Source organism: Heterocephalus glaber, unplaced genomic scaffold, assembly GCF_053883595.1.
Source record: "Heterocephalus glaber isolate CG9 unplaced genomic scaffold, H.glaber_assembly_v1.0 deba00000122, whole genome shotgun sequence".
Classification (NCBI taxonomy): domain Eukaryota; kingdom Metazoa; phylum Chordata; class Mammalia; order Rodentia; family Bathyergidae; genus Heterocephalus; species Heterocephalus glaber.
Genome location: NW_028258138.1, coordinates 39,517,832 through 39,589,920, shown reverse-complemented (window position 1 = coordinate 39,589,920; position 72,089 = coordinate 39,517,832). Strand labels below are relative to the sequence as shown.

At 35.7% G+C, this 72,089-nt stretch overlaps 1 long non-coding RNA gene across 1 annotated transcript; it reads right to left on the bottom strand.

The window, feature by feature from the left end:
* Nucleotides 1-18,894: 18,894 nt before the first annotated feature.
* On the bottom strand, nt 18,895-44,899 carry LOC110344525 (uncharacterized). Its single transcript, XR_002387129.2, has 4 exons — nt 44,794-44,899; nt 24,685-24,908; nt 21,544-21,623; nt 18,895-20,393 (listed from the first exon to the last, which is right to left on the bottom strand). It is a non-coding gene; the product is annotated as an uncharacterized LOC110344525 (long non-coding RNA).
* Between the last annotated feature and the right edge of the window lie 27,190 nt (nt 44,900-72,089).

The window sequence follows — 72,089 nt, the reverse complement described above, 5'->3', positions numbered from 1 at the left end:
ATTGCCCAGCAGCTTTTGGTGGGGAATTTGATTTAAGAACAAAATTGAAATCCAACAACTATTCATAAAATGAATATGTCTAGCTAAATCGTCATTTGGTGAAGATATGAGACCAAGAGCAATCAAATATTTTACTAACATCACTTGACCTGGCTATAGACAGAAGTTACAGAAGCCCCTAATCTTGTCTATTAATACAGTGAGAAGTAAGCCTGCTTCCAGAACACTTTCAGCAAGCTTCCAGAGATACTGGAACATTAAAGATAATGACATGTTTTCCTCTCCTTATAGCTCAAGACCCAAAGTTACTGTTCTAAATTATCAGAACTTAGATTAAACTAACTTTCTAACCTTAAAAAGTTTTCATTCTCTCCTTAAAGGGAATTTGCCTCTATGATACAGGCTCTTGTGTTGATATATTTTTCTAAATTTTCTACTGTGCATTTGCAATGTAAAAGGATCATATAGTTGTTTCTGTTATGTTGGACAGGTTTACTTTCCCTCAATCTTCAGCAACTAAGATGGAACAGATGCCGCACTGAGCTGTTGTAGGCCTGGCTCCATAGAAGGTTATTTGTACTGCGAAGAGGGGTCAGTTCTCAGTTTAATGTTCTGCAGTTGCTGCCTTGAAATTCGTAAAAAAATTTCATTTTGTACTGGGTGCCACGAGCATGCTAGTTTGCTTCTTCATTCTTCTCATGCAGGCCAATACACATCTGTTCTTTTTTTTTTGAAAGATAGCACCACTATCTGCCTCGTTATTCTGTATAATGCTGGAAACAAAGATCCATCTTCAGTTTTGCCACTCCTACCTATCCTCACATGCAATTGTTTGCAAAGTCCTATCAATTTTAACCCCATGAGTTGTTTTATAATGAATCTAATGAGTCTCCTTTTTTCTTTTGCCACCACTTTCAATAGGAAAACACAAAACAGACAAACAAGTAAATAAAATGACAGTAACGAAACTCAACCCAGTTTCTGGCATTTATTGCTCATAAGAATTTCAGTAAATCGATTAACTTTTTGATATCTTTTTAGCATTCATGAGCTTGGGATAACTAAGCTAACCCTGCAAAGTTAAGAATTAGAAAAATGATTTGAAAACTATTTGCTATAAAGACTATTTTTAACTTAAGAAGGGTCTCAGAAGACTAAATTTTAATTTCCTCCCAACCTTTAATAATCATTTACATTGATATCAACTATCAAGTTATATTTCTGAGAAATATACTTTAGTCATAAATTATTCATACATTTGGAATTTATTGAGTATTCATTTTCATGATAATGTTAAAATAATGCCTCCCAGGGAAACAGTTTCCTCATATTTCTTAATCCCACTGCTATCACAAGAAGAGGTCTACGTCTTTCTTTTGGATCTAAGTATATACAGAGCTGCTTCAATCAATAGAGTGGAAGTGACACTATGTGATTTATGAAGCTGAATCACAAGAGGGCATGTAGCTTCCAAATTGTTTGCTAGAAAAAAGGGTTCTTCAGCTCTGAGCCTCCATATGAAATAGTCCAAGAACCCAGACACCATTATACTGTAAGAAAAGCCACTTGGAGGTGCCCAGTCACATCTTTTTCTTCATGTTACCCCATCCAGGCACCAGACTTGTGTGTGAACAAGACCAGATGATTCCAACCCCAGGAGTGAGGTTATGCCAGCCTTCAAGTTCTCCCAGATGAGGCTTCAGATATGACAGAATAGAAGCAAGCCATTCCTTTGGTACTTTGAATTTCTGAGCTACAAAACTAATACTCATAATGAAATAGTTCTTTTATGTTACAACTAAAGTTGGGATTTGTTTGTTATATAGTGATTGTAAATGGAATAACTCTAAATTAAAAAAAAAACAAAAGAAAAAATTGGAAGTATTGTTTATGTTCAAACTCTCTTTCCTTTCCAACCTTATCTTGACAGTTGCTCTACGTTGGATCCCCAACACTTTCCTTTCCAATCTTAGTACCTCTAAGGGCTCTTGCTAGTGAAAAGTTCAGCATTTTCTTTGCTCTCTTCCTGTTCTTACAACACAATTCATGTACTGTACTGTTCATGGACTACTTTCTCATTTAATCACTAATAGAACTTTTAATCCTCACCTTTATATTTCCAACATTACACATTTTCTTGTTTGTATGCACATTTAATATTTCCTAAGCTATAGCTACATTTTTAGGCCACTTGATGATAAATGTTGCTTTGCATTTGCTGAATGCTTTGCTAGTAACCCGGCATTTGAGAATTAGAATTGTAGCACTGAGGTTTTTATAGTCTTGACAAGTTATTTTGTGGCTATATGCAAACAAAAATTCTTTCTCTCAATTGTTACCATACCACTTCTTCTTTTTACATTTTCTTGGATAGCCTCATTTCTTGCTACATTAACATATCTTTTATCATCTACCTATTCATTACTTTCTTAGCCAACATTGATCTTAACTCCTTATTTTGCTCCCTGCCATTCTCTTAATGAACTAGAAGGCCACCTGACATCCATAAAATACAATTATTACCAATTTTTCTTACAATAGAAAGATTATAAAACAGGACCATTGAGGTCCCAAAGAACTGATCTCTCAGTTCCATATTGTTATGGCTTGTGTGTAGATGTCCCCGAAAAGCCTCATGCAGTCATAGGTGGGGCTTTGTTAGAGGTGCCTAATCTAGAGTGTGTGATTGACTCATGGTGCAATGCTAGGGTTAAGGGTGCTAGGATTAAGGGTGGATGACCACTAAATCAGTCCACTGATTGGTTTGGCACAACCCTAATCACGGTAACCTGGATACAATCTAAGGGACAGAAAGAGGCTTATCTTGTCCCTTGCTTGCTTTGCTACCTTTTGCCTGCCATGAACTCTTTCTTCTCTGCTATGCCTGTCTGCCATGTCACCCTGCCTTGGAGCCAGCCGATTATGGACTGAAACCTCTACAAACTGTGAGCTAAGTAAACCTTTCCCTCTTTAATTTTGAGTGTTGGGTATTTTTGTCTCGGCAATGAGAACAGTAACCAAGATACATAATATTCTTTAAAATCTGAATTTTACTTTACTTTAGATGTCATTTATTCCATCCTGCTCAAATCTATCAAAAGGAAGAGAGATAGGATTTTTTTTTAAAATTACATACTGTAGTTATCACACAAGCTTTCCTCCTCTGACTAAATAATCCACATTTGCCTTTAGAGAGAAACAGTGGAAGAGAAAAAAAGTTGTATTTACAGTATATACCAGATGCCATGGAGCAAAATCATATTACTACGCTTACTTCATTGTTTACTACATTCTTTTAATGTAAATTTCTTTCAACTGAAGAGAAAGAGAGTGTTAGATAATGCAGATGTTTTATGTTCACCCAAAATATTTAAAATTATTTTTAAATGGCGAATCAAGAATATGTCTGTGTGCCACACAAAGGATGTGGCTGAATATATGAATTTAATAAGCCAATAATATAGAGAAATAGCCTTAAGAAAGAAATTCTAAATGAGTGAGAGATTAGACCCTTAACAAAAGTCCTTGATATCTGTAGATATCCTGCAGCTTTCTGAATTCCTATCATGTTTTTAATCATAATTGCTTCCCTAGCACCCATCTGGGCTGTTATCAACAACAGCAGCTTATGACTTCCAGGGAAGAATAAATAGAGGAACAAGTGAATTCTTTGGGAGCTCCAATTCTGGCTTTGCACAGATTTCTCCATAATAAAATAATGGAGTGGAGCACTAAAAAAAAAGATTCAATGAAAGCAAGTATTTTTAAATAGATTATTTTCCACAAGAAATCAGTGGGTGTTAATGTTTCCTTGTTGGCTATAAAATCACTGGGGGAGAAATTGCAATTACAGCAATCACAGCATAGTTTAACCCTAGGAACTTAGAAAGAAAGAAAAAATGGAGAGGGGATCTTTATAAAAGATTATCTTTAAGAAGGCAACACAATTAAGAAGGCTATTCATGAGATTTTTAGATAGTTCACTTTCTCTCCAGAAGGGGCTCCATAACATCGATGGATTCACTTGAAGGCATAATATGCCTTTCTGTTCCTGGATTTTAGGGATCAGATATGTTATTAATCAAAACAGTTGCTGTAGTTTCATTGCTTGGAGAATCTCTTGGGGCATTGTATACAGCTGCAGTCAAAGAAAATGAACTGTTATGAACTTGATCATACTCATCCCTTGGGCTCATCTGATTACAAAAGTGCCCAATGAGCTGTTACAGTATTTTCAACTAATTAGTTAACCCCTGCATTGGGATTTCTTCCCTTCCTTGTTTTTTATCTTTACTGTTTGGCCTTTATAGTGTCTATTTTCCTTTCCTCTAACAGTTTGCTTGTCACAGTGCTTGCTCTGCTGCCCAAATATTCAAAACATCACTAAAATGTTCTCTTTCATATATCATTGCTTGTGTGAAGGAACTAAATGGTGTACTTTTGTGCCATTTTATTTATTTTTAAATCTAAGATATTCAATAGCAACTTTATTCAATTAAGGAACTCAGTTGCATTTGACTACTAGAGCTTTCCTAAACCATTGGATGAAGATTCACAAGTCCTCCTGGACATAATTATTTGGAAAAAAAGGAAACAGACACATCATCAGTAAAAGAGACTGTCGTATACACATCAGTTTTCTGAAGGTGTATTTCTGGCCTCATTGCCAAGTTCTACATAAAATAATGGAATAAAGCATATTTTTTTTATAAAGGATCCATCAGAAGCCTGGTGTTATAAATCAACTATCCCCACACTCCCCCAATTCCTGTACTGAATTTGACTGTATTTGGAGATAGGGCCTTTAAGGAGATAGTTACGGTGAATGATGTCATGAGGGTGAGGCCTTGATCAGATAGGACAGAATCTTTATAAGAATTGAGAGAGACACCAGAACTCTCTCCCTAGCCCACTGCATCTCACATTAGTCTTTTTTTTTTTGTATTAAATTCTTTTATTGGTACATTGTAGGTATACAACACAATTACATTTCTCATTGGGAACTGTACCTTTACATAATGCATCTTGGTTCTTATTTTTTCCCCATTCCTAGCCCTCCCTTCACATCCTCCACCCTTCCCTATTTACAAAGACTTTATTTCCATTTTTTCCATTTCTCAGCATTTTTCCTTTCCTTCTTTCCTTTCCCCTGCCCCTCCCACTACCCCTACCCCTTTGGACCTTTTCTTCCTATTTTACATTATCGATTATTCATTCTAATCATTGGTACATTTTAGGTATACAACATAATGACATTCATCATTGGAAATTTGAACCTTTACATAGTCTCTCTTGGTTCTTATTTTTCACCCTTGCCCAGCCCTCCCTTCAACCCCTCCAGTCCTCCCTATTTACAAAGATTTTCTTCCTATTTTTCCATTTTCTCATATTAATCCCGTTCCCTTCTATCCTTTCCCCTAGCCCTCCCACTTCCTTCCCCTTTGCCCCTTTTCTTCCTATTTCACATTACCTATTATACATTTAGTCCTTATTTACACTTTCAGTTTCTCACACTAGAGAAACTATTTGGTATATATACATGTGTGTCCTATTTATTTCCCTTAGGAGTACTGCCTCAATGTGCATCCACTTAGCTATAAATGTCTCTAATTTCTCACTTTTTATGGCTGAGTAGTACTCCATTTTATAAAAAAAACACATTTTCTTGATCCAGTCTCCAGTTGATGGGCATTTGGGCTGTTTCCAAGTTTTAGCTATTACAAACTGCGCTGCTATGAACATGGGTGCACATATATCACTGTGGTATGATTATTTTAATTCTTTGGGGAAGATCTCCAGCAGTGGAATAGCAGGGTCAAATGGGACTTTCAGTCCTAGTTCTTTGAGGTATCTCCATACTAATTTCCACAGTGCTTGCACCAGTCTACACTCCCACCAGCAGTGGAGCAGGGTTCCTCTTTCCCCACAGTCCTGCCAGCATTTGTTATTGGTTGATTTCATGATAGCAGCCATTCTTTCTGGAGTGAAGTGGAATCTCAGCGTTGTTTTCATTTGCATCTCTCGAATGACCAGTGATGTTGAGCATTTTTTCATGTATTTATTTGGTATTTCTACTTCTTTGTCTGAGAAATGTCTGTTCATTTCAGATGCCCATTTTTGGATTGGGTCTTTAAATTTGGGAGGTCTGATCCTTTTAAGTTCTTTATAGATTTGAGATAGTAGACCTTTGTCTGAGGAAGAGCAGGTGAAGATTTTTTCCCACATTGTGGGTTGTCTCTTCACACTGCTGGTGGTTTCTCTTGCTGTGCAGAAGCTCTTTAATAAGAAGAGATCCCCTTTGTTGATTGTTTGTGCTAGTTCACGGGCAACTGAGGTTTTGTTCATAAAATCTTTTCCTACACCGATGTCTTCAAGGGATCTACCTAACCTCTGTTCCAACTGGTTCAGAGTTTCTATTTTAATATTTAGATCTTTAATCCATTTTGATTTTAGTTTAGTGCATGGTGAGAGATATAGGTCTAGTTGGAATCTTTGGCAAGTTGAAGCCCAATTTTTCCAGCACCATTTATTAAAGAGGCTATCTTTCCTCCAGTGAGGGTGTTTGGCTCCTTTGTCGAAGATGAGATGCCTGAGTGTGTCTGGCATTGTTTCTGCATCTTCCAATCTGTTCCACTGGTCCTCAGGTCTGTTTCTTTGCCAGTACCATGCTGTTTTTATCACAGTGGCTTTGTAGTAGAGTTGCAGGTTGGGGATTGTGATACCCCCTGCCATGTCTCTTTTACCTAGAATTGCTTTTGCTATTCTGGGTCTCTTCTTGCTCCAAATGAATTTTTGGATTTTTTTCTCGAGGTCTATGAAGTATGCTGCTGGGATCTCAATTGGAATTGCATTAAATCTATATAGCAGTTTTGGAAGCATGGCCATTTTCACTATATTAATCCTTCCTACCCAGGAGCAGGGGATGTCTGTCCATTTTCTGATATCATCTTCAATCTCTCTTTTCAGAGTGCTATAGTTTTCAGAGAAGAAGTCTTTGATTTCTTTCGTTAGGATGATTCCTAGGTATTTCAGTTTTTTGGATGCTATTGTGAAAGGAATTATTTGCCCTATTTCTCTCTCAGTGAGTCTGTCATTGGTGTAGAGGAAAGCTATTGATTTTTGTGTGTTGACCTTGTAACCAGCTACTTGACTGAATTTGGTTATTAAGTCTAGAAGACTCTTGGTGGAGTTCTTGGGGTCTTCTATATACAGTATCATGTCATCTGCAAATAATGACAATTTGACTTCTTCATTACCTATCTTTATTCCTTTTATTTCTTTCTCTTGTCTAATTGCCATGGCTAATATTTCCAGAACTATATTGAACAAGAGTGGTGATAGTGGACATCCTTGTCTTGTTCCTGATTTGAGTGTGAAGGATTTCATTTGTTGACCATTTAGTATGATATTGGCTGTTGGTTTTTCATAGATGGCTTCTATCAGTTTGAGGTAGAGACCATGTATTCCAATTTTTTGGAGGGTTTTTATCATAAATGCATGTTGGATTTTGTCAAATGCTTTTTCTGCATCTATGGAGATAATCATATGGTTTTTGTCCTTGGCTCTATTAATATAATGTATTACATTGATTGATTTGTGTATATTGAACCATCCCTGCATCCCTGGGATGAATCCCACTTGATCAGGGTGTATGATCTTCTTGATGATCTTCTGCATTCTGTTTGCCAATATCTTATTAAGGATTTTTGCATCTATGTTCATTAGTGAGATTGGCCTATAGTTCTCTTTTTCAGTTGGGTCTTTCTCTGCTTTGGGGATGAAGGTGATGCTTGCTTCCAAGAATGAATTTGGGAGTATTGCTTCCCTTTCAATTTCATTGAAGAGTTTCAACAGTAGTGGCAGCAGTTCCTCTCTAAATGTCTTGTAGAATTCAGCAGTGAAACCATCAGGGCCCGGGCTTTTCTTAGTTGATAAGTTTATAATTACGTTTTCAATTTCATTGATTGATATTGGGTTGTTCAGAATTTTTAGGTCTTCTTCGTTCAACTTTGGTAATTCATATGTATCTAGGAATCTGTCCATTTCTTCTGTGTTGTTCATCTTATTGGCATATAGGTTCTGGAAGTAGGTATTGATGATCCTCTGGATTTCTGCTGGGTCTTTTGTAATTTCACCCTTTTCATTCCTAATTGCATGGATTTGGGCCTTTTCTTTCCTTTTTCTGACAAGGTTGGCTAAGGGTTTGTCAATTTTGTTGATTCTTTTGAAGAACCAACTCTTGGCTTCATTGATTTTTTGTATCAGTCTCTTAGTCTCCATTTCCTTGATTTCTCCTCTGATCTTTATAATTTCCTCCCTTGTATGAGCTTTGGGATTTTCCTGCTCTTCTTTTTCTAGAAGCTTGAGGTTCAGCATCAGGTTGTTTAATTGGGCTCGTTCTGTTTTCCTAATATGCATATTCCCTGCTATGAATTTCCCTCATAAGACAGCTTTCTTTGTGTCCCATAGATTCCGATATGTTATATTGTCATTGTCATTTAATTGAAGGAACTGTCTGATTTCTTCTTTAATTTCCTCTGTGACCCATTGGTTATTCACAAGTGTGTTGTTCAATTTCCACATCACATTAGTCTTTTGCATACACAGGAAAGGCCATGTCTGGACACAATGAGGAGGCAGCAACCGAAAACCTCGAGGAAGACCCTCCCCAGAAATCAACACAGACAGCACCTTGATCTTGTGGAACTATAAGAAAATAAATTGTGATCATTAAATAACTCTGTAGTATTTTATTATGAGAATCCTGGATAATTTACACTATTTCCAAAATAAATTATTTCCCAGCAGAGCAAGCATAACTTTCTTAACAAAAAGAAATAGAAGGTGGATGATAGAAGAAAACATATAACTTCAAAGTAAGTAAATGGAAGTGACGAAAGAGCTAAAATGGTCTGCAAAAGTTATATTCTTGTCAGGATAATAATAAAGACAAAACATTATGCATTACTATCTGATTTAGTCAAGTCAGTAATAAAACTAAAACACTGTTCTGATCATGTGTCACAGAGCTTTCCAGAATCCAGCATACTCCTCTGTTGTGTTGTGACTGCTTAAAATCGACACTATGGTTTTCTTTGGTGTACTTTAAATGAGACACTGCAATGAATATAGTGGATATATACATATATACTATCTATAGAGTGAATATATATTACATATACTCACTGTATATATTTTATATATGTATACTATTGTATATGTATACCATGTGTATATATACCACATATACATCCATATATATATACACCATATGTATAAGTATAGTATATATGACATATATAATGAACGACTACCATCAGAATCAAGGTATAGAACAGTTTCATCACTCCAAAAAGCTCTTTAGTGCTATTCCTTCCTTTATAGATACATCTTCCCATTTCTAAGTCCCAAAACTATATTGATCTGCTCTACACCCTTATACCTTTTTGAAGCCATTTAAGTGAAGTCATACATTATGTATGCTTTTGAGATTGTCTTCTTTCACTCAGCCTAATGTCTCAAATTTCATCCAAATTATGTACATCAGTGGTTTGAGCTATTTTATTCCTGAATGATATTCCACATTACATGGATGCACTATAATTTATCAGTTTGTGTGCTGAAGGACATGTGACATTTTACAAATTAGGGTGGTTATGAATACAGCTGCTAAAAAATTTGTTTCTTTATAAAGATAAGTTTTAGCTCTCTAAGGTAAGCACCTAGTTAATGATCATATAGAAAATACATATTTAACTATTTTTAAAAAACTGCCAAACTATTTTTCAGTGTCCTTAATCATTTACACCTGAACTGTACAAAGTTCCTGTTGCTGTTCATCTTCAACAGCCCTTAATGTTGTAAGATTTCATTTTCCCTTTTTTTAGCCATTGTAATAGATATAGCCATTGTATCTTATTATTGTTTTAGTTTGTATTTCTCCCCAAACTAATGTTACTGAAAATTTTTTTCAAGCGTTTTTTAGGTACCTATTAACCATCTCCTTATCCCCTTTGGTAAAGTTTATGTTCAAATCTTTTGTTCAGTTTTCAATTGGGTTGTTTGCCTTTGTAATAAGGTATAAAATTTAGTTATAACTTTAAGTTTGTCATATTCACAATATTTTTCAGATTAATCTTCAAATGATATGGATTTTGATTTTTCTTATTGTTACTTTTTATTTTTTTTACATTCCATCTCATAGGAATATACCTGTTACTTTTCAAATATAAAATCTGTACATCTGGTCTTCATCTTTACCATTTTTCTTATTCTGCCTCCATTCTTTTCCTTTAATTATGTTTGTTTCTTCTTACTGTCTCCAAAATCTCCATTTGTATGATCCACTCTTTAATTTGAACATGCCAAACTCTGTAGTTCTGAAAAGAAACAAATCCATGACTTCTCTCTAGATTACTGCTTGCCTGTCTCCCATAACTGCTATGCTTCTTACAAAATGGTCTATATTTGTTGTCTTTTCCTCCCAAATATATGGAAGCAATAACCTGCTTTCATTATTCTGAAAATGCTCTTACAACTATTGTCAGGAACCAACAGTTGCCTCTACAGGTGCTTTTTCTGTGTTCGTTTTATTTACCTTTTGAAACTCATAACACTTCTGCCCACCAATTCCCTCTATATATTGATAACATTATCAAAGAAATGTTAGTCATTTTAGTCACAGCCAAGGGGTAAAAATAAATATGTTTTTGTCAGCAGAACATTTTATTTTGATTTTTAAAAATATAATCTTTATAGGAAAATTTATGAGGATAAAGGATGCAGAAATCATCAAAATTAAGTATGCACATATATATATAAAATATAACTGAGTGTATTTAAATGTGAAAGGCATTTATACTCATACTATCATGTTTCATTTGAGTTCTAAGTCATTTGAATTATACCATATTTGAAGTATATAATTCAATTTTCAGTATTTTATTTTCCTGATTTGCAAAATAGAGATAAAATAGTTGCTAATTCAAAGAATTTTTATACTCTATAAGATTATGGGTATAAAGAATATAGTATAATAAATGAAATATAGAAACAAAAGGTAAGCTAAAATTTTCTCACATTTCTGTTATTCATTTAAAAATAAATTTTATGAAAAAACAATTCATTTTGTTTCAAATAACTCTCAGTATCAATATTAGCATCTTATAAGGCAAATTTATGGAGATCTGGACATGGTTTTATTGTGTATGTTATATAGTAGATGCTATGCATGTGCGTTTTGTTTAATTTGGGTAAATAATCCCTCTGTATTTCTGCAGAGAACCTCTCCACAAGTCAGATATGTAGAATTTAACTAGTTCAATGGGATTCTGCCCTCTGAATGTGATTTTACTAGTGAATAATAGAATCATCAAGAAGTAATTCAACCTTGCTTAGTGTGTTAACAGTAAGGTAATACAAAATCTCTGTTTAATTATCTTTTCTTTAGTAAACTTCAGCTATTTGTAACATAAGAGTTTATATATACTATATATATATATAGTATATATAATTTTCCAATACTCCTTTTGATCTCTTTTTTCATACAATTGTATAAAACATTCTGCGTTGACATGTTAGGATATATTGATTTATACCCTATATGACAGTATACACTCTAAGACTTTAATTTTTTGCTGTGTTTTTCCACAGACTCTGTTACACATATACTTTAGTTCAGAGCCTCTTGCATAAACCATATCAAGGCTTTGTTTATTTCTGTTGTTGAATACCCATCTATGCTCTTATAATTCCAGCTTTGCAAAGAAGTGAGGCTCTCAATCAAATTCACCTAAAATAGCTCTCCTTTAGACTACCTTTTTTAGCAATAGCAAAGAAGTAAACTATTGAAAAGGAATCCATTAAAATTATCATGCCTAGGAAACAACATGTTTATGGCTAATTATATTGATGTCTTTTGGTAATATCTTGATTCTTATACTTGAATACACAGAAAATTGCTCAATGTTCCTTCTTCTATTCCTTTAACCACTAAAGATGAAACAGTTATTTCAAGCTGACTTTTGTGTACTGTGGGTGCATGGGTTGTGTGTGTGGGAGGCTAGAGGGTAGTTCCAATCTTTTCTCTTCATAAAAATGGTATATGTTATATATTTATTTCAAAAGTTTATATTTTCAATGGTTCGAGAATTCTTATGATATACAATATCTCCTTTGAGTGATGTTAAAATGTCAAGTTTATTATTATTATTAATTATTATTAAATTAGTCAATTTCAAAATTTTCACAGTGGAATAAGGTTTGTTGCTTCAGTGAAAATGTCTTTGTTGCTCAGTTACTTTTATGCATGGTTGTTATAATATATTCTCAATACAGAGTAGGTAAAACCAGTGGGTTTCACTGTCATATTCATTAGTGAGAGCAGAAATTGACTCTGTCATATATTCACACATTAAAATTGATAAACTGAAGGATAGATTTTTCTCATTTTAGCAACTTCCTTAGATAAGGGAAACTCAAGTGGGTGACAACTTGAAATTTGTGTATACTGGTCCCTTAGAAGTCTTTTCTATTTTTTCCTGGTATGTAGACTGAATCTTCCTTTCCTTCCTTCCTTCCTTCCTTCCTTCCTTCCTTCCTTCCTTCCTTCCTTCCTTCCTTCCCTCCCTCCCTCCTTCCTCCCTCCCCTCCCTCTCTTTTCTTTTCTTTCTCTCTCTCTCCCTCCCTCCCTCCCTCCCTCTCTCTTTTTTTCTTTCTTTCTTTTTTTTTCTTTCTCTCTTTCCTTCCTTGTGGCTCACTAAGTTACTAAACTGCCCGTTTGGACTACAAATTGCTATCTTCCTGCCTCAGGCTCCCACAGTGCTGGGATTGCCTGCATGAGCCACCACACTGGGTCAGTCACCTATAGATCTTGTTCAAGGGCAGATTGTGATACATTATGTTTGGTCTGAATCTGAAATTTTGCATTTCTAGATTTCCTGTTCCTGAGGAATTTGAAATTTTACATTTTTGCATTTCTTGCTCCTGAGGAATATGTGTATTGCTGCCCAGGAGTCATAATCTGCACGTGTAAACTGTCTGTATTGATTGTTTTTTCCCTCTTCTCTATGTAATATTGACAATTCTTTGTAACATCTTGCACTTTTTAAATTAGAGTTAAGACTATTTGATAATAAGTGACATATTTTACTACTGGATAATATTTGTTTTTACAAATTTTTATTTTGCTTTGACTAGTTATGGTGTACATAGGGAAAGAAAGTGGCATAAAAATCCAAGACTATCTCTTTGCCAGGACACCAACAATGTCTCAGATTGTTTTGAACAGAAATTTCCTAACTGATTATGAGCAGGGATCACATGTCACCAGACATCCAATAACCTCTCTGTGTGGGATGTGAAGACTTTGGTATTTCTCTATTATTTTGCCACTGGGCAGATTCTGACACCACTGCAACTCCAAGGGGTCATGATTACCAAAGAAGAGAGAAGATACAGGACCTGCTGCTAAAAATGCACAAAAACATATTCTAGTATACATAGTGTTCATTGCTTAAAGAAATACAGAACTTCTTAAATTTTTCTCTGTAGCAAAATATTTCATTAGCTTTCAACAGCTTGGTGATTCAATTAAAAACCTAATAGTGTATCTAATTCTGTATGTATTTCTATGTGTTGTGGTAATATCCAACTGTAGTGAATCAGTTATGCTTAATTCTTTCAATAACACTGAGATCTGGGAGTCCTTGTCATTCCTATTAATGGGAAAGGAGATTCATAACAAAGGTGAAATGATAATGTAGTCTACAAAAGGTGAGGGAAAAGACTTCTCTAACCGCTGATGAAAAACAAAAAGCAAGAAATATTGAAGCTATTCCTATTCAAGCCATATTTTACATTTCTGTTACTATTTCATTTTGCATTGTTTTTCCAGAATGGCTTGTTATTTGTGGGCAATTGTCTGGAAACAATAGGAAATTATTTTTAAATTGTAGAAATCAATATGCCACAAAAATTTTTGCATTAGGCAGTGGTTTATTTACATCTTGAAAAACAGATTTATTGAAAAGGATCTAAACTCCAAGAGAATTTGAACCATTCAAACATTTTGTATAAGAACTCAGAGATTCATAGACTTGTAAGCACAAAGACTTGCTAGCAACAGGCTTTGTTTTGTCTGTGCTTACTACACAAATAACTTCCTAGTAGAATTTATCAAAAGCTAATGGTCCACTCTTCTCTACAGGAATATTTTGAAGAAAACTAACAATACATTTCAAAAACCACTAAGATACAGGAAGATCACAGTATCATCGATTATGGCAACCAATGTGCTTTGGATACTAATTGTATCTTTAGTTAGTAAAGACTACAAAGTAAGTACATCTTGCTTGGGATTGTTCATGAAATTATTTGAGGAAGAGTATATTTGCTTCCCATGTGGCCATAGGTCTTCAAAGATGGAAAGTAAAGAAAAACAGAATAAAGAAAAACCAAAAATTAAACGGACAAATATTGAAAATTAATTTAATAAAAACAGATGAACTAAATGAGTTAATTACTATTATTTCTAAAAAGCATTACTACCATTCTTTAAAAAATGACATTAGTACAAAAATGTAGGTAAGAAAAATTTCTGATAGGGCACAGTATTAAAGAGCATCCAGCCTAATATCTATCATCAGTCTGCAAATTGTTCTTTCTCAGATGGACGGTCATTCTTTTTTCTTTGCATATTTTTATTTTTATTTACGTTTTTCAAATAGAGTTTAACTAATTACAAGCTGGTTAAAACTTCATAAGGTAATAGTTCCAAAATAACAACACATCAGGAATTTTTTCCTTTTAGAAATAGGAACATTGCTAAGATTTATGATATATTTTAGAATTAAGGCTGTGAATATCTAGAGAAATAGAATTTTGCACAGCTTATTGTATAACTTTCAAGTTTAGTGTCGAAATGTGTTATTAGGGTTTTTAAAACTTTCGTTTTTTCTTTTTAATACAAGTTATTTCACGATGCTACATTACTAAATTAATAATGAAATATAATTTCCCCAGGAATGGAAGATACATATAAAGATAGGCTGATGCTTTATAGGTAGTCTTATATCTCACCTGGCTAGTGGAACCAAGCTCACAGTTACCTGGAAGATTTTAGTATTCCTCTAGTTAACCATATGGTTTAATTGAACTATGAAATGTTAATGTTAAATCATAGTCTCAGTCACTCTAACACTTGTTCCTCAAAACTTCCTCTTCTGCAGAATATGCAAGCATTTTCAAGAGGGAATAGAAATCCAGACATTGCAATTCTTTTCACTGATAAATATCTTTTATGCATATTTAATTAGTCATCATTTGCAATATCTGATGCAATAATTATGCAATAACATTTGATTCTTATAAGATAGATCCCTTGAGATAACATAAAATATGATGCCATTTAAAGTATATTAAATATATTCATCTTCCTAGAATAGGAAACCACACTGTAAAGCCTAACCTAAAGCAAAGGCCAGTTGAAGAAATTAGTCTTTAAAATAAAAGTTGACTTTACATTCTTATTTTGAAAGATGAGTAGAAATAAAATTTGAGAAAAGAAAATAAACACTGACATGCTCCCATAATTATTCTACATTAGGGAGATAAATGAAATAATATTAAATATTTTAAATAAATTATGATAGTTGGAGTGTTCATTAAAAGAAAGCTCATTTGGTTCTATTTTATGAAACTTAGAAAATCAATACATTATTAAACAAAAGTGAGATGGTACAGTAACTATCATTTCATTGGACTTAGCCTTCAGTATAGTGCTAGGTACTTAGTTGGTGTTTAGTAAATATATGGTAATAAATGAATGACTGTAAGGCAACTGAGTTTATTAGTTTCTCACTTGCTTGACAGTGTTTCTGTGTATATGTGTGTAATATTTAAGTGGGCTCAGATTTAAGGTAACTTTCAAAGTTTAAAGACTTCAGATGAGTATATCTATATACTATATACCTCCTTATAAGGAATCGAGTGTACACATTTTAAGTATAGAATTGACATAGTAAAGATGTAATTTTTATCTATTTTCAAAGACAGGGAATTTTCAGTTAGAGGTATATGCCATAGGATAGGAGATTTTATGTCTGTGTTCTGTAAGCTATATAAGAAAATTTATACAAATTATATACATTGAAAATTGAAAATTCAGAATTAATTTTAGAAACTGGGGTCTAATGATAATTTTCACATCAAAAAGAGACAAAGGAATCAAACTACCACAGGAGTGATAATTCTTCTCCTGTTGGGTAGGACAACAAGTGAATGATTACCTGATTGCCAAGGGAAATATCAGTTATAAGCCCTTTCCCCTTTCTCTCTCTGTGTTCTTCCCCCCCCCCCCCCACTGGTAACTTCATTCATGAACTTACTTCTTTCCACAATTCTGGTCCCAAACTGAATTGGATGAGAACTGAGTCAAATTCAATGGTTAGGTTCAATGTTGACCTTATGCAGAAATTTGATTTGGTTCTTGTCCAATTTTGTTTGTGACCACAATCATGAAAGAATTGAGTTCATGAACTGAGGTACCACTCCGTCCCCAGGATAGACTGGTTTGCTAAAAGTAATGGTTATATAAGTTATTATTTTATGTTTTTTATCAGCAACAGATTTTTTTGCACTTTATTAAATTCTTTTATTGGTACATTGTAGGTATACAACATAATTACATTTCTCATTGGGAATTGTACCTTTACATAATGCATCTTGGTTCTTATTTATTCCCCATTCCTAGCCCTCCCTTCACCCCCTCCACCCTTCCCTATTTACAAAGATTTTATTTCCATTTTTTCCATTTCTCAGCATTTTTCCTTTCCTTCTTTCCTTTCCCCTGCCCCTCCCACTACCCCTACCTCTTTGGACCTTTTATTCCTATTTTGCATTATCGATCATTCATTCTAATCATTGGTACATTTTAGGTATACAATATAATGACATTCATCATTGGAGATTTGCACCTTTAAACAGTCTCTCTTGGTTCTTATTTTTCACCCTTGCCCAGCCCTCACTTCAACCCCTCCAGTCCTCCCTATTTACAAAGATTTTCTTCCTATTTTTCCATTTTCTCATATTAATCCCATTACCTTCTATCCTTTCCCCTAGCCCTCCCACTTCCTTCCCCTTTGCCCCTTTTCTTCCTATTTCACATTACCTATTATACATTTTAGTCCTTATTTACACTTTCAGTTTCTCACACCAGAGAAACTATTCGGTATTTATACATGTGTGTCCTATTTATTTCACTTAAGAGTATTCCCTCAATGTGCATCCACTTAGCTATAAATGTCTCTAATTTCTCATTTTTTATGGCTGAGTAGTACTCCATTTTATAAAAAAAACCCCACATTTTCTTGATCCAGTCTCCAGCTGATGGGCATTTGGGCTGCTTCCAAGTTTTAGCTATCACAAACTGTGCTGCTATGAACATGGATGCACGTATATCACAGTGGTATGATTCTTTTAATTCTTTGGGGAAGATCCCCAGCAGTGGAATAGTGGGGTCAAATGGGGCTTCCAGTCTCAGTTCTTTGAGGTATCTCCATACTGATTTCCACAGTGGTTGCACCAGTCTACACTCTCAACAGCAGTGGATCAGGGTTCCTTTTTCCCCACAGCCCTGCCAGCATTTGTTATTGGTTGATTTCAAGATAGCAGCCATTCTTTCTGGAGTGAAGTGGAATCTCAGCATTGTTTTCATTTGCATCTCTCGAATGACCAGTGATGTTGAGCATTTTTTCATGTATTTATTTGGTATTTCTACTTCTTTGTCTGAGAAATGTCTGTTCATTTCAGATGCCCATTTTCAGATTGGGTCTTTAAATTTGAGAGGTCTGATCTTTTTAAATTCTTTATAGATTTGAGATAGTAGACCTTTGTCTGAGGAAGAGCAGGCAAAGTTTTTTTCCCACAATGTGGGTTGTCTCTTCACACTGCTGGTGGTTTCTCTTGCTGTGCAGAAGTCTTTTAATAAGAAGAGATCCCACTTGTTGATTGTTTGTGCTAGTTCATGGGCAACTGAGGTTTTGTTCAGAAAAACTTTTCCTACACCGATGTCTTCAAGGGTTCTACCTAACCTCTGTTCCAACTGGTTCAGAGTTTCTATTTTAATATTTAGATCTTTAATCCATTTTGATTTTAGTTTAGTGCATGGTGAGAGATATATGTCTAGTTGGAATCTTTGGCAAGTTGAAACCCAATTTTTCTAGCACCATTTATTAAAGAGGCTATCTTTCCTCCAGTGAGGGTGTTTGGCTCCTTTATCGAAGATGAGATGGCTGAGTGTGTCTGATGTTGTTTCTGCATCTTCCAATCTGTTCCACTGGTCCTCAGGTCTTTTTCTTTGCCAGTACCATGCTGTTTTTATCACAGTAGCTTTGTAGTAAAGTTGCAGGTTGGGGATTGTGATACCCCCTGCCATGTCTCTTTTACCTAGAATTGCTTTTGCTATTCTGGGTCTCTTCTTGTTCCAAATGAATTTTTGGATTGTTTTCTCAAGGTCCATGAAGTATGCTTCAGCAACAGATTTTTAATGCAAAATAGTAGATTCTTTTTCATTTTAAAAATTATAATTTTATCTTTGGCAGGTGGTGCCTTTGCCAAACAGTTTTGTAGCTAGATTATACTTGTGAAAACCTTACCAGGAAGAGGGAACATGAAGGCAACTTGTGACAGCTAAGTGATTGTTGACAGAGCAATCATACATTTTTGATGCACAGACCACTAAGTGTAATAATGAATACTAAAGTCTGATGGGAAGAATCTGAACTAGAAAATATACATAACTTTTATATAGCATTTCTATATGTCAACAACAATAAATTTTACATCAATATTTTATTTCAAGTAATATTATTTAATTTAATTGTTTTGTTTGCAAAGATTAGGAATCAACAAATTTTTCTGTAAAGAACCAAATTAGATACTCCATACATTAGGTTTTGCAGGTTAAAATGCAAAATTGAGAATATTATGTAGATATATGCACCACAAGAGAGATTTTTTTTGGTAATTTTATAGAGGAAATTGAACACATTATAATTGAGTGTAATTAGGGAATTATTTTAATAAGATTTCATTTACTCAGAGTTTAAAAACAATGTTCCCCATTACAAATTATGATAAATGTTTATCTGTTGGTGCTGATGTAAATGAGATTTTACAGAGTTCATCTTTGAAAAAATTTTTTTTCAGATACAGAAGTGCCACACACTGTTATCAAAGTACTAACATATGATTTTAATTGCAGATATTTATCCCATAGATGGCATTGATAAAATTCTATATTTTCTTGTTATTTTTACTATGTATTGTAATTATTTCCAATTTAAAAATGAGATGACAGTGTTTCAATTGTAAAGTTAAATGATTTATGAAATATAGACATTTCCTTTGTCTTTACATTAAGATGAGAAAAAATGCTTTTAAAGCTGTAGCTTGGTCTTGCAAATCACATATGCTCAAAATATTTGTGGGAAGAGAAAACTTATTTTAACTTTTGATAGCACAGAAATGAATAAAATAAGTTTACATTATACCAATGATTCATATAACACTGTCTAAATGATTTATTACAGTATAACTTTTATAAGCACTATTTTGCCTTGAAATTACAGGTTGAATTTATTAGAAACATTATCAAATTCATAGCTAAAGTTAATTTTTAAAGACATTTAGTAGCTGCTAATAGAGGCCAACTGCAAGTTATTTTTTACAAAGAAAAATATTTTGGTCTCATTCTTCAGCTCAAAAAACTCAAAGAAGTTTTATTGATCTTGACCTGTCCAACTGCTGTATAGTAGGATAAGTTCAGGATATTCAGCTTCAAAATCTGACCAGAAACAAATGAATAAACAGACTAACAAACAAACAGTATCTATGAAATATCTTCTAGAGTGAATGAAGTTTACCAGTGACAATGCTAACACATGGTAGCAAAACATTTTAGGCAAAATAGCAGACAATGAGTAGCAAAACGAATGCATATGGTCATAAAACACCTTGTATTTTTACAAGCTTTTAAAATTTTTCAAATTAGCCTTTTTGCACTCTCTACAGTTTTCCAGCATCAATTGAAACACATCTTAACAAATTCTACATCAGTTTGTTCTAAATTAGTTTTCTCAACTTCTTTGAAATATTGTTACCTATACTTGTTCCAAGCGTGCTGTTCATAGATGATTCTTGTCACTTCATACTGAAGGAGGACTCAAGTAAACAACTGAGCACCTGTCAATTCATCTGGGAGTACTAGACATCACTTCTCTTGTCCGCAGTTGGTTATTGTTTCTATTCTCAATGCCTTTAAATCAAAGTAACTGTTTTTGTAGAAAGGAGAATTGTCTTTATAAGGCAAATATGTAAAATCCATCTTTAGCTCTCTGGCAAAAAAAAAAAGAAAAGGAAAGTAAAGTAAAAAAAGACACAGGCTAGATTTGACCCCTGGCAAAAGTTTGTTGACATTTGTACTAGATGAGATGATTCAGAGAGATGTATAATTCTGCATAAAGGGGACTTTAGATAAAATAATTTAAAGTATGGACACACATATAGAAGCACTCATATACTTATGTAGTATGTATACATGACATGTAAAATGGCATGACAATAAAATAGTGCATATTAAATTTGTTGCAATTTTCTTGTTTTATGCTGTATTCCAGTTCCAGTAAACTAGGATACACATGAAAATACAGACATGAAACCACTCTTAATGGGACAGAAGTATGTGCTGAAGCTAGGTCACACCAGCTAACTACAGTCAACTGATAAAATTACCTTGAGTCAAATATTAAATTACATACACGGGTATGTAATATATTTGTTAAATAAATTCTACTTAGAAAGATAATACTATGCAGCATTCACATCTTCTTAATTTTCATGCTACATTTTGCTCTTTTCTGTGTTCTTGAGATTATGCCTACTGTTTCTTCGTGGTGGAAATAATATACAAAATGTGTATTTGCAAATCACTTTCCAAATCTGTATTCAATGACTACACATTTGTAGTTCAAAATTGGCTATAATGGATATTTATATGCTGAAATAGGTAAATGCTACAAAGTAGGACTTGATTTATAGTCTTGCTGGATGTCTAAATTTAAAAATTTAATGAGTAAATGCACAGTAGGTGTAAATGTGTGTTGGGTCCGTAGATTACTTTGTGGATAGTTTGCATAATCCTGGCTGTTTCTCTGTCAGGCTTTGGACTTAAATAAAGGATTCTGGGAGACTAATTGGAAGTCTTCCTGGAACTGGCCTTTTTATGTCACACCTAGCACTCAGTGGCACTGGGACTCCCTAAATATCAGTGTAACAGGAAGTGGTAACTAAAAGTGCAGCCTCCAAGAGTGAGCTGAAACGCCGCAGGATGGGCTGTCTGACACGAGGTGCTCAGGCCTTCAGAGAGAATTTTCACCCTCTCCTGGCATTAAGGACTGTCATCTCTAACCCCCCCCCCCGCCCCCCGCCCCCGGGGAGGCCCGATGGAGCTTGCCAAGGCTTGGGAGAGGGTGGGGAGTGAAGTACCAAGGGAAGCGCGATTCCTTGAAGGCCTCTGTCTCACCGTCCGCGTATTCCTTGCCCAGGGAGTTGCTGCTCTGCTGTCCCTGGAGAGGACGAGTGAGGAAGCATGGAACCCTTGAGATCAAACATTTCCTTCAATTATGCACCCTGTCCCTTTTCGAGAGCACAGTCCCTTTCTAGGGGCGCTTGGAGGGCCAGAGCTGGAACGTGGTCGGGCAGGGGACACCTCAGCCAGGACCTGGGCTGGAGACCCAGGGGCTCGGATGGTGGGCGCGGATCACACAGGTACTCCCAAGCCAGGGCTCAGCGGCTCTCAGAGCCCTTTTTTCTCATCCAGCGGAACGGTGGATTCATCTAATTCCTCCACTGGGTCCTCCAGCAGGGCTCAAGCCGCTTTCTTCCAAGGACTTGCGTGGGGATCTCAGCCCCGAGATTCTATGGGGCGACCACCAGGGAAGTGGAGCCCTCTTGTGCGGTGCCGCCTCAGGTTGGGACGGAGGTATGGGCGCCTCGGAGGATGGTGGGCATGAGACACTTCCAACACCTGCGCTGTGGCTTCCCCTCCAACCCCAGGGGTCAGCTCTTGCTCCTTCCTCATCGCTCTATTCCCAGGCTTTTTCTTTTATTTTCTCAGTCGAACAGCCTACCATGATCTTCCTTTAAAGGACTCTCCTTAAGAAGCAGCCTGTCACTTATGTTTTCTTAGCATTATAATGCATGACATATTCACCATTAAATTAGTCCAAAATGTCTTTTATGTTAATATTTAGGTTCAGGATCATAGGCTTGTCTTAAGGGTACGAAAGTGAAAAGCAGTACAACATCCCTGGATAATAATTCAATAAAAGATGAAAGAAACTTAAAAAAATACTCTTGGATTTGTCTCTTCTTTTTCTAAGATTTTCCAAAAAAATGTGAAATTCTGATGATCTATAAAGATCTTCATCACAATATTATTTACAAAAGAATAAATAAAGATAATTTAGCCAGCAAGAGACTGGTTAAATAAATTGTGATACATCTATCTTATGGGACAAAAGTTGTCATGAAAAAGGTTACATAATCATGTAACAAAAAAAGAGACAAGAGAGAGAAAACCACACTAATAAAAAGTAACTGTACTTGCCAAAATATTTATGAAAAAAATTTTAAGACATGTTGGTAAAATTGTTATTTATGTGGCCAAAGTATCACAGATTGAAAAAAATGAAAACAATAAGAAAAAATGTCAATAAAACACGAATAAAGAGTGTACTCAAAAGAAATCTCAACATACAAAAGAGGAAGAAAACACCCTATAAAAATTTAAATTAGCTATTTGTATAGATCAGTCGAAGATTAAAAAGTCATTATATTAATGCTGGTACCACACTGTACATTGTTAAAAACTATTTTAGTGAAATTTATTCACAAAATACCTAGTTAATATTTATTGTCTGCCAGATACTAAGAAGTGTGTTTTTTAGGCCCAAGGTAATGGGACAAGTGTTTTTCTGTAAGGCTCCAGAGAAAAATTATCACCATTTGGGGTTTTCTCATCTGGACAAAATTCACCTCATTCCACTGACTTGGGACATAGTCTTGCTCTGAGTAGTGTGATGTAGGCAGATTGAGAGTATAGGAGTTCAACTTGAGGCTTTGAGAAGAGTCCTATGAGGGCTGGGCATGTGGCTGAGTGGTGGAGCACTTGCCTAGCAAGACTGAGGTCCTGGGTTCAATCACCAACAACTCCCCAGCTCCCATCAAAAAGTGTGCAGGGTTCTGCTTGCCCTAGTGTGCTTGAGACATCCCTCATAAAAGGAACATGGCTATGTATCTATTGTTCTAAATTTTAGGCTTAGCCCTTGAATATAAATAGAACTGCCTGAGGGGAACAATGCAGACAAGGTCAGGAGAAAGCATGAGGGTCAACAGAACTGTAATTCAATAGTAAGTCCTTGTAATAAGCCTCTAAAAGTTGGAAACATAACCCTGTATATGGTAAATGAAAAAAAAATCTAACCTTTGCCTACATGGAGATGTGGGATGGATATGTGCAGTAAACAAGTAATCACATAATTCTATAATACAAATTGTCATAATTGTTAGCTCAGAAAATTGGAAAATCATAGAGTATGAAGAAAGAAACGGGAGGAATTAATTTCAATTGAAGTTAGTTTTAATTGGAAGATAGGCAAAGGATAAGGAGAAAAGCAACTCAGGACCAAGGAAAAGAGGAAGCAAAAGAGAGGTGGAAGGGAGGGTGCTGGAGCTACAGGTGGAGTGCAAGGCAGATGGAGCCCATGGGGCGCAGAAGACAGGAGGGTGGCTCTCGAGGGGCCTGGAAGTCCATGGTGAGGACTTCGGGTCTCACAAGAAGCGCAAAGGGAGCTATGAGCTGAGCATTGATTTCATACCAAAATTTATATATATAAACCTATTAGTGTCATAGAGTAAATTCTGCCCTTGATACCTATCCACAAATGGACTTTCAATTTTGAAATCCCAAGCTGTGAGACTGAAAAACCCTTAACTACAGATATAGGAAACTTTGTGAAATCATGGGTTGAAACACTGTCTATATGATTTCTTTCATGGAAAAAACCACTATCTCTCATAGAAGCAAAGGGATATCTTTATTAAGTTTATTTTCAAATAAATGACATTTATGAAATATGCTTCAAATATTCAAATATTTATCACCTGCTATTTTATTGAATGGTTGCTTAACAGGAAAACTATTCAAAAGAAAATTTTTCTTTTAGAAGTGAAACAAAATTTTTTCTGTTTCTGATCATAGAAGAGTCTTCTTAAATCACAAGAAAAATACTATGAATTATTGTACTATCTAAAAATAAAGTGGAAGTAATATGTGGTATTGATGAGAGAGACAAAGGGAGAGTTAAGATGAAAGGCAAAGGTGGACTATTAGAGAAGAGGAAGAAAACAAAGGGAGAGGAGAGAAAGGCAAGGCAGGGTTGGGAGGGAAGTGAAAATGATCAAGGTATGTTATACACATTTATAGATTTGCCAAAATGAAACCCATTAACCTGTAAAAAGTAATATGTACCCATTAAAATAAAAGCTTACTGGATTGTTTTAGTAGACTAGTTAAGGAGCAGACTCCCCATTTGGCAGAGAAACAAGTCAGAAGAATGTGCTCACCATATGCCAGTGAAAGGAGTACCAGGCATGCTCCATTCTGTCTTTCCCTCATGGAGCACCTGCCACGTCTACATCTCTGGGGGTTCTGACCTGATGGGCTGGCATCTGGTCCTCAAGTCTCAGTCTCTGCACACCAGTTTACTGAGGGTATGTGAATATCCTCAAGATGATGATGATCAAGAGAATTTCCTGATATTCTTCTTGACCTCTGCCAAATATCCAATCTAGAATACCAGGTACATAAAGATATTTATCACAATGTTCATATTAAACTCTTACCCAAAAACTTTTTATCTGAAGTTCCCAGTTTCCATTGTTTTCTGCCTTAAGTTACCAAAGTTACTCTCTATCATCAGTATTCCTAACCTGTTATCATGAGTTTCTTTCAAGGAAAATACACCAATATTGATACTTGCCAATGATTATTTTCAATTTTGCTGAGAGCTTTTGGCTTATATTTTATAGGTGTCCATTTCTTGCCATGCATGGCTGGCCATTTCAATTGCTTTGGAATGATTCTCCTTTATCTATTTTTTCCTTTACTTGTGGTAAATTCACTCTAAATTGAATACTCCATGAAAATGAATTTTCTTTTCTTGATGCAGTTGAGGAAGGACATAAAAATGTTTTCAGGAGTTTTCTTTCTACTTTCTGATTATGGTTTTCTGATTACTACATAATGTTTTTCTTTGATCTTTAAGAACAATGATTATTGTAATAGTTGCCATTTTGTGTGTGTGTGTGTGTGTGGTACTGGAGATCGAACTCAGGACCTTGCGCTTGCCAGGCAGGCGTGGTGCCACTGAGCCAAATCCCCAGCCTGACACCCTTAACTCTTAAAGGAGGAGAGGTTCATTTAGCTCATGATTTCAGTCTATAGTTAGCTGCTTCCAAGGCAGAAACATCATGGGGTAAGTGTGCACTGGAGCAAGTTGCTTAGTTCGTGGTGGTGGTAATGCAGAGCAGGGGAAAAGCTTCAGAATGGAAGGCACTGAAATGGAAAGGAACTAAGGACAAAGCAGAGACTGACAGTCTCAACACTTGCCCCTCCTGTCTCAAGGCTCACTCTTTTGCTAAACTCATGAAAGTCACTATCCCCAAAAGATGAACTGCTGAAACAAAACCTGCCTGTACCTCCCTATCTCCCTATATGTTAAAGATATACTGTAAAAAAAGGTTAAAAAAAATAAGCAACATTACCTCCACCTCCCTACCATTAGCTAAGTTCTACTTCTACAAAATCCTTCTTGCTCACCCACCCTGACTTAAGAACAGATAAATATGAGAACAAACTTAAAAACGTAGCTCAGATTCTGGAAGATGACTTCCTCTGGGCCTGTTAGAGATAATAAACCTGCCTTTCCCTTCAATTCTGAGTGCTGCTCTCTTCCTTGGTCTATTGCCCCTCCGAGTGCCATTTCAGGAGCAGAGATGATGGTTAGTACCTAGGCCCCCAGATGGCTCCCAAGCTAATCAGGTTAACAGAGTTAAGGTTAACCATGACAATTATTTTATCTTCTTCAATTAGTTTAGCATGCATTTGGTTTCTGTTCAAGAGAAGTGTGTCAGTTTCTTATGGCTGTTATAACAAATTACCACAAAGTTAGCAGCACAAATCCATGATCTAATAGTCTGGTCAGTGTAAGTCTGAAATCAGTGTCACTGGGGTAGAATCAAGGAACCAATGAGCTTCATTTTCTCTACAGAACCCATGCAGAATCCAGTCTTTCTTTTTCACAGCTTTTAGCAAGCACACATATCATTCAGTTCATAGCTGCATCACTTAAAACTGTTTTCCTTGTATCATTTTCTTTTCTGAATCACTATCCTGCCTCACTCCTACAAGAACTCAGGTTGTTACTTTCGGCCAACAAATAATCTAGCATATTTTTGCCCATCTCAAAACACTTAAATTAATCATATCTACAAAGTTCTTTTTGCCATGAACTATGTTTTCATGTTATGGGGCTCAGGCTATGAGGGACCATTATTTAGCCTGCCATAGTTAGTTTTAGTCAACACATCAATCTCTTTTTTCAAAACGTCCAAGACATTTCTAATTTCTGATGCATTTGTTTTATGAGACTCAGTTTACCCCATTCATGTTGTCTTCATGACATCCTTGCCTCCCTGGGATAAATCTGACTTTGTCAGGGTGTATGATCTTCTTGACAATCCTTTGTATTCTGTTTGCCAGTATCTTGTTGAGGATTTTTGTTCATTAGGGATATTGGCTGGTCATTCTCTTTTTGGGGTGTGTCTTCCCCTGGTTTTGGGATCAAAGTAATACTTGCTTCCAGGAATGAATTTGGAAGCCTGGTTTCCCTTTCAATTTCCTTGATGAGTTTAAAGATTAATGGTGATAGTTCTTCTTTAAATGTCTTGGATCCCAGAGGAAGGGGTTTCCGGTCCATCATTCCACCATTCCTAGTCCAGAGGAAGAGACTTCCAGGCTGCCATTCCATGGCTTCCAGGACAGATGAAGGGGCTTCTGGGCTGCTGTTCCACCACTTCTAGCCCAGAAGAAGGGGATTTCAAGTCACCATTCCACTGCTTCCAGTGCAGAGGAAGGGGGTTCTGGTCCGCCATCCCACCATTCCCATCCCAGAAGAAGGGACTTCTGAGCTGCCATTCCACTGCTTCCAGGACAGAGTCAGGCGCTTCTGGGCTGCTGTTCCACCACTCCTAGCCCAGAGGAAGGGGCTTCCAAGCAGATGAGGTGAGCCTCACAGGTGCCAATAGCAACCTCATGCTCCGTCAAAAATAAGAAGACATGTAAACAAGCCTCAAAACCAGATTTCCAGATCACCTGCAGCAATCCCAAAGGGAAATTAAATAGAACACTCTGCTACTCAACCACCTGGACTCCCTGAACTGGCAAAAAAAAAGGAGATGGAAAAAATGAAATCAGAAATAATTTCTCAGATAACAGCACAGATTATGCCCATAGTGCAAGAGATGATTAATAAATCTAGAGAGGACACAGATAAAAAAAATAGAGGATCTGAGGAACATGATGGAATCTCAACATAGGAAAGAAATGGAATCCATAAAACAGATGCAAACAGATTTCCAGGAGATTAAAAAACTCCATTGAAAGTCTACACAGCAGAATGAGCCAACATGAGGAGAGAATTTCAGATATAGAAGATAAGTTTGGAATTAGTGTCCAGGAAAAGAAAAATTGCTTAAAAACTATAAGAGACCATAAGAAACCAATTCAGCAGCTGCTAGATGATACAAAGAAGAATAACATAAGACTGATCGGAGTCAATGAAGAAACAGGAGAGAATGCAGATGAAGAAAAAAAACTGTTCACAGAAGTAATGGCAGAAAACTTCCCGAGCAGGGGAAAAGAACTTAACATAAAGATAAGTGAGGCATATAGGACTCCACATAGCCTTGATCAAGATAATCTACATATAGACATATACTTGTTAAGATTCCAGAAACCCCACAGAAGAGCAAAGTTCTACAAGCAGTTAGAGAAAAGAAACAAATCCCACACAAAGGAAAGCCCATCAGAATCACAGCAGACTTCTCAATGCAAACCCCCAATTCAAGAAGAGCTTGGAGTGAGGTATTACAAGCCCTAAAGGAAAACAGCCTCCAACCCAGATTGATGTACTCTGAAAAACTGTCTTTCAAAATTGATGGAGAAAGAAGATACTTTCATGATAAAGAGCACCTCAAGAATTTCATGAATACCAAACCAGCACTCCAAAAAATTTTAGATAATATCCTAGGTACAGAAAATGAGGATCACAACCCCAGGAAGCACAGCAGAATGAATGCATCAAGTGCAACAAGAAATTAAATGTAAAGGGGGAGAATCCAATAAAAATAAAAAGTCATGGCAATGATAAGTCAATACATATCAGTTATAACCATCAATGTTAATGGTTGCAATTCACCAATCAAAAGAAATAGACTGGCAGAATAGGTAAAGAAGCAAAATCCAGCAATATGCTGCATACAAGAAACATACTTAATTCAAAAAGAAACTCATAGATTGAAAGTGAAAGGATGGAAAACAATACTCCACATGACGGGAACCCCCCCCCAATAGGAGTAGATATCCTCTGTGCAGATCAAGTGGATTTCAAACCAACAAAGATGAAGAGAGAGACAAAGAAGATCAAATCAACACTCATTCAGAGAGACAAAGAAGAACACTACATCCTTGCAAAGGGAACAACCCAAAAGGAAGACATGACAATCATAAATATCTATGCGCCAAACACTAGTGCCCTCAACTATATAAAACAAATACTAATGGGCATGAAAAGTCATATTTGTACTAATACAATAGTAGTGGGGAACCTCAATAACCCACTGTCACAAATAGATAGATCGGCTAAACAAAGAATGAGCAATGAAATGCTAGAACTCAATTGAACTCTTGAATAAATGAACTTAACAGATGTTTACAGAGTGTTATAACCCACAAAATTAGAATACACATTCTTTACAGCTGCACACAGGTCATTCTTCAAAATATACCACATTCTCACTTATAGCACATGTTTAAATAAGTGCAAAGGAATTAAAGTTATCCCCTATATATTGTCAGACCATAGTGTGATGAAATTGGAGATAAATAGCAAAAGAAATCCCCAAAATTTCATAAACACATGGAATTTGAACAACACACTTCTGAATAAACAATGGATCACAGAGGAAATTAAAGAAGAAATCAGACAGTTCCTTCAATTAAATGACAGTGACAATACAACATATCACAATCTATGGGACACAATAAAAGCAGTCTTACTAGGGAAATTCATAGCAGTGAATATTCATATTAGGAAAACAGAGTGAGTCCAATTAAACAATCTGATGATGAACCTCAAGCTTGTAGAAAAAGAAGAGCAGGACAAACCCAAAGCTCATACAAGGGAGGAAATTGTAACGATCAGGGCAGAAATCAATGCAGTGGAGACTAAGAGAATGATACAAAAAATCAATGAAGCCAAGAGTTGGTTCTTTGAAAGAATCAACAAAATTGACAAACCCTTACCCAATCTTATCAGAAAAAGAAAAGGCTTAAATCCATGCAATTAGGAATGGAAAGGGTAAAATTACAACAGACCCAGCAGAAATCCAGAGGATCATCAATACCTACTTCAAGAACCCATATGCCAATAGGGTGGAAAACACAGAAGAAATGGACAGATTCCTAGATACATCTGAATTACCAAAGTTGAACAAAGGAGACCTAAAAATTCTAAAAAACCCAATATCAACCAGTGAAATTGAAAACATAATTAAAACTTACCAACTAAGAAAAGTCCATGTCCATGTCCTGATGGCCCCACTGCTGAATTATACAAGATATTTAGAAAAGAACTACTACCAATATTGTTTAAACTCTTCAGTGAAATGGAAAGGGAAGCAATATTCCCAAATTCATTCCTGGAAGAAAGCATCACCTTGAAACCCAAAGCAGAGAAAGACCCAACTGAAAAAGAGAGCTATAGGCCAATCTCACTAATGAACATAGATGCAAAACTCCTTAATAAGATACTGGCAAATACAGTGCAGAAGATCATCAGGATCATACATGCTGACCAAGTGGGTTTCATCCCAGGAATGCAGGGATGGTTCAACATATGCAAATCAATCAATGTAATACACTATATCAATACAGCCAAGGACAAAAACCATATGATTATCTCCATAGATGCAGAAAAAGCATTTGACAAAATCCAATATGGACTTATGATAAAAACTCTACAAAAAATTGGAATAGATGGTCTCTACTTCAATCTGATAAAGCCATCTATGAAAAACCAACAGCCAGTATCATACTAAATGGTCAAAAACTGAAATCATTCACACTAAAATCAGGAACAAGACAAGGATGTCCACTATCACCACTCTTGTTCAAAATAGTTTTGGAAACATTAGCCATGGCAATTAGACAAGAGAAAGAAATAAAAGGAATCAAGATAGGTAATGAAGACCTCAAATTATCATTATTTACAGGTGACATGATACTCTATATAGAAGACCCCAAAAATGCCTGGAAAAGTCTTCTAGGATTAATAACCAAATTCAGTAGAATAGCTGGTTACAAGATCAACACACAAAAATAAATAGCTTTCCTCGACACAAACAACAGACTCACTGAGACAGAAATAGGGCAAACAGTTCCTTTTACCATAGCATCCAAAAAACTGACATACCTAGGAATCAACCTAACGAAAGAAATCAAAGATCTCTTCTCTGAAAACTGTAGCACTCTGAAAAGAGAGATTGAAGATGATATCAGAAAATGGGCAGACATCCCCTGCTCCTGGGTAAGAGGGATCAACATAGTGAAAATGGTCATACTTCCAAAACTGCTATATAGATTTAATGCAATTCCAATTGAGATCCCAGCAGCATACTTCACGGACCTTGAGAAAACAATCCAAAACTTCATTTGGAACAAGAAGACACCCAGAATGGCAAAAGCAATTCTAGGCAACAGAGACATGGCAGGGGGTATCATAATCCCTGACTTGAAACTATACTATAAAGCTACGGTGATAAAACAGCATGGTACTGGTAATGAAACAGAGCTGAGGAATAGTGGAACAGATTAGAAGGTGCCAAAACAACTCCAGACACACTCAGCCTCCTCATCTTTGACAAAGAAGCCAAGCACCCTCACTGGAGGAAAGATAGCCTCTTTAATTAATGGTGCTGGAAAAATTGGGTTTCAACTTGCCAAAGATTAAAACTAGACCTATATCTGTCACCATGCACTAAACTAAAATCAAAATGGATTAAAAATCTAAATATTAAAATAGAAAGGCTGAACCAGCTGGAACAGAGATTGGGTAGAACTCTTGAAGACATTTGTGTAGGAAAAGATTTTATGAACAAAACCTCAGTTACCTGTGAACTAGCACAACCAACAAGTGGGATGTCTTCTTATTCAAAAGTTTCTCCACAGCAAGAGAAACCACCAGCAGTGTGAAGAGACAACCCACAATGTGGGAAAAAATCTTCACCTGCTGTTCCTCCGACAAAGGCCTACTATCTTGAATCTCCAAAGAACTTAAAAAGATCGGACCTCTCAAATTTAAAGAACCAATTCAAAAATGGGCATCTGCAATGAACAGACATTTCTCAGACAAAGAAGTAGAAATAGCAAATAAATACATGAAAAAATGTTCAACATCACTGGTCATTTGAGAGATGCAAATGAAAACAATGCTGAGATTCCACCTCACTCCAGAAAGAATGGCTGCTATCATGAAATCAACCAATAACAAATGCTGGTGGGGCTGTGGGGAAAGAGGAACCCTTCTCCACTGCTGTTGAGAGTGTAGATTGGAGCAACCACTATAGAAATCAGTATGGAGATATCTCAGGGAACTAGGACTGAAAGACCCATTTGACTCAGCTACTCCCCTGCTGAGTACCTTCCCCAAAGAATTAAAAGAATTATACCACAGTGCACCCATGTTCATAGCAGCACAATTTATAATAGTTAAATGTTTGAAGCAGCCCAAATCCCCATCAACTGCAGAGTGGATAAAGAAAATGTGTTTTTTTTATAAAATGGGTTCTACTCAGCCATGAAAAATGAGAAATCAGAGACATTTATAACTAAATGGATGCACATTGAGGTGATACTCTCAAGTGAATTAAATAGGACACATATGTGTAAATACTGAATAGTTTCTCTAGTGTGAGGAACTGAAAGTGTAAATAAGGACTAAAAGGTACAGTAGATAATGTGAAATAGGAGGAAAAAGGGCAAAGGGGAAGGGGAAGTGGGAGGGGTAGGGAAAAGGAAAGAAAGGAATGGAATTAGTATGAAAAAATGGAAAAATGTGAACAAAATCTTTCTAAATAGGGAGGGATGGAGGGGTTGGAGGGAGGGCAGGGGAAGGGGGAAAAATAAGAACCAAGAGAGATTATGTAAAGGTGCAAATTTCCAAATTTCCAAAGATGAATGTCATTATATTGTATACCTAAAATGTTATGAATAATTGATAAAAAATACATGTCTTATAGAATTCAGTGGTGAAGCCATCAGGATCTGGGCTTTTCTTTGTTAGTAAATTTTTTATTACATTTTCAATTTCACTCATTTTAATTGGGGTGTTTAGAATTTCTGTCTTTTTCATTTAATTTTGGCTATTCGCATTTATCTAGGAACTGTCCATCTCTTCCGTGTTTTCCATTTAATTAGAGTACAGGTTCTCAAAGTAGGTATCAATGATCCTGTGGGTTTCTGCTGGGCCCTTTTCATTCTTAATTGTATAGATTTGAGCCTTTTCTTTCCTTTTTTGATAAGGTTGGCTAAAGGTGTATTGATTTTATTTAATCTTTTGAAAAATCAACTCTTTGATTCATTGATTTTTTGTATTTCTGTCAGTCTCCATTGCATTGATTCCTAGTCAGATCTTTATAATTCCCTCTCTTGTATGAACTTTGGGTTTATTATGCTCTTCTTTCTCTAGGAACTTGAGGTTCTGCATTAGGTTATTTATTTGAGTTCTCTCTGCTTTCCTAATATGGGCATTAACTGCTATGAATTTTGCATGTAGAACTGCTTTCATTGTGTCCCATAGATTCCTATATGTTGTACTGGCATTATCATTTACTTGTACAAACTTTTTAATTTCTTCTTTAACTTCCTCTGAGATCCATTGGTTGTTCAGGAGGGTGTTGTTTAATTTCCATGTGTTTGTGTGAGTTTTGCAGTTTCTTATGTCATTGATCTCCAATTTTATTGTACTATGGTCTGATAATATACAGGGGATAACTTTGATTATTTTACATGTATTTAAACATGTCCTATGAGCTATCATGTGGTCTATTTTGGAGAATGACCCATGTGAAGCCAAAAAGAACATGTATTCTGTTTTTTTGGGGTTGATCACTCTGTAAATATCCATGAAGTCCATTTTTTCAATAGCTTGTTTCAGTTCTAAAATTTCATTGTTAATTTTTTGTCTAGATGATCTGTCTATTTGTGATAATAGGGTATTGTGGTCCCCCACTACAACTGTATTAGTGCTTATTTGATTTTTCATGTCCATTAATATTTGTTTTGTATAGTTGGGGCATTCATATTTGGTGCATATATATTTAGGATTGTCGTCTCTTCCTCTTGGATTGTTCCCTTCACAAGGATGTAGTGATCATCTTTGTCTCTCTTAATTAGTTTTGGTTTGAAGTCTGCTTTGTCTGCAAATAGGATTGCTACCCCTGCTTTTTTCTGGGATCTTGTCGCTTGGAGAATTGTTTTCCATCCTTTTACTTTCAGTCTATGTATTTCTTTTTTACTTAGGTGTGTTTCTTTCATACAGCATATTGTTGGATTTTGCTTTTTAATCCATTCTGCCAGTCTATTTCTTTTGACTGGTGAATTGAGAACATTAACATTGATAGTTATAACTGATAGATATTGACTCATCCTTGTCATGATGTTTTACTATTGTTGGCTCTTTTATTTCTTATTTTATTCCCCCTTTCCCTTTAGTTTCTTATCTTGCCTGGTGGCTTCCCTCTTTTGGGCCTCATGGAATGTGACTTTCATTGTCTTTTTCTAGGATATTTCTTAGAATTGTTTGGAATGCTGGTTTAGTGTTCATGAAATTTCTCAGGTGAGCCTTCATCCAGAGCTTCTCTCCCCGGGTTAGCCAAGCAGCCTGAGGCTCCCCGGCTGTGTTCCAGTTCCTGTCCCCTGCACAGTGAGGTCCCAGGACAGGCTTGGATCCCCACCTTTACCCAGAGCTTCTCTCCACAGGTCTGCCAAGCAGCCCGAAGCTCCTTGGCTGTGTTCCAGTTCCTGTCCACAGCACGGTGAGGTTCCAGGAGCAGCTTGGAGCCCCACCTTCATGCGGTGCTCTGCTTAGCCAAGTGGGCCCCTGCAAGGCACAGTTTCATATCTCCCCCACCCCAGCCTTATGGCTCTTCTGCTACCTGGTCCCTCACTACAGAGGCACAGGGGATTATACTTCACATATTTAAAGGTGATAGATTAATAACTACCACAAATTGTCATTTTCTAAGCTGTGCTTGATGCTATGGTATTGCTGATTGTAACATTTGGCCTAACATGTTGTGATTGATCTAATCAGTTTTCCTTCCTGGTATAAGGAAAATAAAATAGCCTCAGAGTCATCAGAGCCTCAAAACCTAAACACAAGCCATATCTGGAAGGCACTTCTGAAAAGCAATTATTCCACAAGGGTTTTAAACACAAGCAACAAAGATACCTACATTAAGCAATTTTGAAATATCAACCCACTAATTAAACCAAGGACAGTACCAAAAACAAAAATGAGAAGACATTTAAGCAAGGCACAAACACAGGCTTCCACTCCACAAAAAGGAAATTCTGGGGGAAATGAGGTGGAAAAGTCAGATACTCAACCACCTGGACACCTTGAACTGATAGCACAGGAAGTAACAAAACAGATACATGAGGCTCTAGAAAAATTCAAAGCAGAAATAATCTCCCAGATAAATACAGAGATGGTGAGTAGGGTGAAAGTCATGATTAGAGGCTCTAGAGCAGAAACAGACAAGAAAATAGATGAGATCAGAAACATGCTGGAAGCCATGAATGCCCAGCATAAGAAATGGAAACCATGATCGCCCAACATAAGAAAGAAATGGAATCCATGAAACAGATTCAAACAGATATTCAGGAGATTAAAAACTCCATTGAGAACATGCAGAACAGACTAAAAGAATCTGAAGACAGAATATCAGATATAGAAGACAGGATAGCAGTTAAGGACCATGAAAACAGGGATTTCTTAAAGATAGTAAAGGACCATGAGAAATCAATTCAACAGCTGCTAGATGATGCAAAGAAGAATAACATAAGACTCATAGGAATCCATGAAAAAACAGGAGAAAGTACAATTGACATAAAAAACTGTTCACAGAAGTAATAGTAGAAAACTTCCCAGACAGAGGTGGAGAATTGGACACACAGATAAGTGAGGCATATAGAACTCCACCCAGCCATGATCAAAAAAAATCTACACCTAGGCATATAATAATCAAGATCCCAGAAACTCAACAGAAGAACAAAATTCTATAGGCAGTTGGAGAAAAGAAACAAATCACCTACAAAGGAAAACCCATCAGAATCACGGCATATTTCTCAACACAAACCCTTAAATCAAGGAGAGCCTGGAGTGAAGTATTTCAAGCCCTAAAAGAAAATTACTTCCAACCTAGACTGTTGTATCTGGCAAAACTATCTTTCAAAATCGATGGGGAAATTAGATACTTTCACAACAAAGAACACCTGAGAAATTTCATGAATACCAAACCAGCACTCCAAACAATTTTATGCAATATCCTAAGAAAAGACAATGAAGGTCACAACTCCATGAGGGCCAACAAAAAGAAGGCACCACACAAGGTAAGGCACTAAAGGGAAAGGGGGAAAAATAAGAAAAGAGCCAACAACAATAAAACATCATGGCAAGAATGAGGCAATATCTCTCAATTATAACTATCAATGTTAATGGCCTCAATTCACCAATCAAAAGAAACAGACTGACAGGATGGATTAAGAAGCAAAACCCAGCAATATGCTATATACAAGAAACACACCTAACTCAAAAGGAAATTTATAGACTGAAAGTAGAAGGATGGAAAACAGTTCTCCACACAACAGGATCCCAGAAAAAAGCAGGGGTATCAATCTTATTTGCAGACAAAGTAGATTTCAAACCAAAACTAATTAAGAGAGACAAAGATGGTCATTACATCCTTGTGAAGGGAATAATCCAAGAGGAAGAGATGACAATCCTAAATATTTATGCATCAAATACAAATGCCCCCAACTACACAAAACAAATATTAATGGACATGAAAAACCAAATAAGCAGTAACACAATTGTAGTGGGGGGACCTCAACACTCCTTTATCACAAATAGACAGATCATCTAGGAAAAATTTAACAATGAAATTCTAGAACTGAACCAAGCTATTGAACAAATGGACTTAAGAGATATTTATAGAGTGTTCCACCCCACAAAATCAGAATACACATTCTGTTTTGGCTGCACACGGGTCATTCTCCAAAATAGATCACATGCTAGATCATAGGGGAAATCTAAGTAAATGTAAAAGAATTGAAGTTATCCCCTGTATATTATCAGAACATAGTGCAATAAAATTGGAGATCAAGAACATAAGAAACTGCAGAACACCCAGAAACACATGGAAATTGAGTAACACTCTCCTGAACAACTAATGGGTCACAGAGGAAATTAAAGGAGAAACTAGACAGTTTCTACAAGTAAATGATAATGTCAGTACAACATACAAGAATCTGTGGGACACAATGAAAGCAGTTCTACATGGGAAATTCATAGCAGTGAATGCCCATATTAGGACAACAGAGAGAATTCAGTTAAATAACCTAATGCAGAACTTCAAGCTCCTTGAAAAAGAAGAGCATAACAAAATCCAAAGCTCATACAAGAAAGGAAATTATAAAGATCTGAACAGAAATCAATGCAATGGTGACTAAGAGAATGATACAAAAAATCAATAAATTGAAGAGCTGGTTTTTTGAAAGAATAAATAAAATCAATAAACCTTTAGCCAACCTTATCAAAAAAAGGAAAGGAAAGGCTCAAATCCATACAATTAAGAATGAAAAAGGTGAAGCCACAGCAGATCCAGCAGAAATTCAGAGGATCATCAATACCTACTTTGAGAACTTGTACTCTAATAAAATGGAAAACACAGAAGAAATGGACAGATTCCTAGATACATACAAATTGCCAAAGTTAAATGAAGAAGATATAGAAATTCTAAACACCCCAATAAGAATGAGTGAAATTGAAAATGTCATTAAAAATTTACCAACAAAGAAAAGCCCAGGTCCTGAGGGGTTCACTGCTGAATTCTACAAGATATTTAAAGAAGAAATATTGCCATTACTCTTTAAACTCATCAAGGAATTTGAAAGGGAAGCAAGGCTTCCACATTCTTTCCTGGAAGCAAGTGTTACTTTGATTCCAAAACCAGGGAAAGACCCAACCCAAAAAGACAATACAGACCAATCTCCCTAATGAACATAGATGCAAAACTGCTCAACAAGATACTGGCAAACAGAATAAAGAGGGTCATCAAGAAGATCATACACCCTGACCAAGTCGGATTTATCCCAGGGATGCAAGGATGGTTCAACATTCGTAAATCAATAAATGTAATACACTGTATTAACAGAGTCAAGGACAAAAACCATATGATCATCTCAATAGATGCAGAAAAGGCATTTGACAAAATAAAGCACCCATTCATGATAAAAACGGTACAGAAAATTAGAATAGAAGGTCTTTATCTCAACCTGATTAAGGCTATCTATGAAAAACCAACAGCCAACATCATACTAAATGGTCAAAAACTGAAAACTTTCATGCTAAAATCAGGAGCAAGACAAGGATGCCCACTATCACCACTTCTGTTCAATACTGTTTTGGAAACATTAGCCATAGCAATTAGACAAGAGAAAGAAATAAAAGGAATAAAGATAGGAAAGGAAGAAGTGAAACAATCATTATTTGCTGATGATATGATACTTTACATAGAAGACCCAAAAAACTCGGTCAAAAGCCTTCTAGGCCTAATTGATTGATTCAGTAGAGTAGCTGGATATCAGGTCAACACTCAAAAAGCAATAGCCTTCTTATACACAAATAGCAGACCATTGAGAGAGAAATTCAGGAAATAATTCCTTTTACAATAGCATCTAAAAAAATGAAATATCTAGGAATCAACCTAACAAAGGAAGCAAAAGACCTCTACACTGAAAACTACAGCACTCTGAAGAAGGAGATCGAAGAGGATATAAGAAAATGGAAAGATATCCCTTGTTCCTGGATAGGAAGAGCCAATATAGTGAAAATGGCCACACTCCCATAACTGCTATATAGATTTAATGCAATACCAATTGAAATTCCAACAATATACTTCACAGAACTAGAGAAAACAATCCAAAAATTCATTTGGAAGCAGAAGAAACCTAGAATAGCAAAAGCAATTCTAGGCAACAGCGACATGGCTGGGGGTATCACAATCCCCAACTTGAAACTATACTACAAAGCTACTGTGATAAAAACAGCATGGTACTGTCAAAGAAACAGACCTGAAGATCCTTGGAATAGATTAGAAGATGCAGAAACAACTCCAGACATACTCAGCCACCTCATCTTTGACAAAGGAGCCAATCACCCTCCTTGGAGAAAAGATAGCCTGTTCAATAAATGGTGTTGGAAAAACTGGGTTTCAACCTACCAAAGATTAAAACTAGACCCATACCTATCAACATGCACTAAACTAAGATTAAAGTGGATTAAAGAGCTAAACATCAAGACAGAAACAGTAAACTTGCTGGAAGATAAGTTAGGTAGAACTCTCAGTGACATTTTCATAGGAAAAGACTTCATGAACAAAACTTCCATAGCATGGGAACTAGCACAAAGAATCAACAACTGGGACTTCATCTTATTAAAAAACTTCTGCACTGCAAGAGAAACTACCAACAGAGCTAAGAGACAACCTACAATATGGGAAGAAATTTTTAGCAGCTGTATCTCAGACAAAGGTCTACTATCTAGAATATATAAAGAATTGAAAAAAATCAGACCCCCCCCCAATTCAAAGACCCAATTCAAAAATGGGCATCTGAAATGAACAGACATTTCTCAGACAAAGAAATAAAATCAGCAAATAAATACATGAAAAAATGTTCAACCTCACTGGTCATTTGAGAAATGCAGATGAAAACAACACTGAGATTCCACCTCACCCCAGAAAGAATGGCTGCTATCAAGAAATCAACCAGTAGGGCTGGGAGATTTAGCTCAGTGGTTTTGCCACCTGCTGGCCAAGCACAAGGACCCGAGTTTGGTCCCCAGTACCAAAAAAAAAAAAAAAAAAAAGAAATCAATCAATAACAAATGCTGGTGGGGGTGTAGAGAGAAAAGAACCCTTCTCAATTGTTGGTGGGAGTGCAGACTGGCACAACCACTGTGGAAATACATATGGAGATTCCTCAAAGAACTAGGACTAGAGGTCCCATTTGACCCAGTTATTCCTCTACTGGGTGTCTTCCCCAAAGAGTTAAAAGAATCATACCACAGTGATATATGCGCACCTATGTTTATAGCAGCATAATTTGTAATAGCTAAGGATTGGAAACAGTCCAAGTGCCCATCAACTGGAAACTGAATAAAGAAGATGTGTTTTTTTTAATAAAATGGAGTACTACTCAGGCATAAAGAACGAGAAACTAGAGTCATTTATAGCTAAATGGATGCACATTGAGGCCATACTCTTAAGTGAAATAAATAGGACACATGTGTAAATACCGAATAGAATCTCTAGTGTGAGAAACTGAAAATGTAAATAAGGATGAAAATGATTAAAACGAATAATTGATAATTTAAAATAGGAAAAGGTCCAAAGGTGGAGGGGTGGTGGGAGGGGAAGGGGAAAGGGAAGAAAGGAAAGGAAAAAGTATGAGAAAGCAAAAAAAAAAAAAAAAAGGAAATGAAATCTATGTAAATAGGGAAGGGTGGTTGTGGTGAAGGGCACATAAGTAATGGGGAAAAAAAATAAGAACTAAGATACATCATGTTCAGGTACAAACACCCAATGATAAATGTAGATATATTGTATACCTAAAATGTACCAATTATTATATAAATTTAAAAAATTGTCACTATTTTCTGATGATATGATACTCTACATAGAAGATCCAAAATACTCTGCCAAAAGACTTCTAGACTTAACTGACAGATTCAGTAGAGTATCTGGATATAAGTTGAACACCCAGAAAACAATAGCCTTTTTATATACAAATAATAGACTCACTGAGGGAGAAATTAGGGAAACAATTCCTTTTACAATGACATCCAAAAAAATGAAATATGTAGGAATCAATCTAACAAAGGAAAAGATCTCTACACTGAAAACTAGCACTGTGAAAAAGAAGATTGAGGAGGATATAAGAAAATGGAAAGACATCCCTTGTTCCCGGGTAGAAAGAATCAATGTAGTGAAAATGGCCATACTTCCAAAACTACTGTATAGATTTTTATCCAATGCTGATTGAAATTCCAAAAATATATTTCACATAACTAGAGAAAACAATCCAAAAATTCATTTGGAACCAGAAGAGACCTAGAATAGCAAAAGAAATTCTAGGCAACAGAGATATGACTGGGGTTATTACAATCCTCAACTTGAAACTATACTACAAAGCTACTGGGATAAAAAAAAAAGCATGGTACTGTCAAAGAAACAGACCTGAAGATCCTTGGAATAGATTAGAAGATGCAGAAACAACTACAAATGTACTCAGCCACCTCATCTTTCACAAAGGAGCCAACCAATCTCATTGGAGAAAAGATAGCCTATTTAATTAATGGTGTTGGAGAAACTGGATTTCAACCTGCTAAAGATTAAACCTAGACCCATACCTATCACCATCCACTAAACTAAGATCAAAGTGGATTAAAGATCTAAATATTAAGACAGAAACATTAAATTTGCTGGAAGATAAGTTAGATAGAGCTCTTGAAGACGTTGGTATAGGAAAAGACTTTATGAACAAAACCTCAGTAGCATGGGTACTAGCACAAAGAATCAATAACTGGGATCTCATCTTATTAAAAAGCTTTTGCACTGCAAGAGAAACCAACAACAGAGCTAAGAGACAACCTACAATGTGGGAAAAAAATTTTCAGCAGCTGTACCTTAGACCAAGAACTACTATCTAGAATATATAAAGAACTGAAAAACATCAGACCCCCCAAATTCAAAGACCCAATTCAAAAATGGGCATCTGAAATGTACAGACATTTCTTACACAAAGAAGTAAAAGCAGCAAATAAATATATGAAAAAATCTTCAACATCACTGGTCATTGGAGAGATGAAGGTGAAAACAACACTGAGATTCCACCTCATCCCAGAAATAATGGCTGCAATAAAGAAACCATCCAGTAACAAATGCTGGCAGGGGTTTGGGGAGAAAGTAACCCTTTTCCATTGTTGGTGGGAGTGCAGACTGGTGCAACCACTGTGGAAAACAGTATGGAGATACCTCAAAGAACTATGCTTAGAGGTCCCATTTGACCTAGCTATCCCCCTGCTGGGTATCTTCCCAGAAGAATTAAAAGAATCACACCACAGTGATATATGTGCACCTATGTTTATAGAGACACAGTTTGTAATAGCTTAAGCTTGGAAACAACCCAAGTATCTGTCAACTGGAGACTGGATAAAGAAGATGTGATTTTTTTGTAAAATGGAGTAGTACTCAGCCATAAAGAAAGAGAAACTAGAGAAATTTATAGCTAAATGGATGCATATTGAGGCCATCCTCTTAAGTGAAATAAATAGGACTCACTTTGTAAATACTGAATAGTTTCTCTGGTGTGAGAAACTGAAAGTGTAAATAAGCATTAAAATGATTAAAATGAATAATTGATAATTTGAAATAGGAAGAAAGGGTCCCAAGGGGTAGGTAAAGTGAGAGGGGAAAGGGAAAGAAAAAAGGAAAGAAAAATTATGAGAAAAAGAAAAAATGGAAACAAAGTCTTTGTAAATAGGGAAGGGTGGAGGGGGTGAAGGGAGGACAGGGAATGAGGAAATAATAAGAACCTAGATATATCATGTACAATGATAAATGCTAATGTATTGTATATCTAAAATGCACCAATAAAAGAATTTAAGGAAAAAAATGATTTATTTGAAAGTCATTGTAATTCATTGAAATTCACTGTAAATGTTTTAGTCATCTCACTTGTTTATAAGTACTTTTGAAATAAATTTAATGTTTAAAACCCAGCAAAATTATTTTTAAAGATGTAAACATAAATTGCTTGCTTGTTTTAAGACAGACTTTTTTTTTTAAAAAAAAAGAGAATGTGATGTAATCATTTGTTTGTTTGTTTGTTTATGCCAGGATTAATTCCCACAGACTTGAGGAAATAAACTTTGTTCTTTTTCTTTGGTGTGGTATGGTATGCTATGCTGTGGAAGTCATCCATTTTATCTCTCTAGGTTTCATAGGGCCTGATTGCAATTGTAGGAGAGAGACTTCATACACAAAAAGTACATACCTAGAAGTCAGAGAGGAAAGACCTTGCTAAAGAGTCTGGGTATCTTTCCTCTATCAAACGTAGGCTTAATTTCAACAGAATCCTCTTTTTTTCATGTATTTATTTACTCAGATTTGAAGCCAAACTAAAGTGGGCTCAAATTTTCATTCATTTGCATATTTGCTCAATAAATATGGAACTCTAAAATTCAGTGATATGAACAGTAAAATGAATATACTATACTGCATAATTTCTGAAATGGTTCTTGGGGTTAAATAAGAATTCATATCAAGTGCTTAACATGGTATCAAGGGACTAGTGCTCTCAGTAAATGTTAGATTGCTATCACTGTTGTCTTTATTATCTATTTACTAATTTAAAAACTATCAAGTATGTTTTATACTGTGAGAGCTATTAGATTCTGAGGATAAGAACAACAAATAATATAATTTATTTGTCTAACATACACTTTTTTCTAATATTTGTCTAATGTAGTACATATATTTATGATATGATTTTCCCCCGAAATGGTTCTGTGTAGTAGTACATATAAAGAAATAATTATAACATTGATCTCTAGCATGAGAAACTTGAGGGCCAAAGAACATAATATTATTCTCAAGACTGTCCAGCTCATAGAAGAGCCAGAATTTGATGGTAGCTATCCCAGACCTGTTCTATTTTCTTAATGACTCACACAAAACCATATGTTGCCTTTGACACAATAAAGAATGCTTAATTCTGGGGCTTCAAAGAGTAATATATTTTAGATGACTTTGTAAAGAAGAGTATGTGTTTATTAAATGGGGAGTAGGGAGGAAAAAATGAAAGAACAAACATTGGAAAGAAAAATTAGCTTTTTCTTTTCATCAGAAGTGAAACATTAAAGGCCAATTCCAATAGTAGCAATATTAAATTAATATCAATTTTATACATTTTAATTGAAAAACATGAAACTATTACACTTTTTAAATCAGTTATATATTTATTCCTATATTTTTGTTAATGGCCTTGTAGGAAGGTAGAAAATAAAGTCCTACAATAAAAGAAAAAGTCATAATTTTTAATAGAATAGGGAAAGATAAATAGAAGTCCTTAGGGCTGGGGATTTAGCTCAATGCTTTTGCCATCTGCCTGGCAAGTGCAAGGTCCTGAATTCGATCCCTGGTACAAAAAAAAAAAAAAAGATGTCCTTAAACAATTAGAGTTTGTTTTTTCTCAATTGTTAATAAGGAGAAAAATAGAGTTCCGATTTTGTCCATTCTTTATGTGTGCACTGTTTGTTGTTTTTGTTGGTGGTGGTGGTGGTTGACTTGCAAAATGAGGATTTGCTAACTGATAGGTTAATGTAATACATTGCATTCATTGTACTCTAAATTCTGTATGGGAAGAATTTGTGGTGGTGGATTGTTGTTGCTTTTGGTGACAGGTGTCAAAAAATCATTTAAACAATAGGTGATTAGGATTATGAAGCTAAGGTGAAAATAAGAGAAAATATTTGGTCAAAAATAATCTCTTTCACATTATCTATTATACATTTTGATCCTTATCTACACTGGAAGAAAAGGTTCAAGGGGGAAAGGAAGTAAGAGGGGTAGGGGAAAAGAAAGAAGGGAAAAGAATAAATATGAGAAAAGGAAAAAATAAAAACAAAGTCTTTGTAAATAGGGAGGGGAGGAGGGGTTGAAGGGAGGGCAGGGGAATGGGGAAAAAAAATAAGAACCAAGATATATCATGTAAAGGTACAAATTCCCAATGATGAATGTCATCATATTATATTCCTAAAATGTACCAATAAACTTAATGGAAAAAAAATAATCTCTTTGACAAGAATGTTTCCTTCAGTATCTCTATAACCTCCCACTCCACCATACGTGTTCTTGATTCCTACCTAACCAGAAATTCATTGTCAACTACTGTACTTTAAAGCTGCCTCTTTTTATGCTCCTTTTTATTTTCTTGGGAACATCTTGAAAATATTAACTCTTTATAGGGAAAGGGAAAGGGGACGTTACCTGCAGTGATCCTGGTCTCCTGCAAGCCGGTATGATGTCAGCAAGATAGGAAAGTGGGAAATAGAAAAAACACAGAGACTTGAGAGAAACTGAGACTTGGGTTGATCTAAGCTGCTGTGGGCAGCAAAGACAAAAGACTCCCTGGACATCCAGTGCTTGTTCATTACCAGTGTGGGAATTGGGGTAACTGGGCAGGCCTTGGGACACCTGTGATAACAAGTATCAAGAAGGCAAGACTGTAGAAAGAGGGCACAAGCATATCTTTGCTGAAGAGAACAAACGCTTAATTCAGAAAGGAAGAATTTAGTTGGAGTCAGTTGACCTTGACTGGGAGTGAACTCAGCCAAGCTCTGCTACTTCCAGTGTAACACAGCCTAATTATGGAGTGGCAAGAAGCTTGTGCCGTTATAGCCTGCTAATACTGAGCAAAGGTGTCTGTTGCAACTGTTGATTACCACCACCTTATATTTATCTTCTTTAGACACAAAATATTATTAGAACTTTTAAAATACAGCATAGTAAATGGATTCACAAGAATTTTATATTCTCTAGTAAAAGCTGGCTTTTTAGTTAGTTCACTGGTCAATCAAAATCTATTACCCAAATCAATTCTTGCCAAATTCATCCATTACTCAAGTCCCTTATTTTCCTTCTTCTTTTTCTATGTTATTTGTTACTCCTTTTACTCTATTTGTTTAAACCAAATTATTTTCAGAATTTGTTTTACCATCAAAAATTTCTTCCTTAATGACTTAAATTTGGTTTCCACCTATTTCTAAATAATTTGGAGGCAGTATAAGATAGAAACTTGACTTGGATATTCATTGCAGTTCTTTCCTTTCTGGCTTAGGCTTTCTGGATCTAAGATAAGATACTTCATGTATGGAATAGAAACCACTTCATGGTTTCCTTGTGAGAGTGAAATCAAGTACAGCACTTGAGGGGTCTCTTATATGCCCTGTAGAAGAGAAGGTATGCAGTTAATATTAATTTCCTTCTCCCTTTAATTTTTCTTAATGAATGTTTTCTTTTCTCACTATCCCTTCTGTATGTCCTTTTTGGAATCCTTCTCTCTTCTTGATGTTTTGTTTATAATAATTTCTTCAGGGTCTCCTGTCACAATTTTACTGACATTCAAAATCTGAAGCTTCATTCTATTAATATTTATCCCATTATACATCTGTGATTTATCAAAGCTTTGATTTGAAATTAAATTTATTAAATGATTGATTTTCATTGTTGTGATGTGAAACCAAATCTCAAAAATATGAAGTTATTTTTCTAGAAACAAAGGGATTAAAATTAGAACCTTCATGTTCTGGCTTTTGGGTAACTGACCCACCAGCTCTTTCTCCCAGATTCAGTTTTATTTTGAATCATCTGATTATCCCAAAAGAATCTTTCATTTTTCACTGTCATCAAAGAGTGTTTCACAAGAGCCATTTTGTTTTCTCTGATTTTTACTTGGGTATACAGATGCTCAGTAAATTTAAACACTTTCCCTAAATGTATGACTAATTGTGACAGAGCAAAGATTATACTCAAGTCTGACTTCTGTTTTCAAAGTCTTGAGACTTTACTTTTAAGAAATCTGGTTCTAGATCCCAAGTTCATACTTCCAGGATTCTCCCTGGTTTAGTTATTGTCCCCAGTACTGAGGAAGTTTTTTATGTGTGCCACTCTGCCTGACTGTTAATTTAAAAGGTTATACCAAAATTACATGTAAAAGGTTATTAAAATATTTTAAGAAACATGATATATAATCCACTGTTCTCTATGTACATACATAAACTATTTTTCTGTTTCTATTAAATTTGATCAATTCATATATTATGTACCATGTCAATTTTTTTAAGTGAAAGGGACTAAGTTAATTTTTTTCTTGCCAGGATTTCTTTGTGGGCAATGCAAACAGAGTTGGTATGAGGCAAATCTTACCAGGGATTATTTAACTACCCAGACATTTTTATGTTGCATTCAGATATTTCTTAATATGAAGCAATGAAAAAAATATCTCTGTATTGGCTATTGCAAAGTGGTACTAATAAAACAGCTACCCACAAGGAGTAAATTGGCATATTTCATGACTAGAAGATGATTGTATGAATTATACGTAGAATAAACATGCTTACACTGTGATGCACTAACTGATCTCAAGAAATAATTTTGGTTTTTTTATCAATTTATTCAAGTCAAATATGGCATTGAGTTCTCTCATGCTTATGACAGAAACTTAGGGTCATTGTATTTGTGAACATGTTTATTTTTCCCAAATTAATACTGTATGCAGTATATCATCTATTGTCTACATTTCAATAAATATAATAAAACATGTAACTTGAGATTGTGTTCTTCAGTGTATTCTATACATATATGTATAGGTATATATATTAATAGAAATAATTTATTGATATAGGTACTTATATATTAATGATTTATATATCATATAATTTGAATAACTTACTATGAATGGTATTTAATTTATTATCAACTTATGTTAAAAATAGTGTATTATTTATTATGTGTGTACTTATGAAATATATAACCTGACTACAGTCAAAGTACTGTTATCAAGGAAATTATTCTAACACGGACTTGAGAATGTATCAAGAAAGTCATAGCAACCAGGTTCAAACAGTAATTACACCACCACCTGCACACTCTCTTATGGTTGGTGGTGAAGCAAATGTACTATAATACTTTAATAAATATATCCAAAGTTTAAATAAGTTTCTATTCAATACAGCACATAAATCACATCTGGATGGGTGTTGTCTCCAGATGCCATATTTAAAAAGAATCATTGCAAAATTATATACTCCAAAGAAAAAGTAATGAAAATGTAAGATATTTGCTCATTACAAGTGGTAGAAGAGTGAGAGGCATTAAACCTAAACTAAATCCTGAGATGAGTAGGCATGGAGAAGGCAGGACTGAAATATGAGGGGTATACACATCTTTGAAGGCATTTAAGGCATAACATGAAAAGGTATCAGCCTTTTGTGTATATTATCAGAGGACAAATTAGGATCAGGGAAGTTGATGACTTGTCTTAGGGTGTGGGACATCAGGTTAACTTTTCACAATTGCAGATGTCTAAAATGAGAAGGCTGGTATAGGAGATACTAAATTTTTTGTTGTTTTTAGACAGTTTTTAAAAAAGAATTTTACACAACATGGCTTAGGGTACAGGAAAAGAGCAATACGTACTGGAAAAAATTTAGTAAGTAGACTTTTAAGGTGACCATATCTTTCAGGCTCCTAAAAGGAAATATCTCAGAGTGAAAGACAGTACTACTAAGAGCTAGTTTGGGACCAAAATAAATAATAAACAATTTTAACAATCTGTTTCTATAAGGCAAATACTATTTCAGTGATTTACTAAATCATGAAATCCATGAACATGATAATATTTATGATAGTGTTAGAAAACACATAAATAGCATTTTATAGGCCAGATAATATTTGAAATTATTTACATATGGCATAGGGAATATTTCTGTCTATATTTTATAGGAAAAGAAAACTATGATCCAATTTCTTAAATTTATCCAAGGTCATACCTCTGATAAGACACAAACCCAACAAGTAATAAATAAAATCAGGATTCCAATCTAGACTATCTGTTTCTAGAGCTCATGGATCTAACTACTATACTATAGTACTTTAATAGATGATACTATTTAAACACTTTATTTTAAAATAATTCTAGATTACAAGACATAAATCTAGATGGAACTCATATTCTTTCCTTCCCTTCTCCTCAATATGGTTTCTTTTCTCCTCAATAATTTCACCTTCAAAAAATAGAGGAAAATATCAAAGCCAGAGAATTAATATTCATACAGTGTGTGTTTGTGTTATTATCACTGTAGATTCATGTAATCACCACTACAATCAAAATACACATATAGTTGATCTCCACAGAGACTTCCCTCATAATTACACCTTTGTAGTCATATGCATTCTCCTCCCCCTGATCATCCCTAACACCTGATAACTAGTAGGCTTGTTCTTTTATAGTTTTTGTATTTTTCAAATGTTTTATGAATGGAATAGTTCAGTAGGAGAACTTGTGAGATTGACCTTGTTCACTCGGCTTAATGTTGAATAGATAAGCTTAATGAAGAAATTTAAATATATCAATTGTATCAGTTTATGGTCAAAATTCCATTTTTTATAGTAAATAATTTGTTTAAATATAATTTTTATAAATAAGATAATACAGAAACTATATGAGAATTAATAACTTTTTGGGAATAAACACATTAAGAATATTGGATGAAAAACGTAAATATTTACATTGTGTTGACTGTATAAAAATAGCTCTTTGTTTGGATTTATGATGATTATCTTCTAATGATTGGCTGTTTATTTTGTATAACTTCTTAAATGATCTGTTTTGTTGTCTATAAACAGAGAAGTGATTTGATGTGCTGCTGATGGCAAAGAATATAATTTAGCAATCAACATTCAAATTTATTTTAAATTACATTCCCAGACATAGGGAAATATTAAAAAGAAATTAAGGATTTCTCTCCATTAGAATTTTAGTTAGAACCATTTCATTAAATGACAGCTTCAAAGTAAATAGGCAGGCAATTATATATCTCCACTAATCACACTAGCTGGTAAAATTGTTTCTTCACTTCTCATCTCCAGTTAGCACCACAAAATGTTATCTATACAATAATGCGTGTGACTGAAAAACACAAGAAAGGCAAATAAGCAATCCTAATGCCAATAACATTTACAGCTAAAACATTCTAATTTGTAAATCAGCTGAAAAACTCAATAGCTAACAAGATGAACACGGAATTTTTTGGTCCATTGTACTACTTACTTATGTATTTATTTATTTATTGTTTGTACAAGTAAATGCTTGTGCACTGTAAGGTTTCATGCACATAGTTATGAAGATCAACTAATTCCTCTTCAGAAAGCCATTTGGGCAACTCTAATGTGAGCAATGCTCTAGAGCATGGCATCGCACCGTATATCTAACTTGCACGTAGGAGATGTTTGCATAATGGAATAGAGCAAAACAAAGGAAATGTACAATTTATAAACTGATTTTCTCATATAACCCCATAAATGAAAATTTGTCTGTTTTCTCTATATAAAGGCATTAATAACATGCCTATATATGAAACATGCTGATAACTGATAGTAAAGAAATTAAAATTTAAATATTTTAAAATATTTTCATTATGGATAATCTCATTGTAATGTCCACAGAAGTCATGGTTTTAGTTTTCAAAATAGAATTAATCTATCTACCCTATATGTGAACACATGTGAAACACAGTTATAAATTCATAATGAGGGTAACAAAATCTAAGCCAAATAATGGTCATATCTAGTCACTAATTTTCTACTCAACAAGCACCTATCAAGTTATTGTATATATCATATGTGTATATAACAGATACATGCATGAAAATTAATTCAAAGAAAAAATAATGAGCATAATCATCTGCATGCTGTGGCACATGTTGAAATGTCTGCAGAGACAATGAACCTCTTCTCTCTTGGGCCTCTTGCCTTGATCAGTTGCACTCTGCCAATCAGATAGGGACTAATATCTGAACCCAGTAGGCAAGTTCAGGTATGCTTTCCTATGAAATATTCAACTGGATCTAAGGGACTATAGCATTCACATGTCAATGTGTCACTGCAGCTTGTATGTACATATGATTAATAGTGCAGGCATAGCCTGATATCTGAACAAGATGAAGGAAAGACAGGCAGCAGAGCTGAGAAGATGAAGCATACTCACCAAAAAGGTATAATTTTATTTCAATTAAACACTCATATTTCTTATTGGAAGTATTTCTTTCTTGGCATAAGTAAAACTAGCTAAATTAAGATGTCAGTATCTAAGTTCTGGTGACAAGAAATATTATTTGAGTGGTTTATTAGGGCACTAGTAGTAGAAGCCATTCCGATCATCTTCTATTCTTTGGTTTTCAGAACCACTTATTCTGGTATTGGAAAAACAGCTACATTCAAGACATTATTATTATTATTATTTGTAGGACAATAATAATGTTCAAACTTCTTTTGCATCCTGTGGTATAGCATCAGAAACTCACACGTGTTCTCCCAAATGATCCCATAACTGATCTTAACAGTCTCCTGAAATTGTATAAGGCAAGCTACTGTCTGGATAATAGGATTCCATGTAGACTTGGGAAGCACCTTTGCCTCACTTACTTTGGACAATAACGAGCTCCTCAGACAGAAGCAATATTTTTTGGCATTTCATAATCACAAAGAAAGCAATGGATAGTGTTGATGGAGGAAGTATTGTGAACAATGCAGGTATATCCATATCCAGAGTAAGTTTATATTACGGTGACAAGGAAATACAGCTGGGGTGGTGGTCACATATGAATTGTTAAAGGAATTACCATATTGCAGAGACTAGGCAGAACTTTAAACAATCACCACTATAAGTACTTTTTTTCGATGAACATGGAAAGATGCTGAGTAATTACACACAAAACTGATTATATTTTCTACATGACTATTAAGACTCTCTTTTGCATTAGGGTGCTGGGCTAAGCAGTGGTAAATCTACATGAAGATATTTTTAAGCCGGTAAATGGTCCTGGGGACTTACCAAAAGGATCAAATTGCAAGAGATGGAGCGCAGGTGCTACAAGACTTTGAATCAAATTCACATGAGACTTCTTTGTGCTCTCAGACACTGCTAACTCAGAGCTGTTCACCTCTGCTGCAGATTAGAGTGTTGCTATGTGCAACCAGTTTTATGACTTGGTGCATCAGACAATAACTGGTTCATAGATGGGCAGATCAGGTCATTTGTGCACACAGTATTCCAGATGAGGCATTTAGTTTCTATCAGAGCCCTGGAGCATGCCCAGGAGCTGATTTCAAAATGTAAGTTATTTGTTTAAGGAAGGCATAGTTGCTATAAAAAAAAACTATTATGAATCTGCCTTATGTTTCTCCTATCAGGCATTCCCAGAGGGTCCATCAACATTGCAATCTGCAATAGACATTTAGAGCATTATTGAATCCTAAGAATGAAAATAGCTTATACCATGTCTGCACCATCTTTAGAAACTTTTCTTTCTCTGGTTCTGTATTTTTTTCCGTTTCTATGTAACAAATTACTTCAAATTTAGACAAGCTTAAAACACTTATTGTTCTATAAATCAGAAATCCAAGATGGATCTTACTGAGCTAAAACCAAAGTGTTGTTAAAGCTGCTGCATTTATTTCCTAGAAACTCTAGTTGAGAATCCACTGTGTTGCGTTTTCTAGTTAATAGAAGCTACCCACATTCCTTATCCTGTGGGCATTTATTGCTTCTCTATAGTCAAATCCAGTCATGCTGCATGTCTCTGAACAATCTTTCAGTCACGTTTTCCTCTATTACAACAGTAGAAAAGATTTAGTTTTTAAGAATCCAAGTCCCAATTCAGTTCTCTATGTCATAGTTCCCTTTTAATTTTTTCAACTCAGTTTGTCTTTCAATAGATACACAAAAACATAAAAATTATAACAATAGAATACCATTATATTTTGATTCATATATGTATAGTTTAATGTTTGATTTATGGTAAACATAAACCTCAAATATTTGTCTTTCTTTTTCCAAGTAATATAACATATTCATAAGTTCCAGAGAACACAGATATCTATGGAGAGCCATTACCATGTCCAGTGTCAAAACTACCTATTAAATGATTCAGAGCAACATATTCTATGAGATACCCATTGCCTTCCAAATCTAGACCCTGAACATTGTATCTCTATTTCATAGAGATGCAACACAAAGCAAATTTTCTTTGAGCTTTGAGGGGATATCTGGGCATTCCTCATTTCTATAGGATTCCCAGAGCCTCATAAAGGTCACAGGTCTCTGAAATTTTATAAAATATACCTCTTCCCTCAAGTCTACATGTACCTCATCAGTACATTTAGAATATTTGTTGCTACTGCTCACTACATCTGATTACAGTGAGTTAATGAATATTTTGGGCCAGAAAAATATCTTGAAAGATGATGCAATGATCAAGTCCCCTGAACATTAGAGTATAAAATATAATCAGACTTAATGCATACTTGAAATAAAGAATGAAATTTTACCACTGTGAAGGTGGCTTAATACCTACAATTGGCTTGGAAAGGTACTTGACAGATCAAAATCTGCTCACTTAATAAAAGTGATTGTTAATTTCCACTAGCCAGAGGTTCACAGCAGAAACAACAGCTGCAATTTATGTCATCACTTATTTATGTTTAAAGAAGTTTGTTATTTTCTATGGTCTTTCTTTTCAGACCAAAAAGGCAAATATGTAAAGATGTTTCTTTCAATACTGTGATAGTGTTTCCTATTTCATGACAAAACAGAAAACAGAAGAATTTTGGTGAATAGGATTAAGTATAAGGATATAAAATTGTTTATCCCTATCAAAATTACGAAAACAAGTGTAGTAACACATTTCTGGGGAAGCACAAATTAATGTTACTTTCACTTGGAAAAGACAGATTAACAATCATCTGGTTCCAATTCTGGTGCAATTGTGCTAAATATTTATTATATGACTTCTGGAAGTACTCATTCTGACTAGGGGACCACAGAGGTATTTTGAGTCCTTCAGCAGTAGTAGTAGCTCAGATTCAGTATCCACTAATTTCCCTCAAATTTGAATACTTCTCTTTCCTCTGTGAAGTAACCCAGGGTAAATGTCTGTAGGTTCCTTTAGGGAAGGTAGAGAGGGTGAATACAAGAACACTATTGGCCAATTCTGAAGTCCCTTTATTCACAGGCTGCAGGTATAAGAACTGCCAAGGAGCTAAGGGAGAAATTCCTTTTGATGACATGGGTTGAGTGGAATGTATTTCTCTATAGGTTTGTGTTTGATCCTGAGACATATTCTAACCACAGTCCTAGAGGAAAAAACAAGATGATGTGTGCATCTTAAAGGGATTGGTCATTTTGTGAGATAACTGCTTCAAATGGGGTAAGAAAGAATTTGTTTTCTTACTCAAGGAAAAAGGTAATAGGAGATATACGGGAATTTATAGGTTCAAATGTCACAGATTTATCTATGTCAGCCTAAATGTCCCTATCCAATTCTCTATGTTATATATTTTTTTATATTTATAATTTATTTTTAAATTAAAATTCTATGTTTATATAAAAACATACAAGTTGGGGCCACGGATTTAGATCAGTGGTTCTGCCGCCTGCCTCACAAGCGGAAGGACCCGAGTTCGATCCCTGGTACCAAAACAAACAAACAAAAAAACTGTACAAGTTGTACATATTAATAGTATAACATATTTGCTGTATATTTACATTTTTAATGTTTAAATCATGGTTAACTTATCTATCACCTCAAGTATTTGTCATTTCTTTAGGGTGAAAATATTCAAAATTCTTTCTTCTAGCTGTTTGAGATACACAATGCATAACTGTTTTCTATAGTTAATCTATTGAATATCAACATACCATAATATCTTACTGCTTACAGACCAACCTTTTCCCATCCCTCCTGTCCACTTTTCCTTGTCTTAAATAACCGTCATTCTACTTTCAAACTCTGTGAGGCCAATGTTATACATTCCCATTATGAGTAAAATCATGCAGTACTTGTCATTCAGTATCTGGCTTATTCTGTTTAACATAACAATCTCCAGGTCCATCTATGTTGTCACAAATGACAACACTTTATTCTCTTTTTATGGCTGAATAGTATTCATTTTAATGTCTATTTATCACTTGTTTCCACTTGTTGGCATTATGAATAGTGCTGCAATGAATGTAGGCGTACACATATGTCTTCAACAACTGATTTCATTTCCTTTGCATATATACACCCAGTAGTAAGATTGCTGGATTGAATGATAGTTTTATTTTTAATTTTTTGAGTTATTTCCATATTGTTTTCGATAATAACTCTACTAATCTGCATTCCCACTGACACTGTGGAAGAGTTCTCTTTCTCCATAACCTCTCCAGAACTCGCTATTGCTTGTCTTTTGAATAATATTCATTCCAAGTGATATGGAGTTATCTCATTAAGGTTTTGATTTGCATTTCCCCAATGATTAGCCATGTTGAGCATGTTTCCATGTACTTTGACTATCGATGTGTCTTCTTTTTAGAAATGTCTGTTTAGGTCTATTACTCACTTTTAAGGGTTACTTTATTTTTGTTTATTATAAACTGTGAATTCCTTATATACTCTGAATATTAACCCTTTGTCAGATGTATAGTTTGTATATGGTATTTTATTAGATCTTTTGAGTCTTGGGTGCAATTTAACTCTTCTGTTTACTGATTTTCTGTCTCAATGATTTTTCTTTGTGGCTGTCTTTCCAGAAATTCTAACCAATTTAGCAGCATACTTTATCTCCTATTTTTTTTTTTTTTTTTTTGCTTAAGTCACTTAGTATTTCACCATTAGATGACAACTTATAACCAGGATCGATGCAAGTCTACTCTACTTTTGGTGTTTTGTCACTGTTTCAGCATTGCAGTGTGAACAAATCTCAGATTTGTTCTAAATCCAAACTTGCTGTTGCTCAGCATTAACTGGAGGAATGTGCAGAAAGGGTAGTTGCTGAGGGCCGAGCCTAAAGATGAACCTTCTTTCCTTACTCCCTTTCTCCTTCATAGATTAGAAAGTCTCCTTGACTAAGATTGCAGAACCTGGATGGCACAGCCCCAGGAAACAGTTACATTATGTTCCCTTCCTGTGCATGCCCCATCATGAAACAGTCACACTAGGTTTTACTTAGGCCACATAGGCCATGTAGCATTATTTGCCCTGCCTTCTCTTCCTATTTGCATTACACTATAAATAGTGTGTGGGACTCCAGGTGGCCATTTGCTCCCAACAAGCTATGGTTCCACCTGGTCCCAAACTTCAAGAATAGTCGTGGTTTCTTCATTTCTTTTTCATCTCCCACCACTCTCCTGGGTTTCGGACCCTATGCTTTGCAGGTCATGGGAGGTAGTCATTTCTTCAAGTGTCTCCCTGGAGCTGAAGGACAATTATGGGTTCATATGCCATGTCTGTGTGACACCAATGACTGGGACCATGTGTTTTTGCCTAGCTGTTACAGAGGCTCCATTTATGAACATCAGCCTGGGCAATTAAGACATTGTTAGGTTTCACCAGCTTAGCACAGAGTTTCAAGTACTGGGCTAACCACTGCATCTTATTCCCAGAGAAGAGAGCTCTGCTCCATAGTAAACTGCTCAAGGTTGGGGAAGTGAAGGAAGTCCCTTGGTCATCTAGACTGATGTTCAACTGAATTGCACCTAAGTCTCACAGCTGCAAGGACTTGCATTGTCTCTAGTTGACAGTGATGCAGGTGATAGGTATGGAGCCTTTGGTTTCATTCTGGTGATGGGTCTCACCATGGTAGGGCTAGCATTTAGCTCTAGTACAGAATTTTGTGCTAGTGTTCATGTCCTGCTTTTTAACAGATAGAATTTCCCTTTTGGCTTTTCAAATTTGGTGAAGGCAGCACCTTGGGCCCCTGGCTAACAAGTCAAGAGCCTCAGTCTGTAGAATTTTACCTAGGGGCAGGGGTCATAGGTGCTTTGCCCAGAACCAAATTTCACCATGGTGAATCTGGTATTGGATGTTAATACTAATGTCTGAACTTAACTCTCTCTCTCCCACCCCCAAGCAAGAAGCATTTCTTTCTGTCCTGCGTGGAGTTGGTGATGAAGGCAACACTTCTTCCTTTCTTCAATAATATGGTTTTTTTCTTTTTTTATATTAAATTCTTTTATTGGTACATTGTGGGTATACAACACAATTACATTTCTCATTGGGAATTGTACCTTTACATAATGCATCTTGGTTCTTATTTTTTCCCCATTCCTAGCCCTCCCTTCATGAGCTCCACCCTTCCCTATTTACAAAGACTTCATTTCCATTTTTTCCATTTCGCATCATTTTTCCTTTCCCTTCTTTCCTTTCCCCTGTCCCTCCCACTACCCCTACCCCTTTGGACCTTTTATTCCTATTTTGCATTATCAATTATTCATTCTAATCATTGGTACATTTTAGGTATACAATATAGTGACATTCACCATTGGAAATTTGCACTTTTACATAGTCTTTCTTGGTTCTTATTTTTCACCCTTGCCCAGCCCTCCCTTCAACCCCTCCATTCCTCCCTATTTACAAAGATTTTCTTCCTATTTTTCCATTTTCATATATTAATCCCATTCCCTTCTATCCTTTCCCCTAGCCCTTCCACTTCCTTCCTCTTTGCCCCTTTTCTTCCTATTTCACATTACCTATTATACATTTAGTCCTTATTTACACATTCAGTTTCTCACACTAGAGAAACTATTTGGTATTTATACGTGTGTGTCCTTTTTCACTTAAGAGTATTGCCTCAACGTGCATCCACTTAGCTATAAATGTCTCTAATTTCTCATTTTTTATGGCTGAGTAGTACTCCATTTTATTAAAAAAACACATTTTCTTGATCCAGTCTCCAGTAGATGGGCATTTGGGCTGTTTCCAAGTTTTAGCTATTACAAACTGGGCTGCTATGAACATAGGTGCACATATATCACTGTGGTGTGATTCTTTTAATTCTTTGGGGAAGATCTCCAGCAGTGGAATAGCAAGGTCAAATGGGACTTCCAGTCTGTAGGGAACAGGGGAAGGGGATGTTACCAGAACCTCTGCAGTAAGTCCTAGTCTCCTGTGAGCCATGGCAGCACAGGGCGAATTACAGGAAAGGTAGACAAATGAGACTGAGAAGAAGCTGAGCTTTGGGTCTGGTCAGTGCTGCTCTGGGCAGCAAAGACAAAAGCCCCCTAGCTTGCAGCACCTTTTATTCAGTACATGGGGAAACAGATGTAACAAGTGAAATATAGAGTTCAGTACTTCACATTGGGATGAACAAGGTGTAACAGAAACCTGGGGGGGGCAGTGGAAATCTAAGAACAATGAGGAATTATGCCTATGAAGATTTGGTTCCTCCCTGGCATCTCCCACAGGTGTGGTCTTATCCTGGAGATTGCAGCATGGGCGGGGGTGGGGGGGTGGGGGTGGAGGGGGGTGGGGGTGGGGGTGGGGTGGGTGGGGGGTGGAGGGTGGGGGTGGGGTGGGGTGGGGGTGGGTGTCACTCAGGTCTCAGTTGTGATCAGAGGCCAAAATGCAATTATGTCTGGAATGTCCTAGCTGGGCTGTAGGCAGGAGAACTAGGCCTACTCAAATGATTTTTCCCTAGAATTATGTAGCATCGCTCGCAACACCAGTCCTAGTTCTTTGAGGTATGGCCATATTGATATCCACAGTGGTTGCACCAGCCTACACTCCCACCAGCAGTGGAACAGGGTTCCTCTTTCCCCACAGCCCCGCCAGCATTTGTTATTGGTTGATTTCATGATAGCAGCCATTCTTTCTGGAGTGAAGTGGAATCTCAGCATTGTTTTCATTTGCATCTCTCAAATGACCAGTGATGTTGAACATTTTTTCATGTATTTATTTGCTATTTCTACTTCTTTGTCTGAGAAATGTCTGTTCATTTCAGATGCCCATTTTCAGACTGGGTCTTTAAATTTGGGAGGTCTGATCTTTTTAAGTTCTTTATAGATTCGAGATAGTAGACCTTTGTCTGAGGAAGAGCAGGTGAAGATTTTTTCCCACATTGTGGGTTGTCTCTTCACACTGCTGGTGGTTTCTCTTGCTGTGCAGAAGCCTTTTAATAAGAAGAGATCCCACTTGTTGATTGTTTGTGCTAGTTCACGGGCAACTGAGGTTTTGTTCATAAAACTTTTTCCTACACCGATGCCTTCAAGGGTTCTACCTAACCTCTGTTCCAACTGGTTCAGAGTTTCTATTTTAATATTTAGATCTTTAATTCATTTTGATTTTAATTTAGTGCATGGTGAGAGATATAAGTCTAGTTGGAATCTTTGGCAAGTTGAAGCCCAATTTTGCCAGCACCATTTATTAAAGAGGCTATCTTTCCTCCAGTAAGGGTGTTTGGCTCCTTTATCGAAGATGAGATGGCTGAGTGTGTCTGGTGTTGTTTCTGCATCTTCTAATCTGTTCCACTGGTCCTCAGGTCTGTTTCTTTGCCAGTACCATGCTGTTTTTATCACAGTAACTTTGTAGTACAGTTGCAAGTTGGGGATTGTGATACCCCCTGCCATGTCTCTGTTACCTAGAATTACTTTTGCTATTCTGGGTCTCTTCTTATTACAAATCAATTTTTGGATTGTTTTCTCAAGATCCATGAAGTATGCTGATGGGATCTCAATTGGAATTGCAATAAATTTATATAGAAGTTTTGGAAGGATGGCCATTTTCACTATATTAATCCTTCCTACCCAGGAGCAGGGAATGTCTGTCCATTTTCTGATATCATCTTCAATCTTTCTTTTCAGAGTTCCGTAGTTTTCAGAGAAGAGGTCTCTGATTTCTTTTGTTAGGTTGATTCCTAGGTATTTCAGTTTTTTGGATGCTATTGTGAAAGGAATTATTTGCCCTATTTCTCTCTCAGTGAGTCTGTCATTGGTGTAGAGGAAAGCTATTGATTTTTGTGTGTTGACCTTGTAACCAGCTACTTGACTGAATTTGGTTATTAAGTCTAGAAGACTTTTGGTGGCGTTCTTGGGGTTTTCTATATACAGTATCATGTCATCTGCAAATAATGACAATTTGACTTCTTCATTACCTATCTTGATTCCTTTTATTTCTTTCTCTTGTCTAATTTCCATGGCTAGTGTTTCCAGAACTATATTGAACAAGAGTGGTGATAGTGGACATCCTTGTCTTGTTCCTGATTTGAGTGTGAAGGATTTCAGTTTTTGACCATTTAGTATAATACTGGCTGTTGGTTTTTCCTAGATGGCTTCTATCAGTTTGAGGTGGAGACCATCTATTCCAATTTTTTTAGGGTTTTTATCATAAATACATGTTGGATTTTGTCAAATGCTTTTTCTGCATCTATGGAGATAATCATATGGTTTTTGTCCTTGGCTCTATTGATGTAGTGTATTACATTGATTGATTTGTGTATATTGAACCATCCCTGCATCCCTGGGATGAATCTCACTTGATCAGGGTGTAATGATCTTCTTGACAATCTTCTGCATTCTGTTTGGCATTATCTTATTAAGGATTTTTGCATCTATGTTCATTAGTGAGATTGGCCTATAGTTCTCTTTTTCAGTTGGGTCTTTCTCTGCTTTGGGGATGAAGGTGATGCTTGCTTCCAGGAATGAATTTGGGAGTATTACCTCCCTTTCAGTTTCATTGAAGAGTTTCAACAGTAGTGGCAGCAGTTCCTCTCTAAATGTCTTGTAGAATTCAGCAGTGAAGCCATCGGGGCCCAGGCTTTTCTTAGTTGATAAGTTTTTAATTATATTTTCAATTTCATTTGTTGATATTGGGTTGTTCAGAATTTTCCGGTCTCCTTTGTTCACCTTTGGTAATTCATATGTATCTAGGAATCTGTCCATTTCTTCTGTGTTGTCCATCTTATTGGCATATAGGTTCTGGAAGTAGGTATTGATGATCCTCTGGATTTCTGCTGGGTCTTTTGTAATTTCACCCTTTTCATTCTTAATTGCATGGATTTGGGCCTTTTCTTTCCTTTTTCTGATAAGGTTGGGTAAGGGCTTGCAATTTTGTTGATTCTTTCAAAGAACCAACTCTTGGCTTCATTGATATTTTTGTATCATTGTCTTAGTCTCCATTGCATTGATTTCTCCTGTGATCTTTATAATTTCCTCCCTTGTATGAGCTCTGGGGTTGTCCTGTTCTTCTTTTTCTAGAAGATTGAGGTTCAGCATCAGGTTGTTAATTTGGGCTAGTTCTGTTTTCCTAATATGTGTATTCATTGCTATGAATTTCCCTCTTAAGACTGCTTTCATTGTGTCCCATAGATTCCGATATGTTGTATTGTCATTGTCATTTAATTGCAAGAACTGTCTGATTTCTTCTTTAATTTCCTCTGTGACTCATTGGTTATTTAAAAGTGTGTTGTTCAATTTCCATGTGCTTATGAAATTTTTTTAGTTTCTTTTGCCATGGATCTCCAATTTCATCGCTCTATGGTCTGATAATATACAGGGGATAACTTCAATTCCTTTGCACTTACTTAAACATGTTCTATGTGTGAGTGTGTGTTCTATTTTTGAGAATAACTCATGTGCAACTGAGAAGAATGTGTATTCTTATTTTGTGTGGTGGAAGACTCTGTAAACATCTGTTAAGTTCATTTGTTCAAGAGTTCGATTGAGTTCTGGTATTTCATTACTTATTTTTAGTCCAGTTGGTCTCTCTATTTGTGACAGTGGGGTGTTGAGGTCCCCCACTACAATTGTATTAGTGCATATATGACTTTTCATATCCATTTGTATTTGTTTTATATAGTTGGGTGCACTAGTGTTTGGTGCATAGATATTTATGATTGTCATCTCTTCCTCTTGGATTCTTCCCTTTACAAGGATGTAGTGTCCTTCTTCATCTCTCTTAATCAGTGTTGGTTTGAATTCTACTTGGTCTGCAAAGAGGATAGCTACTCCTGGTTTTTTGGGGGTTCCTGTCACATGGAGGATTGTTTTCTGCCCTTTAACTTTCAGTCTATGAGTTTCATTCTGAATTAAGTGTGTTTCCTGTATGCAGCATATTGTTGGATTTTGCTTCTTGACCCATTCTGCCAGTCTATTTCTTTTGATTGGTGAATTGAGACCATTAACATTGATGGTTATCACTGAAACGTATTGACTTGTCATTGCCATGACTTTTTCTTTTTGTTGGGTTCTCCCTCTTCACAGTTAATTTCTTGTCATGCCAGATTTGTTCATTCTGCTTTGCTTCCTCGGGTTGTGTTCCTCAATGTCTGTTCCTAGGATATTGTGTAAAATTCTTTGCAGTGCTGGTTTGGTATTCACGAAGTTTCTAAGGTGCTCTTTGTCATGAAAGTATCTTATTTCTCCATCCATTTTGAAAGATAGTTTTGCAGGGTACATCAATCTTGGTTGGAGGTTGTTTTCTTTTAGGGATTAGAATATGTCACTCCAAGCTCTTCTTGCCTTGATGGTTTGTGTTGAGAAGTCTGCTGTGATTCTGATGGGCTTTCCTTTGTATGTGATTTGTTTCTTTTCTCTGACTGCTTGGAGAACTTTTTTCTTCTGTTGAATTTCTGGAATCTTAACAATTATATCCCTATGCGTAGATTTTTTTTCGATCAAGGCTATTTAGATTCCTATATGCCTCACTTACCTGTATGTCAAGCTCTTTTCCCCTGCTTGGAAAGTTTTCTGCCATTACTTCTGTGAAGAGTTTTTTTAATGTCACCTCCACTCTCTCCTGTTTCTTCATTGACTCCAATCAGTCTTATATTATTCTTCTTTGCATCATCTAGCAGCTGCTGGATTGATTTCTCATATTCCCTTATAATTTTGAAGCAATTTTTCTTTTCCTGGTCACTAATTGCAATCTTATCTTCTATATCTGAAATTCTGTCCTCACATTGGCTCATTCTGCCATGTAGACTTTCAATGGAGTTTTTCATGTCCTGGAAATCTATTTGCATCTGTTTTATGGATTCCATTTGTTCCCTATATTGGGATTCCATCATGTTCCTGAGCTCCTCTCTAGATTTATTAATCATGTCTTGCACTAGGGGCACAATTTCTCCTGTTATCTGAGAAATTATTTCTGATTTCATTTTTTCCAGATCCCTTTTTGTTGCCAGTTCAGTGGGTCCAGGTGGTTGAGTATCAGAGTGTTCCATCTCATTTCCCTTTGGGGTTGCTGTAGGTGATCTGGAAGTCTGGTCTTGAGACTTATTTATGTGTTTTTTCATTTCGACTGGGGTCGGGGGCTGTTAGCGCCTGCACAAATTACCTCCTCTGAGCTGGGAGAGGTGGGACAGGGCCCAGGAACAGCAGTATGGATGGTGGCCCAAAAGCCCTTTCCTTTGGGCTGGGAGCAGCGGGAGTGATGGTGAGCAGGAAGCCCCTTCCTCTGGACCAGGAGCAGTGGGACAGCGGCTCAGAAGCCCCTACCTCTGGGCTGGGAGCAGTGGGACTCAGTACCGTGGTCTGGTGTCCTCTGTGTCTTTGTAGTGTGGAACCAGGTGGCTGCCTGTGTGCAGCAGGGTGATTCAGCATCTTCTGCAGGACTGGGGAACTCGGTAGGGCGTGCGCTGACCGGCCTGTCTGCAGTGGGATGATTTGGTGTCTTGCGCATGACTGGGGACCTCGTTAGGGCATGGGCAGACCTGCCTGTCTGTAGTGGGATGATTCTGTGACTTCCAAGTGACTGGGGACCTTGGTAGGGTGTGGGCAGACCTGCCTGTCTGCAGCGGGCTGATTCGGAGTGTTCCGTGTGACTCATGTTTTTCATTTTCATTATATTATCGTCTCTCACCTCATTTCCTTAGTTTTTGTGAGATGTGTGTGTGGTTTTTTGTTTTGGTTTGTTTTGTTTTTTGTTGTTGTTGAATAGCTATGTAAATTGCTATGTCTCTGAGGTGACAATAGCTGGAGGTTCTTACTCAGTTGCCATTTTGCTCTGCTTCCTATTGCTTTTTCTTTAATGCTATAAATTTTAAATTATAAGTGTGTTAGTATTCTGAATTCAATTACAATTCACATTGTAATTCTTCAAGCCCAGATTTAAGTTTCTGATCTGGATTTTGCTGTATTGATCATCTTATCTTTTGTAGATAAGAGATTATTTTAAGGTAGTAATTTAAGTACGCCAGTTATCTGCTTATATCTCTACAAGAAGAACATAAAGCCTTGAACTCATAGTTTTCTTTATGGCATTTTCTGATGTAGCTAAGTCTCACCACAGGGCACTTGCTGTTGTTCATTTACCCTCATGGCTACTTTGTCTAAGTGCCATGTTTGGCCAACACCCTCTTTCCTCATGAAGATGAGGTTTTGACTTTGTTTAAATCCATCCAAGACAGAAAAATCATGCCCAGATTCCCATCTCTGAGAGACTATTTCTTCTGGACAAAGATAAATAGTGTATCAACTAAAGTTCAATCAGGGAAACAGAAATCAATCTGTGTTTCAAAAGGGACATTTAAGATCAATTGCTTACAATATTATTGGAAAGAACCACGACATAAATGCAAGGAGTGGGCACGTTATCTAGAAATTATGAAACTTTGAAAGCAAAATACTGACACTGCACCCACAAAGTAGGACACTTTGGATTCTAAAAGGTTTTGTAAAACCATTGCCACTATTCCAGGAGGCCAAGCTGCCAGAAACACTACTGGAGAGAGAATGAATTCTAATCTTCTTTTTCCTTCTCAGTCGTCTATGAGGATCTATAATAGGCAAAGTCTCAATCTCAAACTTGCTAGTGAGGGCATTGGGGAAGTGCAGTTTCAAGTGTGCAGCACCAAAGTACAGGGAAAATAATAAGAGGAGAAGAAAATAACATATCACAACATAATTACCATTACACACACTTCTCATGGTTAAGTCCAATCACTGGCATCCAATTTTTGTATTCCTTTTATAGCTTAGAAGAGCTTTTCTTGACCATCCATAATTCATCTCTTCAGAGTAGGTAGAGCTGAATTCCATTTTTTATCCTTGTTTAGAATTCTATAAATTCTTTTAATCACAATTGAAATGAAAGCCAATACCTTCCCAAGTCTGCAAAGCCATACATATTGTACTTTTGTGTATGCCTCTATCCCAAAACCTGCCACTTTCTGCCTCAACCAATGTACTTTTAATTCACCAAAGATACCTTTCTGGTGTTTCCCAAATACGCTTAGATTATTTCTGCCTGTTGCTTTGCATTTTCCATCCCATCATCTTGAAATGATCTTTCCCCAGATATTCCTTTATTTTGCTCCAGTTCATAATTTAGATTTCAGGTTAGAGACCAAATTCCAGATCTTCCAACTTTTCTACACTGTACTTAAATAGTAGATGGTAAAATATTGCTTCAAATTAGCTTTTATTTTATTTTAGTACTTAGAAATTTCATATATTGCTTGCAAAGAAGATAAGTTCTGTTCCACTCAATAATGTATAAACATTTTAAAGAAATTAAAAGGAAGTCAATACCATTTTTTGAAATTTTATTTTATTATCTTAGTTCATTAATATATTCTCATTAAACAACCATTGCCTCCCTCTTTTCTGGTTGTAATTATTTTCTCATCAAAGCATTATTTTCTAAAATGACAAAAATAATAAGAATGAAATCCAGTGCCAACATATTATGAATTCTGAATGAACTAATACAAAGTATTGGCTCAAATTCTGATATCAATAGGAATAAGTTGGTCATGATATAAGAAGATGAATATTAGCAAAATAGAAAAGCTCTATTCAGTAGTAGTTTTTTTCTTGGTATTAGAGATTGAACCCAGAGTCTTAGTGTGATATATATATATATATATATATATATATATATATATATATATATGTACCTGTCCCATCCCTTTTTGTATTTTTTAAATTTTGAGTCAGAGTCTCACTAAATTGCTCAGGCTGGCCTCAAGATTACAATATTCCTGCTTCAACTTCCCAGAATGTGGAATTATAAATGTGATTTGTTTTAAAACTCTACTTGATTAGTGGGTTAGGGCACAGTGTTACAAGTTAAGGATCATTCAGTGATGTGTTTTCCCATTTTACTTATTCTTCATGACTTTAGAAATATCATGGTGCCCTTAAAATTAACCTATGTGTCACAATGCCTTCTTTAAGCTATTTCCTAAAAAAATTTACTGCTGTTCATGATTCTGGAGAATCATCTTAGAATGAAGTATATACTGGGCTAAAGAAGTAAAAATTCAATGCCCTTTCTCCACAGCAAGAGAAACCACCAGCAGTGTGAAGAGACAACCCACAATGTGGGAAAAAATCTTCACCTGCTCTTCCTCAGACAAAGGTCTACTATCTCAAATCTATAAAGAAATTAAAAAGATCAGACCTCTCAAATTTAAAGACCCAATCCGAAAATGGGCATCTGAAATGAACAGACATTTCTCCCCCAAAGAAGTAGAAATAGCAAATAAATACATGAAAAAGTGTTCAACATCACTGGTCATTCGAGAGATGCAAATGAAAACAACACTGAGATTCCACTTCACTCCAGAAAGAATGGCTGCTATCATGAAATCAACCAATAACAAATGCTGGCGGGGCTGTGGGGAAAAAGGAACCCTGCTCCACTGCTGGTGGGAGTGTAGACTGGTGCAAGCACTGTGGAAATCAGTATGGAGATACCTCAAAGAACTAGGACTGGAAGTCTCATTTGACCGCACTATTCCACTGCTGGGGATCTTCCCCCAAGAATTAAAAGAATCATACCACAGTGATATATGTGTGCCCATGTTCACAGCAGGACAGTTTGTAATAGCTAAAACTTGGAAACAGCCCAAATGCCCATTAACTGGAGATTGGATAAAGAAAATGTGGGGTTTTTAATAAAATGGAGTACTAATCAGCCATAAAAAATGAGAAATTAGAGACATTTATAGCTAAGTGGATGCACATTGGGGCAATACTCTTAAGTGAAATAAATAGGACACACATGTATAAATACTGAATAGATTCCCTGGTGTAAGAAACTGAAAGTGTAAATAAGGACTAAAATATATAATAGGTAATGTGAAATAGGAAGAAAAGGGGCAAAGGGGAAGGAAGTGGGAGGGCTAGGGGAAAGGATAGAAGGGAATGGGATTAATTTGAGAAAATGGAAAAATAGGAACAAAATCTTTGTAAATAGGGAGTGATGGAAGGGTTGAAGGGAGGCCCGGGCAAGGGTGAAAAATAAGAACCAAGAGAGATTATGTAAAAGTGCAAATTTCCAATGATGAATGTCATTATATTGTATACCTAAAATGTACCAATGATTAGAATGAATAATCGATAATGCAAAATAGGGAGAAAATGTCCAAAGGGGTAGGGGTAGTGGGAGGGGCAGGAGAAAGGAAAGAAGGGAAAGGAAAAATGATGAGAAATGGAAAAAATGGAAATAAAGTCTTTGTAAATAGGGAAGGGTTGAGGGGGTGAAGGGAGGGCTAGGAATGGGGAAAAAATAAGAACCAAGATGCATTATGTAAAGGTCCAATTCCCAATGAGAAATGTAATTGTGTTGTATACCTACAATGTACCAATAAAAGAATTTCATAAAGAAAAAAAAAATTCAATGCCTTATGAGATGTATCACTCTAACAGGAATGTTTTGCTGATGCCAGAGATTTTTCTCATGGTTTCAGTGATATATAACATCTCCAATATTGATCATTCATTCATTCAATGAATAATTATTAAGCATTTAATGGGTACCAGGTTCTAATATAAAAGAGCAACAGAATGTAGTATATAACATTTTGCAGAGTGCTTTGGAATGTTTTCCTTCTCTGTATACATACTTGGGTCTTAGCTCATTTTATTGAAGTTTGGTTTTTCAGTGTAGCCATCTGGAATTTCTGTTTTTCTTTATAGGGGAAAAATTGTACTATGGCTTACCACCTAAGAACACTACTATTAAATGATGAAGGAAAATTGCTGTTAATGGGAAATGCAAAGATGAGGTAGCAGAGGAGAAAAAATATGATGAGGATAAGGAAAAGGAGGAAGGAAAGGAGTTGGAAAGCGATATTTAAAAACCATTAAATAAACAAGGAACATTATTAGAAAACAAAGACTATATGTACTTGTTCCTAGCAGTAAAAGATATTTAATTCAAAACAATAAATTGAGGAGTCTTTCTATAGACTAGTGTTTCCTAATTCTGATTCCTCCATGATTTTCTTAGAAAAATCTCTTCTTCATCTTTGACCTATTGCAAATATAATCCAAACATTTACATTTTTAAGTAGCCACCAAGATGATTATTACAAAGGCAGCTATTTTTTGTGTCAGATTTGTTTTGTGTTTCATTTTTTTATGGAACTACTAGACTACAAATTATAATAATGTTTCTTTATTTAAAATACCATCTCTCTAGAAGGGGGAGGAAATTAATCATTCAGGAAAAATATTTCATGGATCTAGTAAAAATTTACACCAAGAATTTAATTATATCATATTTTACGCCCTTTAATTAAAACAATCATATAAATACAAACCACTAGGAATTCAGTAAATATACTTTGTTTGCAGAATTAGAAACTATTAGCATTCTCTAATTTTGCTAAAGTTGGACAATTTATGTTGTTTGTACTTTTGAATAAACTTCCATCACACAAAAGCACTAAGAAAGCACTTAAATTTAGATAAAGACATTGAAACTCCACAAACCTTCTCACAGGGCTCAAGTAGATTAGGACAGTATTTTACAAATCAGGAGTCCATTCAAGGTCTTTGCTCATTAGTAAACGGTATATGTAATCATCAATCCATTATTATAGGACAAAAGCTCTAAGCATCTGGAGCTTTTGATGTACTCACCTCAAAAGGAATGAGATTGAGGTAGGAGCTGTGTTCTATATCTGTCTCATCTATGGTTATGCTACTAATGTAACTCATTTGTACCCTTTGGCTTTTAATGAAGTGGATTTTTCCCTAATTTCTCATGAACAATTTTGAATTCCAATCACATTTCCAACATAAGAAATTCATATTCTTCCCAAATATTTCTCAGGAGTCCTGGAAATTGTCCTTATATGATTTGCTTGTTACTAGTCAGCTCTTGTGCCAAATTCTTGGTTTTGTCTGGCTTCTCCCTTATCATTCTGGCCATCTCTCTACCACCTCCACATATTCCCTCAGTCTTTCTGGTTCACTACACCTCTAAATGTATATGTAGGCTTTATTCTCAAAATTAGAGGAAAGAGAGAGCCATTACTAATAATATATGATAAAAGTGTATGAAAGATTTGGAGTTAGGAAGCATCTTTTTCAAAATTTATTAATCATTCACTGTCTCTTGGAAATTAAAAATAATAAACATTCTTTTTTTAAAGTTTAGTCTACATCCAGGTTGCTGTCACCCACTCTGTCTTTGCAAATTATTTTCTCCCAGTTATATCTCAGTATTCCCTATCCCTTACTGCTCCATCCATTCTTTACTCTCCATAAAGAAAAACATAACAATTGTAACAATAACAACAACAAAAAGCAAAATTACAAAATAAACAAGCCAAAAATTCCACACCGAGCACTCATTGCTTCTGGAGTGCTCTTCAAAGTTAAAAGTATCTTACATTACAATAATCTTTCCATACCACTAAGAATAAAAATGAATTTTATTATGCAAAGCAGCTAATTATGTTTATCTATGTTGTCTCATTGAAATTCTGTCTTATGTTTTGCTTTACATAATGAAAAAGCTTATAACTCTTTTTTTTAAAAAGAAGCCATTTTCTAACTAAAAATAGTATGTCTCAAATATGGAAATGATTGGAAATTTCTTTTAAAATAACAATGTTTCTGGGCAGCCCAAATGAATAATGCATGCCATTTCTTTTAACTCACAATACACCTGGAATGATGCAGATAGACAGATACACCAGAGTGAACACAGCATTTTAAGTGAGTCAGGGTCTGGATTCCTTCACACATTTTCAGAACTCAAAGGAATGCTCAACATTGACTGCTCATTAGAATCACCTGAGGAACTATGAAACAGTCCCCGTGCTTCGGCCCTAGGCCAGACCTATAAATCAGAATCTCTAAGGCTCGGAGCCCACCGCCAATAGTTTAAAAGCGCCCCAGGTGACTCCAATATGCAGCCAAATTTGAGAATTACTAGCCTTGAAAATACTGTCGTATGTACTAGTTAGTGGCCAAGAGTGATGCTGCCAGCAGCACCTTAAAAACTATTTCAAAGTAATTCAGGAATGAGGACATTAGAGGAGCTTTGCCTATCCATGCTCTTTAGGAAGACTAGGAGATAATTGTTAAATAATATGTATATATCTATGGAGTTTATCACATGAATGCATAAGAATTCAGCAACCCATCAAAGACAGGTGGTAAATGATTGAAAGTGGATGAGAAGGGCATATAGTTTGTTGTTAATTGATTTTTTTCTGAACCATGTCAACTCTATAGTATTATTTGAAATAATATCTTCTCATTTTTAGTTTTGGTTTATTTTTTGGAGGAAGTCACAATCATCTGGTCTTAGCAATTCTAGAAGATAGGCCATTTCTATTAACTTGTCACTTCTTTTGGTTTGTAAAGATCTGAAATAAAATTTTAGCATAGGAATGAACCTCTTTGACAACTGAATGTATATCCTAATTACCCAACGGACTTTGTAAGTAAATAAATTAGAAATAGAAATGGAACTAGAAGTAGAATTGCTGTCTTTTGTACAATGTTCTTTAACACATATCCTTACCTTAAAATAACTTTTTCTCTATCTTTTTTCTTCCTAAAACTTGATCAGTCTGTGTAAATATCTAGTCAGTTCATATTGAAGTCCTTAAAATTATTTTTCAACACTGGCTTAATAATTTCTTATTATGATTATTAAATAGAAATGGAACAAAGCAAAAAGACTGACAAGATTAATGTATCATGAAGTCTTAGCCTCACTACCTGTATGAAGAAATATTAATTAAATCATTGGGAAGCAGAGTTAGTCTGACATTTTATAATGAATGTAAAATGAAAATAGTCCTAAGAAGGAAAAGGACCTGTTAAATATTATGGTATTCAATCTTGTCATTCAGTTGTTTTTTTTTTTTAATTGAATTCTTTTATTGGTACATTGTAGGTATACAACACAATTACATTTCTGATTGGGAATTGTACCTTTACATAATGCATCTTGGTTCTTATTTTTTCCCCATTCCTAGCCCTCCCTTCACCCCCTCAACCCTTCCCTATTTACAAAGACTTTATTTCCATTTTTTCCATTTCTCATCATTTTTCCTTTCCCTTCTTTCTTTTCCCCTGCCCCTCCCACTACCCCTACTCCTTTGGACCTTTTCTTCCTATTTTACATTATCGATTATTCATTCTAATCATTGGTACATTTTAGGTATACAATATAATATCATTCAGTTTTTGTTTCAGGACTAGGATGATATTTGAGAAACTTATGTTTAATGTCTACTCATTAGTATATTTGTTGATTTTTTTGTTTGTTTGTTTTTGGTACCAGGGATTGAACTCAAGTCCTTGTGCTTGTGGGGCAGGTGGAGCTAAATTCTCGGCCCTTATTTGTTGATTTTATATATAAATAGGCTTGAAACAAGTGGGTAGGGTTTTTGTTAAGGCTTGGGAGTGGATGGGTTTAAGAGTTTTTGTATAAATGTGGCAGATAGAGATGTGAATCACAAACATTGTTATTCAGCTGTCTTGACTGATAAAAGAAGGAGCGGAATGGTGAGAAATGCTAGACACAAGAGTAACTAAGGAAAGATTATGGCAGTATAAAATTGTAATTAATATTGTATAATACATCTCTAGGTCAAGAGGAATTGGTGTTAAATTGAAGGTCCATAGTTTTGGATAACTTGTTTGTGCTTCCTCTAACCCTGTTTCCTCTTCAGTAAAATGGGGGTAAAATAAATCTCACTTTATACAAGTTAGTATAAGTTTAAATGAGATTATATCTAAAGAATTGTTTATTTCTATCTATCTACTTATTTTCTTTTTCTTTTCTTTCTTTCTTTTTTTTTGGTACCAGGGATGGAGCTCAGGTCCTTGAGCTTGTGAGGCAGGTGCGGTGCCAGTGAGCTAAATTCCTGGCCCTATCTATTCATTTTCTATCTGATACATTTAGATCAATGCCTACTGAACATTCAGTATTAACTATTGATGTACAGCAATACATTATGGTAAAATAGAATGGTACAGGCTATATCTATAATGAACTTTTAAACAATATGGAGCACTACTTTTTGAGATATCAATATAAATATCATAATGCATGTAAAAGCATATGATGTACATTAAATTTGAGATTAATGTGGGACAAGCTGCAATAATCATTTTGGGGCAACGTAGTTCTCAGGTTATTATTTGACATTCAAAATTTCACTTGACCTTCTCAGTTCTTTCTCCTTCTTTCTCCTCTTTCTGATCATATCTCTCAAGACCTTTGTGTTAAGAACGAAGTATTCATGTATGGGAATGATTGATGCTTATTGTCTGCTTGCAAAATATCCTACATTGGAATCAGCTACCAGAGCCACACAAGATCTGTAGAGAATAACAGGAAAGAAGGATCAGTGTTTGAACACTGCTTCTTCATTTCAAATCACTTCCAGTTATAAATCTCTGAGGGAACTAGCCTTTGGAAACCTTTATAATCCAGCTCTTTCAGGTTGCATATACCCACTGGACTGAAAGAATAAGTCAAACTTTTGTT